General features: G+C 31.7%; 3 protein-coding genes across 3 annotated transcripts; 1 reads left to right on the forward strand and 2 right to left on the reverse strand.

Annotated features, from left to right (window-relative positions):
- Positions 1-2,654: 2,654 nt before the first annotated feature.
- Positions 2,655-17,112, reverse strand: LOC139496327 (baculoviral IAP repeat-containing protein 7-B-like). Its single transcript, XM_071284843.1, has 5 exons — positions 16,977-17,112; positions 7,880-8,418; positions 5,196-5,380; positions 4,645-4,660; positions 2,655-3,219 (listed from the first exon to the last, which is right to left on the reverse strand). Exons 2-5 carry the CDS (start codon positions 8,334-8,336, stop codon positions 2,978-2,980), a joined length of 900 nt encoding a protein of 299 aa, XP_071140944.1. The 5' UTR covers positions 8,337-8,418; positions 16,977-17,112; the 3' UTR covers positions 2,655-2,977.
- LOC139496328 (uncharacterized) lies at positions 9,551-15,224 on the forward strand. The gene is made up of 2 exons (XM_071284845.1): positions 9,551-10,052; positions 14,490-15,224. The coding sequence occupies exons 1-2, from the start codon at positions 9,728-9,730 to the stop codon at positions 14,534-14,536; spliced, it is 372 nt and encodes a 123-aa protein (XP_071140946.1). The 5' UTR covers positions 9,551-9,727; the 3' UTR covers positions 14,537-15,224.
- Positions 17,113-21,036: 3,924 nt separating the features above from the next.
- On the reverse strand, positions 21,037-48,962 carry LOC139496329 (cysteine-rich motor neuron 1 protein-like). The gene is made up of 18 exons (XM_071284846.1): positions 48,866-48,962; positions 47,971-48,345; positions 46,625-46,813; positions 43,786-43,881; positions 42,531-42,632; positions 40,623-40,682; positions 40,089-40,124; positions 38,279-38,425; positions 37,845-37,973; positions 36,901-37,047; positions 35,061-35,207; positions 34,134-34,247; positions 33,569-33,712; positions 32,939-33,091; positions 32,251-32,301; positions 23,882-24,016; positions 22,130-22,444; positions 21,037-21,168 (listed from the first exon to the last, which is right to left on the reverse strand). The coding sequence occupies exons 2-18, from the start codon at positions 48,332-48,334 to the stop codon at positions 21,041-21,043; spliced, it is 2,457 nt and encodes an 818-aa protein (XP_071140947.1). The 5' UTR covers positions 48,335-48,345; positions 48,866-48,962; the 3' UTR covers positions 21,037-21,040.
- Positions 48,963-72,089: the final 23,127 nt, after the last annotated feature.

The raw sequence follows: 72,089 nt of genomic DNA on the forward strand, positions 1-72,089 counted from the left end.
CCGCATCAAATTCAATACTATACAGACTAAACTCATTGACCATGTTAACATACGTCAAAGTAGCATCAGAAAATTAACGACAAATAAGTTAAAGTCATCTAAGCTTTATAGATTTAATTACTTTACTTGTGAATTTGAATATGTCGGTAACATTTCCATATGAATCTCTTCAGTATTAGTGCACAAAGGTAAAATGTCATTTCAGGCGTTGGCATTACATACACATATTAAGGTTAAATTATCTAAGGATGCATAACCAATTTCATGCAAATGATCAAATGATCTATGTCGGGGAGATGCAATGAAAATCAATATCTTTATTGAAAATATGCTAAGTCTATAGTTGTCTTAAAATCAAATTGATCAATGAACCCACAGAAAAGACAAAAATTCATTTGTTATTTCATATATTTCGTATTTAACTGTTCCAAAATTAATTATAAACTTATACATATACATACTGGAATAATGAGAAAGCGAATTGGTACTTCGTGACAAAGGAGTAGCTCCGGTAAGACCCCTGTTTGGCCCCAAAACATAACAGTTTTACAAAATTGTTAAAATGTAAACTTTTAGTTATTTATTGGCCAGTTGAATGCTTCTGCTACATAAATATGGGCTGTTTTTGACAATACAATGCAAATATATCGGGTTGTAGCACCATTAAGTCATGATAAATTACTGAAATCTTCAAAATTCTATCATTTTAGTTAAATTTTAGACGGTTTCCTTGTAAAACGAAAGTGGCCGCATTCGTGTTCATCCTTAATATTGAAATGTAAGTTGAATTTTATGATAATACATAACATATATAAAGTTTGTGGATGAACACGGATGCGGCCACTTTCATTTTTGACAAAAACCATCTGAAAAGTGACGTTTTTTTTGGCATATTTGAGAGATTTTTCATATTTGAGCTTGAATCGGATCGTTTTTAATGACTAAATCAGTTAAAATCTTTCACTTATACTAATTAAATCAAGTGAAATAGACACTTAAGTCTTTAAAAAGTGGTCAAAATCTTTCGTCAGATGAAACTGAAATTTGAGGCCAAAATGAGTCCTTACCGGACCTACTCCTTTATGGCATTTCATTACTTTATTTCTTTTTTGTCTTTTTTGTGTGAACTTGGAATTAAAAAAAAAACAACTATGGAAACAACTTTTACTCGTTAATTGGAATAAGGAATACAAAATACACAAAAAGTTTTCAAAATTGACCAAAAATAAGGACATACAATCATGCAGTCGTCAGTACCAATTTTCGTGAATCAAGGGAAACGTACATATTCTTGGATATTTAAATTTAAATTTAGTTTCAGGTGGGGTGCAGTGTTTGTGTTTATATATTTTATAAACATAAGACAAACGTACTACAAACATAGCTTGTGTCAAATAAACAATGAATAAAGGGCGCCGTTTCTACAAATAACATATCATAAGAGCAATTATTGTTTGCAACGTGTTCATGAAACAAATTCCAGTTAAATAAAAAAATATTTGCATATAAAGTTCGACAAAGTAGACTATATATGTATCCTCTGTTCCTGATGAGTTGATATTTATAATACGACCTGTCCATTAATTTGTCACCAACAATATTGGACTACAAATTACTTGTGCTCAGTCTTACTTATTCAGTGTTTTTTTTTTTGCGCTATCGTTTGTCGGATTTTCTTTTTTTATTAGCCATGGTGTAGTCAGTTTGTTTTTGACTTTTGGGCTCTCGTACTTTCGATTATATTTAAATTGTAAATTAAGCAATTGCATTTTAGTTTCAAATACAGAGTCATTAAATTAATTTAGATATAAATCTGATACCAATCACTTAACAACAAAACAAAACAAAAATCTGCCACAGATTTGAGTTGTTTGGCGTTTGTAACGTCACATTTGCCATAGATTAAGAACCTGCCATATATTTGAGTCGTTTGGCGTTTGTTACGTCAAAATTGCCATATATTAAGAATCTGCCATAAATTTGGAACCCGCCATATATTTGAGTCCTACATATGTATGTTGGCTATTTTTCTGCACTGTACCTGTGTAGTCATTCAACTCGAAATTGTAAACTAATTGATGGTACTATATGTCGTTTGTATTTGTCGTTAAGTTGCCGCCTTGTTGACATAAGTGACTTTAATTGCAGGAATGAAGACTCATAAACAATACCACCGTATACTCGCAGTCAACGCTAAGATATATTAATCATTTCAAAAACAAGATAAAATGTGTTTTTACTGTCCTTATTTCAAAGCCCCATTTAGGCATTTTTGAAACGTCAGGGAAAATAAAACAGATGTAGGAATAATATTTTAGTCTCTAACATCTATTTAGGTTATTGCTGAGAAATAGGTATAAGTAAAATATTTAACAAAAAAATGAAGTTCAATGTCCATTGCATGTGGTAACACTAGAAGTCGTTTTGCGATGACTTCTGATGGTGTGTATTACCAAAAGAAGCTTAAAAATTATACATTATATTCTTTGCTAAAAGCAATATAACCTTGTTAGTGCATTTAACATACTATACGGATATTAGATACTCGTTTCCCACAACAACAATAATTGCTAACTCTGAATGCAGTATATATAAACATGAGTATTATATCAAAATCGGTGTAAATAAATTATAATTAATTAAACGTAGATGTGTTATGGGTGCCATCTGTTTATTTTAGTTTTCCCAACTAAGTAAACATCTAACAAATTAAAATTGAGCTACTTTCCACTAAGCATGTGCTAGGTAAACAAAGAATATATGGTATTTATCCATGTCAGATTAATAGTCTGTTACTATGTAAAAATAGTCTTTCCTAAGAGTATATTACAAGTACAAATATTGGCACAGCAAATATTTACATAAATCATGTTAATTACACCATATGCGTTTTAAATCTAGAGTCTTCATAAAATAAACTTGTTATCCGTCAAACACTGATCAGTATATATTATGTCTAGTATATGCTGAAGTGTTCTCATGGAAAGAATGTTCGAACTGTATCTTTTATTGGACCTCTGCAAATAGGACATCTGTTGTTTTCATTTCTAATGTGAGTATAACAGGATTGACACATAGAACAATGGCCACATGGTTGTACTGTTATCTGCAGCGGATTCGTCAGGCATATTTTGCACTGCAATCTTTCATCGGTCGTTGAGTCTTGTGAACTAATAGATGAAGTCGCTGTTACTACTTTATTTCTTCCTGAACATTCATCTAAAGAAAAGAAATATATTTGACCGTTAAAAGTTCTAAGGATTTCCTAATGTTACATGTTAAGTCAATATGTGTTCAATTTGTGTGGTAATACACAACAAAATAGTTGTTTAATCAGTTGTTTAGCAAGTAGAAATTGTGGCGAAATTATGCATATAGTTGGTATAGTTGTATTTGTTTCAAACAGTGATTTAGCTATGGGCGCCGGTTTATAACAAGATGGATTATGGTATGGTCTTTTATCAATCAACTTCCCTGACATTCATTTTTTGAGCCATAACAGAGTTTTGTATTGAAAAAAACTACCACGAACAAAAAGCCAAAAAGCGAAACTCATAGCACGGAGGTAACCATTTGCTGTCAACATAATGTTTCTGACTTTTAATTTCAATACTAAAATCGAATACTATAATCATACCGTGAATAAAAGTATGGTGATCATATGTACTTTAAAAACCTTTTTGAAAAAAGCAAATGCCAATAAATATTCTAACTTAATTTGATGGAAGCAGGATTTGAACCTTATATCGGTTAAACTTTAACAAGTATGAGCCTGAAGAATATCGCGGATTTTTAATTACAAAAAAAAACAACTTTAATCAGACATCGTTAGCAAATCTTTATCTAGGTACCGGTTATTTTTTGTGTGTATTCAATTTGTATAGTATTTTTTTGAATGTATTGGATATTTGAATCGTGTGAATTTTTAGGGTTGTATTCAACAAAGCGTTATTAACTAAATAGTCTGTGATAATTTGTACGGCAGTTCCAACTACACATCTACTTGGCCACTATATATAAGATTCATCCTTGTTTATGAATGGCAGTTTGTACACAGTGACACCAACTCAGGGACAAGAGTAGCAGGTGCATTTTGGAAAGTTTAATGGTTGGCAACACCTGATATAATAACAAAGGGTTCATTATCTGATTGTTTCAGAAAATGAAACTTTTAAGAGGTTTTTTATTTTGATTTCTTACCAGTGGAGAAATTGATGAAACAAGTCTCTAACTGGTTAGAAGATACTTCTATACACAATAAAAAAATAAAATTGAGAACGGAAATGGAGAATGTGTCAAATAGATAACAACACGATCAAAGAGCAAACAACAGCCAAAGGCCACCAATGGGTATTCAATGCGAGAAACTTCATCAGCCGAGGCTCGCTTCAGCTGGGCCCTTTACAAAAATGTATACTAGTATAGTGTTGATGGACGTCTTACTAAACTCCGAAAAATAAAATAACAACTGCTAAAAAAAAGGAAAGACTGATAAGGTATCTAAACTTCGGGGTATCCGTGCAACAAATTTGTTCGAAATATGTTCTTGGAGTAGAAAAGACACAAACAATGATGACCGACTTTCTTCTTCCAGAAAACTTATTAATTAGAACAATAATTGTAAAACAGTAGTATACTACTTACCGTTCATTTCCATTTCCTAAAACAGAATACGTCACGTCGATAAATTTATCCTCATATACATATTATATAGGTTATGTTGTTATGCTGCGTTCTTAACATACATACTGTATCGTTGAATTTATTACAAACAGTAAAAGACCAAATAAATAATTTTGAGTAGGGAAACGTCAATTTTCGAATCATGAATGATAATCAGGTCGTCGAATATAGTTGTATATAGCTACAGCTTCATGTCGTTTAACCAATTTTACCTCTACTGGTTTATAACATGTATACTATTCCAAAAGCTAATAAAACAAATGTTAACTGTGAATTTGAAACTATTAACATTTCAAGTCAACTTATACTGCCATAAGGATCAAAGTAATTGATAGAACATGTGTATTTCTTTTTCCGTTTGTACAATTTTGTTTCTACAATATTTGTTTGATTTCAAACTGCTCATGTATTATATCCCCGAATTTGGGGTTGTAGTTATAATGTTCCCATATAAGAAAAAAATATTCTATTGATATAAATTGTACTTGACGGTGTCATTTGTGAAAACCTACCTCTTCACAAATATTTGATTCATAACTTTGAAGGTCTACACACGACTGAATGCCATCTTCTATCAGTTCTATTATATAAGGACAGTCAGGTTGCAATTGCATATGTTTTTTGACAGGATCGTCGTCTTTTTGCCATCGTCTATGTACTAGACCACACTCAAAACAAGCCACGATGTCAGCAAAATCTGTAAAGAAAGTTGTTTGTGTATGTGTTGTTCTCTTGATGAATTAATGTAAGTTTTGTCGGTTAGTCTGAGGGTCCAAGTGAGCTATTCTCATCACTTAACGTCCGTCATCCTTCGTTCATCGTCATCGTCGGCGTTAACTTTTTACAATGTGAACATGTTCTAGGGAACCACTGAATGGAATTGAACCAAACAAGCACGGGTGTTCCTTATGAGGTGCTGATCAAGTGTTGTTACTTTGTAGCCAATCCTTCATCCAACATGGCCGCTAGCGGAGGACTTAGTTTAACATGGGACCCTATGGGAAATACAAAAAATTGTCTTCTTTTAGGGAACCTTCAAATGGAATGAAACCAAACATAGCATGAATCTTCATTATGAGGTGCTGACCAAGTGTTATTACTTTGAAGCTAATTCATCATCCAAGATTGCCACCAGCGGGGGACTTAGTTTAACATAGGACCCAATGGGAAATACAAACAAATGTCTTCTTTTAGAGAACCACTGAATTGAATGAAATCAAACATAGCATGAATGTTTCCTTATGAGGTGATGACCAAGTGTTGTTACTTTATAGCTGACCATCATCTTAGATGCCCGCCAGCGGGGGTCTACGTTTTACATAGGATCTATAGGGAAATACATACAAATGTGTACTTTAAGAGAAGCACTGCCTAGAATAAAACTAAACATATTATAAATGTGCCTTGTGAGATGCTGATGAATTGTTGCTACTTTGTTGCTGATTTGCTGTTCAAGATGGCCACCAGGGTTTACTATTGAATAATGGGGCAAATATTAAACTAATTTTGGCATCAATCCTTATTTAAGTATTTCAGTGATTTTCATAGTGTGATTAGTTTTTTGTTAGTTTGAATTTTCTTATGAAACCAAATTTTGGAAAAAGCAACAACAGAAAAATTTACATTGCAAATCGAATTTTATATCACAGAAAATAATGCATCTCTTAATGGATTATATTGTAAAGATAATAGAACAAAAATATCGAAATCCAAGAATTATCTTGCAAGCTTCAAGATTGTTATAATGTTTCCTTTACAGGTATGTAACGCTACCATCATACATCATTTTGACTGAACACTACTATCTTGTATAACTCATCAAATCGATAAACAGTTTTAAAATCTTGTGGTGGTAAAGCAGTGGTTGATTAGTTTTCCAACCCCTTTACTGAGGTGTGCATGTCAATCAAAATAAAATTGAGAATGCAGATGAGGAATGTTTTTAAAAACATCAGCAACCTGACCAAAGAGCAGAACACAGCCTAATGCCAAAAAAAAACCAACAAAATCCCACACTCGACGACGGTCTTTATTTGTCCCGCGTACATAAAAGACCATAACTTATGTCATGATTATTCTCTTTGATTTCAATTTATCAACAAAAGAATATGCTGGCATGAGAAAAGATTAAAAGTGGAAAATGAGAAGATATTTCAATTGCAGTTCGTCCAAGTCAGGTATGTGTATGTCTATAACAACCATGGATCGTTGATTACAACACGTTTTTAGTTAAATTATCATGGTATAGAAATGATCATCAAACGTAAGAATTTACGATATAATGTTTGTTTGGAAGAAAGGGTATTCAAACGATTCCACATGTGATTAACAACAAGGGAACACGATAAATGTGTGGAAAAAAATTTGAAAAACATTTACAAGGATTGTGAAAACACATAACAGGAATAGATCTAATCAATGCCAACAACACCCTCCATCGAAATAAAAATAAATACATTTAGATAGTTCGATATCTAACTGACACGACATGTGGTTGAATTATTCAGATAAATATGTACACATAAGCACATTTCACCGTTTACATATCAAGACGCTAACACTTTTTTGGGAAGTTCTGGTTGCATAAACATTAGTTTTCTATGCTGTGTTTTGTATACTATTGTTTGGATTTTGTCTTTTTTCTTTTTAAGTCGTGGCGTTATCAGTTTATTTTCGGCTTTAGAAATGAGACACCATCAATCCTGTTCAGTTCAACTAGTAATAAATCTTATCGCTATTCAGCCCTATCAGCAAAAGAAATCAGTCACTTAGACGACTTCCTTTGCGGGTCAAGTATCGCAAAACAAAGGTCATATGTAGTGAGCTAATGAGAAAAGGAAACGTGTAGAGGATGAATGTTGTGATTTGTAGTTAATAATCCATATTTTTAAACACCAAAAAAAAGTTAGGAAATTCTTTGTTTGAAGTGTTTTACATTGGTTACAACATTACACTTTGAAATTTTATACGCAGGGTACATTGCTTCAACAGAGTCCTTAGATAGTTTCAACAATAGTTGTGTAATTTCAGAACTTATCTGAATAAACAGAATAAATAGCAATATATATTTGCACAATTTAACTAGATTAGCAACAAAATTTATAGACACATACAAGCATCATATCATTGTTGCGGAGACTTGCATATAACAGCAATTGGTATTATTATTGTTGATTTGCAATCATGAGTTATTAACCTTTGTAAAAGAAACCAGCCATAGCAAAATTCCATATTGGTAACATACATTCTGATGTCCACCCGATAAAGGATTGCTTCCGAATCGTCAATTTTGAGTATGATCTAAATTTTGCACGTGTGCTTCTCCTTTCGTTTCTGTCACCAATTTGTTTTTCTGTAAACAGTGATTTTTGTTTCTTTTCAATAAGAGTGTTTGTATGTCTATTCGTCTGGGCGATAAATCCTTGGTTATGGATTGTTTCTAATTGCTGTGCTTGTCCTGAGTTCTGTATAATCGAACCACTATTTACATTTTGGGTAATGTGTGTTTTACTTTCATTATTAGAAACACCTTGATTTAAGACAAAACCTCTTATTTGACCACTACAAAATATTTTGGATCCATCGACGACATTGTCCGTTGAAATTGTATAAGTCTTACTATTCGATTCATCAGCGCTACACTGGAAGTTCATACTTTCGGTTCCTTTCAATACATGTCTTGACCTGTTATTCAATTAATCAGTTTTGTTATCTTCCTTGTTTCTATTTATAGTTCTAAAAGTAGTATGTATATTTACATTATATTTAAAATGACAGTATATGATACGTTAAAAATAGATTACAAAGGCAATGGTTATTATCCGTTTGATATAATCGATGAGATAATTATAAATAACATACTTTCTGTTTTTATCTTTAACTATAAGTTATAAGGCAGATTAAAATGTCCAATAACAAATATCTGAACCTGTATTTCGATTACATAATGAACCTTGTTGAGGTATGAGGATTTAAAAAGAAATAAAGAAATTATGATCAGTAATAAATGTTTCATATTGGAACTGAAAGTTGTAATTTGTATTTAAACGTACTTGTATATAATGTAGACAGGAACATATACATGTCATACTTAGTTTAAATAACGAAACCTCATTTAATTACAAATAATACTTCAATGAACATAACACGAAATATATTATTTATGTTATACTAACAATATAAAAGTTATAAAGAAACGTATGGAGTTAGAAAAATTAAACATTATTAGAGATCAGACAAAAACAAGATACCAAAGCTTTATTTAGAAATATTGCATTTTAAAGGACAATATCTGTCAAATTCATGTTCACAGCTTTGACTCAAGTTCTGATATTTGACTAAAAACATGTCTAAATGTTATTTTGTTAATTCTTAATAAATAAACAATGTTTGATGCATGGACTCGAAAAAATGTTTCCAACATTATCTGTGTGTTTTAATCGTATAGACGCAATCTAATTAAATAGTGAGGTAACATCCGTATACTAACGACGGTCAAATAACCCGATTTAAACATAAATATAGTTATAAAATGACAGCGAACTCGTGCAATTGGATATTTCTAGGTATGTTAACTATATTATTATTTGTTAAAACAATTCATTAGACTTCACAGTAACATGTCCGATTTAGAATGACTAATACGAGGATATAACTGACTCTATCCCATGGTTTAGCGTGCAGACCAATCAAACATCGAAAATTTTTTGTATCATCTAAATCCTTTTTTTCCTGATCACGCAAATCGGATTGAACGACAAAAACATAATACTAAGTAAGCCCCACCTGTTAATAGAGAATTTTCTACAGTTTTATGTTATACGATTTCCACAGGAATGTATAGTTTTTAATTCTAAAAACGCATAATTATATGCGAAGTTCGTTTTCTTCGACATTTCGTAATTCTCCACTATCTATAGTATATGTTCAGTGAGTACTTCTTAGTAACTTTGTAATCATTATTAGATATATTTTCGATTAGTTAAGTTGGAAAATAGTTAGATAGAATTTTAGTTTGAATAGAGTTAGAGAATATAGTTAGAGAATGGCAGAAAGTTTACGATCTCGTAAAGGCATAAATTACAAGTCGCTGAATGATTATGGACTGCCAGCATTAAATTTGACAGATCCTGTTAAGATTTCCACACCTAGGAAAAAGTTGGAACTCACCACAGCAAGAATTTTAGATAAGGTAGTGGCCGAGGACTTGGATTCTGACGAAGAAGGAAGTCGCTCAGACGAAGAACTAGAACAGTTACGTAAGAAGTTGAAGAACACAGAAGATAGTATAAGAAAGAAGAAAGAGGAGGAGAAAGCAATCTTAAAAAAGAAAATAGAAGAAGGGGAAAAGGTGTTGAAGTCAATGAAAGGTGAGGATAGTATAATAGATGACAAAGTTAAATTAACTGATCTTAGAAAGATGGAAAGGCTTAATTCAAAAGTTGATAAAAAATTGTCAGATATGGGGTTATTTGACAAACCTGAAATAAAAGGAGACGCTAGTAAAAAGAAAAGCAAACTTAAGATTAAACTAAGTTCAACAAGTTCAGAGAGTAGTTCTGATGATGGGGTAAATAGAAAAAAAGGTAAAAAAGGGAACAGTGATAGAAAGAAATGTATAGCTGTTTCGGATAGTTCGTCCGATTCGTCCGATTCGGAAGATGATTCTGAGTGTGAAAAGAAAAAGAATAAGCGTAGGAAAAGAAAAATTAAATCTGGTATTCAGAGTAAGTCGTCAGATAAAGTCAAGAATCAACTTTTATGGCCTCATTCCGCTCTACAATATGAGTATGTAAATGAATCAACCTCCTTTAAAAGTTTAGACATTAAATTGTTTACCGCGGGAGAGCTTGAAATTATCACAAGTCATGGTATTTCTGAAACAGAGAAATCGGGTAGATTGAATCTTTTAAAGAAAATTACTTACTATAGTAATATTTATGCTTGGAAAGGTCTTCTCGCCTTTTATGCAGCATGGCTACGTAAAATAGAATTGGGTCAAAAATCTTGGAAAGATGACCCTACGTGTATTGAAGTTCCGGTTTTAAGTCCTTACATTTTATCTAAGTCGGAGAGCTCTTCTGGTAGTAAGACATTTAAATCAGATTTCACAAAAAAGGAAGAAAGTATTTGGTTTTGTACATTATATATTAATAGAAATCGGTGTACGTCAAAATCCACGCCGCATCAAATTAATTTCAAAGGTCAATATAAGACTGTCTTACACATTTGTGCAGTTTGCTGGAAAAAGGATAATAAAAAGTTAAATCATCCAGAATGTTCTAATACTTGTCCTAATTTCCCTGTTTGACTAGATCGTATTAAAAAGCTTGATCCTGATGCGGAGATTTTTTATCCTCAATACATGAAAGACAGCTTGAAGAGAGATAACTCTAATATGAAATTTTTATCAAAGAACAGTGGTAATAAAAAAGAGAACGATAGTTCTGAAGCTTGTAAAAACGATCTTTGTAAATTAGTATATGAGGGTAAATATGATGTTTTGAAAACTGACAAGCTTTTACATGATCACGATTTAGTTTTTAAATCGTCAAAATTGAATTTTGAAGACTGTAAAATAAAAACACTATCAAAAATAAATGTGGATTATTTTAAATTGATGCTTAGTGATTATTCGGACAGACAAATTTGTAAATTGTTAGAATTTGGATTTCCAATTGGATTTCACCGAAATAAGGAATCTATGAGTTTATTACAAGATTTTAAGGCTCAAAAAGAGGTGTTACAAGTTAAAAATCATCGTGGGGCAGTAGAGTTTCCCAATGATATGGAGAAATATTTGGTAAAAGAACTTACTAAGGGGGCAATTATTGGCCCTTTTCATGTGAATCCATTTGATCATGGTATTATTTTATCTCCATTGAATACGGTTCCTAAAAAGGATTCAACGGCAAGGAGGATCATTCTAGACCTAAGTTCGGCTGGTGGAACTGGTGTAAATGAATTTATAGATAAAGATAATTATTTAGGTGAACCAGTTTCTTTAACATACCCAAGAGTAGATGATTTAGTTTTGTTAATAAAGAAAAAGGGAAGTGGATCTCATCTTTTCAAACGGGATCTTGCCCGGGCTTACAGACAAATTCCAATTGATATTGGAGATACCTTTTTAGTAGGATTTGCTTGGAATGGACATATATTTTTTGATATTGTGCTGTCTATGGGCTTAAGATCAGCTGCACAAATATGTCAAAGATTGACAAACGCTATTGCTTATATTTATAGCTCTTTAGGGTTTGATATCATAAACTATTTAGATGACTTTGCCGGGGTAGAAAGTCCAGAATTGTCTTCAAAAGCCTTTTTAGAATTACAAAATGTGTTAGCTTCTTGTGGAATTGAAGAGTCCGAACATAAAGCTGTGGGTCCTTCAACTAGAATGGAGTTTTTAGGAATTATTTGTGACTCAGTTAAAATGACTTTAGAAATTTCTATTGAAAGATTAACAGAGATAGATTTAATTTTATTGGAGTGGGTAGGAAAAGAATTCGCCTCTAAGCGTGAAATTCAATCGCTTGTTGGAAAACTGAATTTTGTCGGGTGTTGTGTTAGACCCGGACGAGTTTTTATTTCTCGAATACTTAATTGGTTAAGATATATTTATCAAGATGTAAAAAAGAGCGAGGTGCCTGAACTTGTTAAAAAAGATATCTTATGGTGGAAAAAGTTTTTACCTTTATATAATGGTGTATCAATGATGTTAATAGAGGAATGGTCGAAACCAGATGAAATTTTCTCTTCTGATGCCTGCATGACAGGTTGTGGTGGCATGTTCAAAGAACATTTTTTTCATGTTGAATTCCCTGATGCTATTGTTAATGAACAGCTTCATATTAATGCATTAGAAATGTTAACAGTAGTGGTATGCCTGAAATTATGGGGAACTAAATTGAGAGGAAAGAGAATTATGATTAAATGTGATAACCAGGTTACAGTAACAGTAATTAACACTGGAAGATCAAGAAATCAGTTTTTACAATCTTGTTTGCGTGAGATTTGTTTTGTAGCCGCCATTAACGAATTTGAGTTGAGGGCAGTTCACATTGCAGGTGTTGACAATCGTTTAGCTGATATGTTGTCTCGCTGGCATTTACATAGTAATTATGCTAAAACATTTTTTGAAGAGACAAAATATATACATTTAGAAGAATTTGAAGTGACAAATGAGTTGTTTCAGTTTATTCATGAATGGTAAATTACGTTTTCAGATAGACAAATCAGAGAACTAGAAAGGGATGTAAAGATATCGACATTATCAGCCTTTGCTGTAGGAACAAAAAAGAATTTATTGGTTCAGTGGCGAGCCTTTTTGCTTTTTTGTACATTTTTTAATTTAAATGAATGTCCTGTTTCATTAAAAACGATCTGTTTGTTTATTCAATTTTTGAGTAGATCGTTTAAATCAGTAAGTTCTATAAAAAATTATGTATGTGGGGTTAAAACTATGCATTTAATGTTAGACAAACCTTTTGTTCATTTAGATGAATTTTCTGTCAAGTTATTATTGAAAGGGATTACTAGAGAGAAACAGCATTTACCAAAACAAGCGTTAGCTATTACTGTAGATATGTTATTAGATATTAATAGAGTTATAAATCACGACGATCCAAAGCAGTGCACTATATGGTGTTTATTTTTATTTGCCTTTTTCTTAATGGCGCGCAAATCTAATTTAGTACCTGATTCTAAAATGTCTTTTGACATAGATAAACAGTTAACCAGAAATAAAGTAATTTTAGAGGGTAATATTGCTATTGTAATTTTTAATTGGTCAAAAACCATACAGATGGGTAATAGAATTTTGAAGATACCATTGATTGAAAATACTAGTTCTGCATTATGTCCACTGAGAGCTTATAGAAATATGTGTAAATTAATTCCTGCCGCCGGAGATAGTCCAGCCTTTTTATTTCCTAGTAAACACAAGTTAGTTCCTGTGACTTATACAGATTTTCAGCGGTATATTAAGGAGTTTATTAGTAAGATAGGCAGGAATCCACGACTATTTTCTACTCATAGTTTCCGCCGAGGGGGTGCAACCTTTGCTTTTGAATCTAAGGTACCTGCAGAGTTAATACAAGTTCATGGTGATTGGGCAAGTGATGCCTATAAATTATATCTTCAATTTTCTTTATCCGAAAAAGTCTCTGTTGCTAAGGCCATGACTAAATTTATCCCTTAATTGCAGTAATGAAGAAGAGGGTGTTAATCTTATGTGACTCTATTGGGAAATATCTGGATGGTATGAAAGACACGGTTGTACAAAGTTTTAGTGGAGCTAATTTAGGTTACATTAAATATGTTATTGATAAGGAGTATATATATCTTCATGAGTTTGATAGCTTTTCACATGTTATTTTACATTTTGGTACCAATGATATAGAGAAACATTCTATAGAGATTATTTTATGTAAATTTAGAAATTTGATATATAGTGTAAGATATAGAAATAGAGACATAAATATCTTGATATCTTCCATTTTACCGCGACCAGTTGATTTTGTTCAGTTAGGATATAAGGTTGTTCAGATTAATAAAGCCTTAATTGGTATTTGTAAAGAGGAGAACATAAGTTTCATTAAGTCTTATAGAAGATTTTTATTTAAGGGCTCTCCTAAAAGAGATTTATTTGCAATTAAAGATGGAGGTTTGCATTTAAATGAAGCTGGAGTTGCCCAGCTTAAGATGTGTTTTATTCATGTCATTTCACATTTGTAAATTGTATATGTTTAATTATGCAGTTGTAAATTATAGTATGTTAATTCTGATTTGTTCATATTTTGTAGATAACCATTCTAGTATGTGGCTTACAATGAAGTTCTCTATTCGTTGAGTCAGAAGATTTTCAAAGAAGTAACATATTCTTTGGATCTTCAGTAGGAGATTTACAAGAAAGTATCGTTTTGATTTCTTGAGTCTCGTCAGGCTTACACAAGTGTATATCAGTTTGTGGGTCTGAGTTATTCTTATTCTAAGAGTGTTTTGTTTTGTTTTAAGAATATAGTTTTCTTTTTTTTTATTATTTATTTTTCTTTTTCTTTTTTTTTTCTTTTTGTCTTTTGCGGGCTTGTTTGGCGGTTTATTTTTGTAGGGCCCGCAATTGTGTTTACTCTGTGGCATGTATGTGTATAAATTATTTGTTAAATGAACTTGTACAATAATTTTCGGCCAAAATAAAAGTTTTATTTATCTTGTTTTATATTCTGAGCCAAAGATAATTGTATAGTTTTTAATTCTAAAAACGCATAATTATATGCGAAGTTCGTTTTCTTCGACATTTCGTAATTCTCCACTATCTATAGTATATGTTCAGTGAGTACTTCTTAGTAACTTTGTAATCATTATTAGATATATTTTCGATTAGTTACCCTCCCACCCATCCCTAATGTTTAATTATTGTACTTGTGAGTTTAATATTGACAGATTTAATTTGTGCGGTTTATTTTTGTAGGTCCCGCAATTGTGTTTACTCTATGGCATGTATGTGTATAAATTATTTGTTAAATGAACTTGTACAATAATTTTCGGCCAAAATAAAAGTTTTATTTATCTTGTTTTATATTCTGAGCCAAAGATAATTTATCAACATTTAGACTGAAACCAGTTAAATGTGTCTAATGCTGTTTTTTTTTCATTGATTCATGAAACAGATATAACAGTGAAGTAACTCAATTACTGTATCAGGCTACAATAACGTAATTTGAATCTTACGATCTGTTTTACCTGATTTCAGTTTCTACAAATCTGTGTTCAGTGATATGTTAACCCTTATGAAACTGAATTGTTTGCCGCAAACTTGCAGCAGACTTGCGGCAAACAAAAAGTTTGCAGGAACACAGAAAATAGTGTTTGCAGATGTTTGCCGCTAGCTACAAACTTCCGACAAACATTGCTGCAAGCTTGCGGCAAGTTTGCAGAAACAGCATTGTTTGCCGTTAGATTGCCAGAAAGTTTAAAATAATAAAGAATGTTTGCCGCGAGATTGCAGAAAACTTTGACCATTCTCAATGTTTGCCGAAAGATTGCAGAAAACTTTGACCATTCTATTTGTTTGCCAGAACATTGTAGGAATTACACAATATTGACTGGGCATGCCTAGTTGTCACTGCCTGGATGCTTACAATTTGAAATTGTGGCTAGGTCATGTAGGTTGTGTTTGGAAATGCATTTCACATATAAGAGATCAAGGAGACATTTTGGTTCAATAATATGGGATATTCAGTATGTAATTTTGTAAGTACAAATGATTCATAGAACTGCATGTTTTTATAAAATAATTAATGTTATCCTCATACTTAATTATAAGTAAGCAACTATATATACATGTATGTGTGATTGAAAAACTTAAGCTACTATAAGTTTGAATTTGTAACTGATATACTGTACCATCATGATCATGTTTATTAAGATTAAGTTAAATTCTGTAATGCAATTATTACCTAGCTAATTATACTCAATACACATTTGAGATTTTACCTTTTTCAATTTTTAATACAGGTATACTATGTCATTTGAGAATGACTCCTGCCCCTTTTTCAAAACTCAAATGCATGTATGTATTTCCTTAAATCTCATGAGTTTCCAAGAATTTTTTCAATGACTGTATAAAGACAGGAATTGACTTTTTAAAATGTTGCTGTGTAATTTAAAAGAGATAAATTGAATGCGTCTACACATCTGACATTGGTATATGTGTAGTTCCTACAAGTTTGCCACAAGTTTGCAACACACAATTGCCGCAAGCTTGTAGCAAACAATTGCCGCAAGCTTGCGGCAAAGCTAATTTGCATAATTATGTTTGCAGCAAGCTTGCCGCAAACTTCATTTGCATGGTAAAATGGTTGCATCAAGTTTGCACCACACGTTTGCTGCACGCTTGCGGCAATGTTTGCTGCAAACTTGCTTCAAATGTTTGCCGCAGGGCTTATTTTTCGGTAAGGGTAGTAGTACTGTTTTAATGCTTGGGTGCATTAGGTCTATGGTGTTGATATTTTGTATAATCGTGCATGGATCGAAAAGAAAGTATACCGTAACCTGACTTATCCGATACCTTAGTATTCCAAAATCCTGCTTTAACAGACACATGTTCATGGTTCCAAAATATGCCTATCCTTGCAGAAAAACTGAGTATTCCGACACTCTGCTAAATTCGCCGCTTTCTTCTGGTCCCCCGTGTGTCGGGTTACACAAGATACACTCTATATCACGTTTTGAACGCAATCAAATTGATACAAGTATACATATAAAAAAAAATCAACAGTGTTACTACTTACAATTTGTTAATATCAACCGGTTTCTTAATTTGGATTTTCTCAGGATTTTTCCTTAGCAAATTCCCAATTTCGTATGAATTCTTTGTTTACTTTTCATCAAATTACTTTAAGCTATTCAATTTGATATATCTTCTTCGTCTAAATATATCTGAAGCGTTACAAGGTCAATAGTTTTCATTGTCATTTTTTTTTTAAACTATATAAATGTACATAAATAAAAACCTTGTTCGTTTATATGTTTTGTTTGATCATATTGCAGCTGGATTTTCCAAATTGATGTTTAACTCACAATTCCGTCGGAAAATGTCTCAACTAAGTCAGGAACATGACGGTTGAAATCCACTCGCTCTGTTTGCTGATAATGTTTAACGTTTGATTTTGTCGGTTTTTATGCTTTATGGATATCCCCCTTTTCATATTCAAATAACTGGCTTGTATCCCCATGTCAAGACTTTGTCTAATGAGGGATAAAGATTTGTATTTTACTATATCGAAATAAAATTTTTGATTTAAAAATGCGATATTACTAAAGGTATTAAATGATAAATATGAATAATAATTTACTAAACGAACATAAAAGTATCAATGGTAAGTCGAATACATGTGATAATATAAAAGCAATATAGGATTGATTCATGTTTTCTAAGAAACCATTATTTCATTTATATTGCATTCTAGTTTGTACGCTTGTACTACCTTACACTACTCTTTGAAGGTTCTTTTCCCTTAAGAATAATTTATATTTTCTGTTTATATTATCTCAACTGTCATTACAAATAAATGATACAAATATTCTACTAAAAATCGTTTGAGTTATCGTACATTGTTTACAATCAAAACTATTCCAAAACGATGAGAGAATTAATCTGGATTTTTTTTATCCTCCATCCTTTTAATAAACTCATTCAGGAACGGTACGAATTTGATTTTGTATACTGTTCTTATTTGTATAAATATCAATTAAGTTACGAACGAATTAAAACTAAACTAGGATTAGTGCAATACACGTACCAGTATGTACATGCACGGTCATTAATGATTTCGAGACCTGTATTTTGTGGTTTGAACAGTTACAGGATCATACTATTTTTGACTATGTATAGAGTCTTTACATCAAATCGGTTGGATGTGGCATGTGTAATTATTAATATTTGTTTTGTCTTAAAAAATATACTCCAAGATCTGTACTTTGTATTTTCTTTTTCTGGTTGTTCTATACTGAATTATATAGTGTTCTTCTGTTTCGCTGTTACAAAACTGTCTTTAGTTGAGTGGTTGAGGCAGGAGATAAAGGGTCTGAAAGGTGTTTAATGTAGCCAAGTTATGTGTGTGACTGTCACAAGTCAAAAGTCTGTAATTCCGTGAATGTCATTAGTTGATGTATATGTGTTTCGCTTTCAGGTTGTTTTTAACAACATCAAGACTATTAGTTATCCCGTTTGAATCATTTAAAGTGTGTCGCTTCAAGGATTGTTTGAAGTTAATTGTTCGGTATAGGTTATACTTATTGAAGAGGATTGTACAATTACATCTAGTTGCTAACTACTTCAAACGTTGGTCTTTGGTGTAGAGGTGTATGATTTGAAATAGTATTACATCAGCTAATTTTGAATTATACATTATATATAGTATCAATATACATTCAGCACTTTATTTCGTCTAGCATATTACATAGTGTGATAGTGACCTAATACGATATATACGGGATCAGTAAATGCCATATGAAGCCAACTGTGTAACGAATTAACCTTACCGACCATCTTAACATGTCGTATTAAGACCCTTTCCACATCAAAGTGGTATTGCCTTCAAAAATTAGTACTACTTTCATTGTTCTATACGCTATAAAAGATCAACTGCTGAGATATCTGTACATAATGAAGTGATGAATCTGAACTAATGTATAATGAATTGTCGTATTTTTTTGCAACAGCTGGTTTAATAAGGTTTAACAGGTGTCCATGAAAGTCAAATGATTATTTCACAAATGCAGCTTTTCATGAATAATAAATGTTATAAATTATAAAAATAATTTTCCATGACCTTGGAATTAGTAAATAAACTCATCATAGATACCAGTACTAAATTTAGTATATACGCCAGACGCGCGTTTCGTCTACAAAATACTCATCAGTGACGCTCGAATCCATATACACCAATTGACTGGCTATGAGGGTAATAGAAAGATTTTTGTCTCTGATATATTAATTTCTGCTCGAGGCGAAGTCAAGGGCAATAGTTAGCAAAAGGGATAACAAACTTGGTATTATCCTCATAACCAGGCATTAATTGTTTTATTATACTGAATGTCACATAAACATGCACAAATTTACCTATATTTTGTATATAGTTTTTGCTGCATTTATAAATATTTTTTTTCTGTAATCGAGAGTCAAGACTAGGAAAATTAGATAAATTCTACTAGAATAGCTAAACTACTGTGCACCAAAGCAATCACCAAAGTTTATGAAGACGACGACAGATCAATAGAATAAATTTACAATAATTTAGATCTTTTAAAAATGCGTCGCGATGATTTTCTTATTTTTTTAATTGTTTCTGATATTAAAGTGAAATATTAATTTGAAAGTAGGACAGTCACAAACGGTTGACAGAATTTATGATACCATGGTTTGACATTGACAAGTGCAGAAATGTAAGCAGGAGAGTTTATGATGTCATTATTGTCAAATGGAAAAATACGTATGAAAAAGAATGGAAAATGTGGTGATAAAACTATTAACCGGGTAATAGTCTTTGAAACTATAGTCTGTGGAATGAAATAGAACAACTATTTAATTACTTTTTGTACAGAAAAAAAACCATATTGAGGTATAATAATTTAAATAATTTTCGAGAAAAGCATGGCCTGATGTGTTGAATTTAATATGTTTGTTTGCTACTTTCATCTTTTTTATGGATAATTAAAACATCAAGCGCCTGATAAAACTGTTGCCTGCTCTTTTTACATGGATCTATGGTATATATAGGAATGATACTCTCCTGAAATATTCAATGAATCGAATAACAGAAAAAAAAATCAAAAAAAATCGATATAGATTTTGCATCAACATATTGATATTTAGTTAAAAGTGTCATAGAAAATGGCATCGCCTGTTAAAACAGTCATGCTGCAATTCAAAAGAAACACATCCTGCAAGTCTATGAAATATTACATTTCCAAATGGACAGAAATACCATTGATTCACAATTAAAGCGATACTTCGTCTACATGGTGTGATACCGATGTAATTCATTATTTTTAAAACGATAGATAATAACTCCATATAACCGAACCAATTAATTATTGACTTGGTCGTTGTAGTTGTGTTACAAATGAGAACATGTGGTATGATTGCAAATAAGACAACTCCCCACTTGAGATTTAATAAAGTAGACGTTAATCAATTAATGTCAAATTAACTTTTAAAGTTATAAAGGCGAATTCTTTAAAAGAGGGACGAAAGATACCAAAGGGACAGTCAAACTGATAATTCTAAAATAAAATAACAACGCCATGACTAAAAATGAAAAAGACAAACAGGCAAACAACAGCTCACATGACACAACATATAAAACTAAAGAATAAACAACACGAACCTAGACCAAAAATCTTGTCTTTTTTATTTTGTGAATTATCTCAAAAGTGAATATGTGACCTAATCTGTAAATGTTATCACATTAAATAGCAGTAGACCAAAAGAAAATAGAAAATAACTGCTCAAAGTAAAAATCATAAAGAATTCTAACTTTGCATGTAAAAAGTCTTAAAAACTGTAAACTCCTCATGTAAAAATTGAAATAAAACCTGTAAACCTCCCTTGTAAAAAATACATAAAGACTTAAAAAACGTAAACAGTGTATATAATGTTGTTGTGTTACGATTGTTAATGCATTGTTAATTTATTTTTTTGGTGGTGGAACTGTTCGACATACGAAAGTATGGTTACCCTATAAAGGGTGTAAAGATCCAGAGAAGAAGACGTTTTAAAATCACTAGAAGCTTGTTGAAGCTATGACGATAAGGCTGATACAGACACACATACATTTAAAAGGAGAGAAGTTTATTTTAGACATGTACAAGAAGGACACCCATCAGTTCCTTTGGGGCCAAGTTTATATCCGTGTTTACATGACACTACACAAGTCAATATTTCAGCACACTGGCTAGGTTGAATATGGGCCTTCCTTCCTGCGAATATAAAACAATAATCAAGAAGATATATTTTTTCATCGCTGTTATGTCTTGCCCTAGTAAACAGACTGTCAATGAAAACAATTGTTATATTTTACTTATCGCAGAAAATTCAAAACGAAAAATACCAAATGAATATTCAATCTGAAATAATATTGCTGATATCCTGAAAATAAGCAAAAATCGACAACACAAAACCAACAAACAAACAAGATTAGATTACGTAGTACAACATTAAGGAAATATCTACAAGAAATAATGATAAATTCATGAAAAGACGTTTTCATTTTACAATTTATCTAAGAATGATTTACCAAGTCAGAAATATGGTCATTGTTATATTATAGTTCGTTTCTGTGTGTGTTACATTTTAACGTTGTGTTTCTTTTGTGTCGTTTGTTCCCTCTTATATTTGAGTGTGAATTCACATTATTGTAAGACGTGTCACGGTACTTTTCTATCCCAAATTCATGTATTTAGTTTTGATGTTATATTTGTTATTCACATCGGATTTTGTCTAATGCTTAGTTCGTTTCTGTGTGTGGTACATTTTAATGTTGTGTCGTCGTTTTCATGTATTTAATGCGTTTCCCTCGGTTTTGGTTTATGACCCGGATTTGTTTTTGTCTATCGATTTATGAGTTTTGAACATCGGTATACTACTGTTGCCTTTATTTAGAAACTCTTTCTCCCGTCATAGTGAATGGTGTATATTCAATTTTGTTTGTACTGGAATTTGTAATAGGCGCATTGTCTAATGTTGGTGTATAATCTGTTCTTTTTTTCAAAATAGTGTTGCTAGATATAGGAAGATGTGGTATGAGTGCCAATGAGACAACCATAAAGTAAATCATTATAGGCCAATACAATTAACTTCATTTAAAATAGAAGTTGCAAGGTTTCAGATAGATATAAAAATATAACTGGGAAGAGTGATGTTATCTATATTTTAATGTACCTGTAGGCATTCCATTTTTGGCAGAACATGTAGGCCCAATACAATTCCTGTCTGTTAAATCTCCAGCTAATGGTAAATTGTGAGATGGTGATTGATGTAAAGTTCCCCCATTGAAGTGCCCCGCTAATGGCACATGACCTGTTAATGACTCGTGAAAGGATATGCTTCCTGAAGGTCCATTCATTATTGTACTTCCGCCGGAACTGTGTGTTCCCATATTACCACTGACTATTGTATTATGTGATGATTCATTACCAGACATAACGTTCTTTCCCTGACTGGATTCTGATTGACTTTTCGCCATAGTTATTTTATCTGTGAATAAAATGAACTGATACAGTTATGAAAGACACATGCATAGCATGGACAATTTACAATTCAAATAAACAAATTTAGAATTTAAATAAACAATTTATAGTTTAAAACTGGTGCATTTTCTTAATATTTTCACATAGAAATAGATTTGCCTCCAAATTAATTACTTTCATACAATAATTCTACATTTGACGATGATTTACATTAAGAAAAGCAAAATATTTCAGAGAACTGGCATTTCAGAATAAAATATACATGGTAAAATGCATTGATGTCTTTAACTTTATGAAATAAGACATGTCTTATTTGTTTTGTAATTAACCTTATATAACGGGTTGGAGTTTGCGCAGAGTTGTTGATATATTAACCGATTTACGTTAAAAACTAGATTAACATGTGCTATAAATTTGCAATGTTTATTGCTAAACATACATCTGACTTGGAGTGTACTTCATTAGCTGACATGGTTAGTCATGAGATTATTTAACTCTATCCAGTAATTCTTAGAAAGTACACATTTTAAAAACGCTCACATCAGCGAGGTTGTGATCAAACTTATGATCTTCCACTGTTACGATAATAACGCATATCATCCCATAAACAATGATAAATACATTTCGGTATCACTTGTTTTACAGTTTTATTTTTCTGCTCCGTGTAGAAGGCCTCACTGTTTAAGATGAGGGACAGCAATATATGCGTTGTTCATTTGCTCTTTGTGTGTGGCATATAATTGCTGTTGCTGTGCATTTATTGATTGTTTGTCATGGATAGATAATCTCTTTCGTTTATTTTACCATTAAAAGAGCGTAACCAAAAAAGGTTGTTCGGGAAGCGCTGCAAATAATAGGGAAAATATAAGTGAAAGTCTGAGCTGCTACTGCTCACTGATAATACAAGTGAATTTCGGTAACCAGAAGTTGTTGAGTAATAAATCTGAAAACGTATCACACAGTTAGGTTAACTTATATAAAACCTGATACCAAATTTTAGAAGTTCTTATATTTTAGTTCCTTAGGAAGATGTGACAGAAATTGTGTAAAATGATACAAGTAGTCGGTAAACAGAAAGTTGTTGAGTTAATCTAAAAACAAACCACACGATATAGCTGGCTATTATAAACCATGCAACCAAATTTGAGAAATCCTTATGATGTCGTTCCTGAAAAAGATGTGACGAAAAATTTCATGGGACGGACGGACGAACAGACAGACGGACGAACGGATAGATGGACGGACTGACGGACAGATTGATGAACGGACAGCGGTTAAACACTATACCCGAATAATAATAGTTTTTTATTAGGATAAATGTTAATTATATGAGATATAAATAACACACGACATATGCTCGAACTTTCAGAGAAATCTATCAACCTTATCATAAACTGTATAGGATAGGCCACAAATGTTTTAAAGTATACAACATACAATGTACCTGTAACTACAGCACACTGACACACGGGACATTCCTGGCCTACCACTGTCCGTAAGGAAAAGCCATGTTCACATATTTCATTGCATCTAAAAGTATCAGGGCACCTTTCTTTCAACGATGAATGGTGAACTGGCCCTTTTGAAAATGAAAAATAAAAACAATTCCAACATGCTAAGTATAGGTGTTTGAATGAAGTGTCAGATTAAAATTTAGTTACATCCTATTTGATTTAATTCAATCTTGCATTAGCTGCGTTGTTTGTCTATCCTTGTGTTACTTAGACATGTTGCATCATTTTCTGTCAAGATTAACAGAAAGGACAACTATCAAGGGCAATATTTAATCTAATTGCAATTTAGGATAATTATGCCTAGTTATAATCTATATTAATTGTTATGTATAGTTTAAATTATGTTCTAGTACTTTAACTTAGGTCAAAATTCTGTCTGCAAATAACATTAAGCAAACAAGGATCGCAAAACCTTTTCCAGGTTAATGTTTCGATGTTTTCTACAATGTGAGAATAATAATAAAAGTCTTTTAGCATGTCGAATGTTTAAATAGACTACACAGGAGTCTGTCATTGAAGAAGACGATATGTTTTTAAAATTGAAATAACAAAAATACCAATCGCAAAGGAAGTTATAAAGGGAAAGTCCCTTCATCAATGGCAAATTCAATGCTCAAACACATCAAATGAAGTGAAATCGAATATCCTATTTCTGACTTGCTTTCCTTTTATAGAAAGATGATCAATCGTGGATGTAAAGCTCACTAATTATCGCACGTAATGTGACGGTCGCGTAAGATTCCATTACTTTGGTACAAGGATATATCACACCAAGGAGGCTAAACAAAGATACCACGTACATTTATTTTATAAAGACATAATACACTATTTGTTGGTAGTTTGCTGTTTTATTTGTTTATGTCTAATTGTACGTTTACAAATCAGACAACCTCATACTTGAGTTGTGGTGGTGTATCCGTATCGTACTGTTCATACGTCATCATAGATAAGCGGACTGTAAAACTGTTCATACGTAATCATTGCTGAACGGACTATACTCACTAAATTAACAGTCAAAATTTAGTTTTGATGAAATCGATTTAAATGTCATATCTGCGATGATGACTTGTTCCTACGTTAGGAAACTGAGAATGGAACATATGGAGATGGGGACTGAGTAAAAGAGACAGTCATGCTCTCTACAACATAGTTATAACCTAACATTTCCTGTTTACAAAACTTTGAATTTTACGAAAAACTAAGGATTTTCTTATCCCAGGCATAGATTACCTTAGCCGTATTTGGTAAAACTTTTTGGACTTTTGGATCCTCAATGCTCTTCAACTTTGTACTTGTTTGGCTTTATAACAATTTTGATATGAGCGTCACTGATGAGTCTTATGTAGACGAAACGCGCGTCTGGCGTACTAAATTATAATCCTGGTACCTTTGATAACTATGCTATCCAGTTAATTGCGCATTTTTTCTACAAAGATAGTCGACAAGTCTTTCAAAACATATGTCGACATATGATTTAATTAAGTCGGCTGGTTGACTTATCTAATTTTAAAAAGATACCATGTCTAATAGTGAAATATGTCTTATAAACAGGACAAGATGACGTATCATGTCACGATGTAATTCTTACTTTGCACATAAAATTCAAAATTGATAAAAACAAATCCTACCGTATTATTTTATAACCTATATGTTTCTACATTTTTTCATAAATGACAGTTGGCAATGTACTGAATTGCTCTTTAAAATGAGTGCAAAATTGAATGTGATATGAATTACCACAAGTCGCTAAATATATAGGCTAAACATATTCAGAATAACAATGAAATAAAGTCTGTGCATATATTGCTCCTACAAGCAATGTACTTGTTCTCCAGCTGATAATATTCTGTAATTATCCACATCAAGTTCAATACTATACAGACTAAACTAGTTGACCATGTTTACATATGTGAAAGTAACATCAGGAAATTAACGACAAATAGAATAAAGTCATCTAAGCTTTATAGATTTAATCACTTTACTCGTGAATTTGAATATGTCGATAACATTGCCATATGAATCTCTTCAGTATTAACCCATTTCTCTGACGTCAGTCTATTGTTCTAACGGTGGATTATTTTTCAAGAATCCACTGACCACCATGTTAACTTAAGATAACTTATATGATTACTTTTAACTTACGATATTTTGTCCTCTCAAAAACGAGTGACTCTTATAGGTTCGAACTCGCGCGTATTTTCGACAGTTAAGTCTGTAGTCTATACATGATACCACTAGACCATGAGTACTGATATATAAATTGTTATTTAAATATCACTCTTATAGCGTATATCTGTCAAAGCATGTCAATAAACTGTATGTCTGTCTTTTTGTTATCTAATGAAATATATAAACACTATAAAATCAAGGAACTGTAGATATTACTTACTAGTCCAATTCCTTGATAAAATAAACATCCATGTACACATTACACTTATCCCTTTAAAGGTACAAGGCCTTTTAATGCTCTTCAACTTTGTACTGTTTTGGCTTTATAAATATTTTGAAATGAGCGTCACTGATGAGTCTTATGTAGACGAAACGCGCGTCTGGCGTACTAAATTATAATCCTGGTACCTCTGATAACTACTTGACCTTTTCATCATATTTTGGTTTAATGATTATAATGATATCATACTATGATCACTTAATATTTGTTTAATTATAAATGGTTCAAATATACATCAACATTTAATTGACTCTTATGTGAATAAAGTGTGATTAGATACGACTGTAAAACTTTTTCTTTGACTGTGAAACTAGAAACAAAATCGTCAACTTTAGAGTAAAAATGAAATATTATAGATGCCTCTAAGATTAAAAACAATATTTTGGTAGAGAAAAACATTACAAAAAAATCATTCCGGGTACTGGGCTTGAACTTTGCACAATTAATATCACAGTTTTTTCTTTCGGTGCCAACGACTAGACGATCACGGCTATTTACAGCTTACATGACATAATGCAAAATTGACATTCTTATATATTGTACATTTGAAGCAAAAGCAATTCTGCTTGGGTTTTAGGATGCGTACCACAAATAATACTAGTTCATTGACTGATTGACGATGAATGACAAATGCAATAACGTTAAAAAAATCAAAACAAAATGAAAGGGAACCAGTTTAAACAAAACGTATATATAATATTTCAGTTATGACCATTTTATCAACAACTGGTGAAGTGGTGTAAATGTGAATTTTACTTTTCATTTAGTTTTAAAATGTTTATAGAATGTAGTGTGTTGTTTTTTTTTTTTTTTTATCTTTATTAGATAGGTGTGTGCTAAATTCAATCAAACGGGCCATTGGTTTGAACATTAGGTTGCTAAATACTATATATATGTAAATATTAAAGGTTTCTAAATGTTGGTGATTAAAAAGTCTTAACTTTCCAAAAAAGTTTTAAAAAATCCATATATTAGTTATATGTCTTTTTGAATGAATTATAAATACTAAAATCTAATCAATATAAATAAGTTGTAAAAATTCAACATTGAATGAATTAATCATTTACAAATACAAAATCTGGTAACAATAAGGAAAGATAACTACACATTAAAGTTAAATTGAACTTAAATTAAGTTAAATATAAATTTGAACCGTGTGGATCTTGTCAGTTCCAGCTATTAGACAATAAAAAAGACAAAATACGGAATTATTTTCATGAAATTCAGTTGATTCATTGTCAGATCATGAAACAGATAGTCGTTTTACTAGGAATGGGTTAAGCTAGAGTCGTTTTACTAGGAATGGGTTAAGCTAGAGAATTGATAAGAAGTAGTGGATTCGAAAACGATAATCAACTCGCGACTAAAGTCGCTCGTTGATTATCGTTTACGAATCCACTACTTCTTATCAATTCTCTAATACTTAGTGCACAAAAGTAAAATGTAATTTCATGCGTTAGCATTACATACAAATAATATGGTTACATTATGGATGGATGCATAACAAATTCTATGCATATGATTAAATTATCTGTGTCGGAGAGAAATCGAATGCGATGAATACCAATACCTTAATTGTAAATATGCTATGCAAAGTCTATAATGATATATAATTGTCCAAAAATTGAGGTAATAAATGAACACTACACAATACACAAAAACTTATTTGTTATTTCGTATTAAACTGTTCCAAAATTATTTATAGTCTGATACATGTACATATATACGTGCTCTGGCACAAGGTCGAGTAAAGTCATAACTTACAATGATGTTCTATGTCCATACGCGTGTTTCGTCTACTTAAGATTTATCACTGACGCTCGAATAAAAATATGTTAGTTAGGCTAAAATAGTACAAAGTTAAAGAGCATTGAGGACAAAAAAATCCTAAAGGTTTTGCCAAATAACGCTGAGATAATCTATTCCTGATGTAGAAAAGCCTTAGTATTTCAAAAATTCTAAGTTTTGTTAACAGTTAATTTATAATTATGAACATATCAATGATAATTTTCTGCTCAGAAAACTTTTCAAATTTTCCAAAAAACTAAGGATTTTCTTATCACAGGCATAGATTACCTTAGCCGTATTTTGCAAGACGTTTTGGAATTTTGGGTTATCAATGGTCTACAATATTAAACTTGTTTGGCCTTATAACTTTTTTTATATGAGCGTCACTGATAAATCTTATGAAAGATGAAACACGGGTTTGGCGTACTCAATTATAATTCTGGTACCTTTGATAACTATAACTCAAATTATACAGACGTGTTTAGTACTGAGATAATGATATTCAAAGTTTTGTTTACAATTTATTTATAAATATAAACATATTTGTGATAACTAAAACCAACACAGAAGTGCTGACTACTGGGCTGGTGAAACCCTCGGGGATTTGTAACTCAACCAGTAGTGGCATCGACCCAGTGGTTGTAAATAAACTCATCACAAGTGCAAGTAAAATGAAAGAAGAGTAAAAATTTATCAACTGACAATATCATAACATTAACACAAAACAAAACACAGAAATTAGATAAAATGTAGTTCCATCTGTTACTTCTGAAAATGACCATGACGTTTGAGTCATTAAATTTTCATCAGACCATGAATCAGACCATCGTTCGAAAGGACAATCAAATCAAAATCAAATCTGAATAGTTAACCATAGTCGTTCTTTATATAAAAAAACTAAAATAATACTAATTAATTTGAATCTACTTGAAACAATAAACCTTATACCTTAAACAAATTTTAAAGAGACAGAAAAATATGAACATTTGGTTACTTACTATTGGAGGCATAAATGTAAGAACGCTGTTAAGAAACAAAAATCAAGTAGTGTTAATGATATTAAAGCTTTATATTAATCTTTGAGAAGTACAGCTCCTACTCAGACTTTGTAAAACGTCATCAGTGTCTGAGCAGAATGTTGATGAACCAGGGGAATGTCAAAGAACGTCTTGTCCATTTTCTAAAAAAAGTTCATAGGAAGGTACTATGACCTTGTTGATAAATATTCCGTATCAACTTCACAAATAATACATGATGGCCTTGATTTATAGATTCTGCGTACAGACGTTGTTTATCATCTTAATACCATGTTATATATATTTTTTTTGGCATTTTTCTATTGTTAATATCATTTTACTGTTGGATTGATTTCTGTGATATCCATTTAACGTGGCTCGGTACTTATACTTCCCGTCAATGTGTTTGTATTATCTTTCATTTTTGATCGTGTGTTTTATATATGCGACTTTAAGTGTTTCGTTGGTTCTTATAACGTTACTCTGTACTTCAATAGATCCCCTCAGTATGCAATTGTTTTATAATATGTCATTAAGTTATATTTCTATTATAAATTAGAAAATACGTTGAACCACAAACGTTAAAATTATTTAATCACACAGAGGAATGAACCATTTGTGGACTCTTATAAATTCTATAGAACTTGATTATTTTAAATCTCGGTCTATTTCTGAAATGAATTCTTACATACTATTGATTGTTTAAACCTGTATAGAAAATGTATGCTAACATTGCCCATGTGAAATTTTTAAATTGTTTGTATAAAAATTGAAAGACAAAAATATGTGACGCATAAATTTTCTGACATCAGACACGCGACATTGTTTCTTTTAAATTAAATTGATACACGATGATGACTGCTGTACCCATATTTTAACTATTTTATTTATTATATCTGTTTGGTTTAAGCATTATTGTAAATATAACGGAATTTGATGAGACAGTCGTACAAAGTGAGAGGTTTAGCGCTATAACACCAGGTTTAATCCACCATTTTCTACATTTCAAAATTCCTGTACCAAGTCATTAATATGACAGTTGGTGTCCATTCGTTTTTGATGTGTTTTGTCATTTGATTTTGCCTTGTGATTAGGGCCTTTCCAATTTGATTTTCCTCGGAGTTTAGTATTTTTGTGATTTTACTCTTTTCTAATGAATAATGAAGCTTTATATTAAAGATAAATGAATTATTATTGATTGATCTAAAACCTTATTGCATTTTTTACGAACTTGTTGTCCTTTATGTTTCCAATGTAGGGATTGAAAATCCATGAAGCCGTTAGCTATGTAAACAATATAAGAGAGAACTTCAAATCATATCTCAAGAAAAAACAGGAAATGATTTGTTGACGAGTGCTTCATCTTTTTGATTTATGGAATTAGCATGCTTCACGAATTCAAAATAACAACAAAGGACACCTTTTTAATCAACTGATTGAATAAACAGAACTTAATTCCAAGCGAACGTAATGAACTACTCCAAAGAATTTCCCATTGATTCCTCGTGTTTTTTTGTCGTATTGTCACTAGCTTTCTCTTGTTTAAAATTTAGTTGAAAGGCATATTTACTTTCTGTCAATATAAGACACGGTTCGTATTGTATAACTAATCATGGATTTTGGATTTGTGTCGTTTAGAAAATTTCCTCGAGGTTTTGAGACGGCACAGGCGTACTTGTTTTAGTTTAATCATAAACCACAGGAAGTATTTTCTCTTACATGGCGTAAGGGAGCTAATTTGCGTATCTAACGATGCAACTTTTTTTAACCGTCTTAATTGAAAACTGTTTTGTCGATTTCAATTTTGATTATTTAATATATAAACAAAATTATCAAACCCCAACTCACCATATAGCAAAAAACTGCCGAGTCATTTATATTCGTTGGTAGCAATTTGCGAGGTCTCAGATACAATTGTATTTATTCTATATTGAATTAAAAAACAAAAAAATGCAGAATTATCTGCATTCATGAACAAACCTACAGATTACTTTTTATTGGTTGAACATCTAAATAAGCGTTTGACCTATTTTTCGAAATAAAAAACCGGAGGCTCTTAAGAATCTGTGTCGCTCCCCTTGGTCTATGTGCATACATTATTGTAACATGTATTAAACAAAGGACACAGATGGATTCATGACAATATTGAATTTTGATTTTTGTGATGTGTTTGTAGATCTTACTCTACTGAACATTCTTGCTACTTACAGTTTGCTCTATCTATAATAAACTTGACCCTTTAGTTACAGAGGAAATATTTTGTAAAAATTTACAAAAATTTACCATCTGATGAAAATTGTTAAAAATTGATTATAAAAGGCAATAACTTCTTAAGGGACCAACTGACCATTTTAGTCATGTCGTACTTATTTGTAGATCTTACTTTGCTTAACAGTATTACTGTTTACAGTTTATCTCTGTCTATAATAGTATTCAAGATAATAACCAAAAACGAAAAAATTCTTTAAAAATTACAATTTTTTTTATTGGGGGGGGGGGGGGGGGGGGGGCAGCAACCCAACAACCGGTTGTCCAATTAATTTAAAAGTTTCAGGGCAGATAGATCTGCACTTGATAAACAAATTTGCTGTAAATGCTTTGGTTTCAGACTTATAAGCCAAATCTACATTTTACCCCTATGTTCTATTCTAGCCATGGCGGCCATCTTGGTTGAATCACCGAACACATTTTGTGAACTAGATACCCCAAAAATGATTGTGGCCAAGTTTGGTTAAATTTGACCCAGTAGTTTCAGAAGAGTAGATTTTTGTAAAAGTTAACGACGAGGGACGACGACGGACGACGACGGACGACGAACGACGACCACGATGACGGACGACGGACGTAAAGTGATGAGAAAAGCTCACTTGGCCCTTCGGGCAAGGTGAGCTAAAAAATAGTATCGCATGAACTATAATGAATCCACAGTATTATATGTCGATATAACATGTATAACTACGAAACATGAAAACAAAGACAAACAATTATGAAAAGATATTAAAGATCGATAATATTAATACCTATAGAACTGTTTACACAATCATACCTGATGAACATTCTGGACCAGTACAACTTCCCACTTGATTGTGTATACTCTCTGTGGAATAAACAGATGATAGTATTAAACGATATGATGACATTGTTGCTGTAAATGATACAAATAGAGGTTTTGTAAAGTTATGTAGGACCGATATTAGGATGTTTGAATATCCTAGATAAAAGGTTCAGAGTATTTCATATAGAAACATTTGAAGCGTCTTTAAAAACTAAGTTTATCTGTATTTGATGATACATTGAGCAATCGTTTTAATGTGATCCTAATTAAAATATGATATGGTGCATTATAAAAGCACATATACTTGTATGTGTCTTCAAATTAAAACATTGGCTCAATAACGTTAACGGGCCTATTATTCAAGTTTTAAATATACAAATCGAGGCAAAAAAAGCGCGTCTTCGTACGTATATGAATGCATCACCCGTCTCAAATCAAGACTCGGTCAAACTGTCACTAAGGAATAATACAAAATCTATATAATCAACCGATTAATCGATTAAATTTTACTTCAACAATGATTGGCAACGTTTCCTTCACACAAACAATGTATTATTTGTCACAATTTAATATCTACATATACATGTACCCACGGATATAAAAGAGGGCCCAACCTGCTTACAAATACTGAATTTATTTTTGTAAGCCATACATGTATGTCTGAGACTATTATAACTACCTGTTATGATTCTGACACATTGACATACGGGGCATTCTCTTCCGACTAAAGTTTTCAATGTATATCCCTCTGGGCACATCTCACTGCATCTTGTAGCTTCTGGACATCTATCAGCTACAGCTAAATGGTGTTTTTCTGTAAGCAAATGATACGCTGAAAAGAGAGATAACTGTTTTTTTAATGTAGTCAATAACATTGTCACGTTATTGTATGTGATGACAAAATTTAATGCCGTATTGATTATGTGCGTCAAGTCAAATATGGTACCGAACGCAAAAAATATAATGATTTCTTAAACGTTCATTTGTTTAAAGTACATTATTCTTTTCCTAGATTAATGAATATTTATGAAGTAATATTACACAAAAAAAAACATTCTTTAAAACCAATTAATATACGAAATTCCACATTTTGGAATGATGGGTCATCAATGCTCTTTAACTTTGTACTTGGTATGCTCCGTAACTATTTTGATCTGTGCGTCACTAATGAATATTATGCAGACGAAACGCGGGTCTGGCGTATCATATTATAAGCCTGGTACCTTTGATAACTATTTTTAACATTTGAAATAGTTATACATGTCATGCAATAATTCCACAATAAAGTGTTTTTTTTATTAATCTTTACCTGAAATGTGTTGCAAACATCTGCACGTTGGACAGCCATTTTCTCCCGTTTTGTATCCAAACGGGCATTTACTCACACAACTTAACTGTACACTACATGTTAATGAAGACTGAATGTAGGTGTCTGTGTGTGTAACTCCAATTTCTAAAAAAGCAACATGTCGATGATGTTAAAATGAATTAACACATTTGTTTTTTCTTTTTTAACCCCATGCAGTTTACGAACTTTTGAATAATTATTAGCATAATAGCTCAAAGCATATGAAACTGAAGTGAATATCTGAATTTAAATATATTTTTTTAAATGTTTAATTGGAAGTTTATACTGGATTATTTGGTTGATAATTTATTTAAATTGTACCGAAAAAAATATCGATTTTTTTTCTTCTAGAATTAGCCGTTTTTGCTTACATTGACGAATCAGATTATCATTACGGACGGTACAAGTAAATAGTATATATGCCATACCAACACAACAGACTTATGCGATTCAATTATATCTTTTAATGGCCTCTGTAGTTTTAAGCACATAGGAAACCCTTCAGTTTATAAAAAAAAAGTAATACCTTTAGCTTCAACACATGAACACGTTGGGCAGCCATCATTTCCACATTTGTATCCGAGCTGGCACCCTCTAGGACAGGAAAGAGCCGCTGTACACATAAGTGTAATAACTTGAGCTGAAAAACAACCCAGATAATATCACAAACTTTAAAGTGGTTAACCATTAGGTACACTCTTATTCAAAGAGTCCTATTTTGTACATACACGCATTTGATAACAGAAGTCATTATAGGGGTTCAACATTAGGTACACAAAAGTCATTATCATAATAAGGTAGACATAATCAGGAAACTTATCATTATGTATGCATGGAATAATAAGTTTTTAAGTAACCAGTTTTACTGCAAGAGATTCGAACGCCACTTATGAGTGTCATGTAAAGGTATAAAATTGCCTACATGTTATCTATTATGTGTTGTTCAAATAAACGAGTTTATAAAGTTTATAAATATATATATGTAACACATTTTCAGATTCACTGTTTTCTGCGTTATGCAGATACTCCCAATAGCACAAATAATGCATATATTCTATAATAATGAACACAAGTTTGACAAAGCAAAAAACATAGGGACAATAAAAAACCAATCACACAATTTACATTTACTCCGAAATTTATCTATATTATATGTCATTTATTGATCGACATGGCCACATCCATAAACTAACCAGATCATGATAAACGACTAAAGTATTTTCTATTAAATTTGGAGGATTGTGTATGTGTTTTATGTTGCTCAGTGTTTGTTTTGTATAATATTGTGTGTTACTCGGTTGTTGTTGTTTTGAAGCAATGGTGTTGTCAGTTTATTTTTGATATATTGATTTGGATGTCCATCTCGTATATTTAGCCTCTCTTTCATTTTATATTTATTAAATACAACCCTGTTTTTATGGTTATCTTTCCATGCTTGTATAATTATGTTTACCTTGATTACATGAACACTTCGGACAGCCGGACGATCCGCCTTCTAATGAGTATCCTTTACTACAGCTCGTCATACAGTGAACTGTCTCTGGACATTGTCTTAGTACAGAGTATATACCAGGTGTAGGAGTTGGTGCTGATGTCGGAGCTATGCAAAATGGAAAATTGAAAATATTTGAGTCGTATGTATAATGTACACATCTTTTGAAATTTTTTTGTTCTCTGTTTCGCTTTTAACAAAGACTAGAACATAACCAGTATGACTTTGTTATAAAGAAGTAATGCGAAGCTATATGTTTATTACACAGTACATTTATACATCAAAACTCTACGATAAAACACAATATTTATTTTTAATAGCAGCTATATGTATCGCTATAATGAAAATATACGAATGAAAAAATAAGTCGCGTTAAAAGTCTTTACTACTTGGAGAAATGCAGTTAAATATTTATGTTATATAAATATAATGAAACGACAAATAAGTTTTCTTTATATCTTTTTCGGCAGATAACTTTAAATTTTAAATTATTTACTTACTTTTTTATGCAGATATATACAATATACTATATTCAGTTTGATTATGTATCTGATCAGAAATTGACAAATGTAAATGTTTATCAAATTTTTGTTCAAGAATACATTAAAAGATAAAACGAAAACCGAACAATGAAATTTTATACGAAGTTAAGACGATTGAATAGAATAAAACATAATAAATTAAAATGTTGTACAATTGTATTTCAAGCAATTAATACATATTATTATAGCATATACATATACTAGTCAACAAAAGAAACGATACACGACTTTGAAATAAAATTTATCAAAAAGTATTAAAAATATAAAACAAAATGAGATTCACTATTTTAAAAAGCTTTCATTTTCAATGTTTGCATATGTGATAATGAAAATCAAAACTTGTCGAAAGTATCTAAATTCCGTGTAAACGACCATAGGGTGCACATTAGTTTTGCGGGATGTTGAATAAAAATCGACACATAATTTAAATTAAATTTCAAATTTGTTTAAAACTATTCCATATGCTAATCAAGTCATGTTCATGTTGTAACTAATGTGTTGAAATATTGTTTTTCAATTTTTTGGGGAAAAAAAGTGCTTTTTGAAATCTCAAAAAATGCAAAAAAAAAATTTTTTTATTTTCGTCTCAAATCAATGCTTTAGATATGAAAACCACACACAGCAAATTTGGAACCTTTCAGATTAGTTTTAAGATTGTTATCGCTCTTTGAATATAACTTTACACATACTGTCTATGGTAAATCAGTTAATAATGTATACATTTTAACGATTTCTCGTTGTACCGAACTTTGCTTAACAAATTAACGAAGAAACTGTATGATTTTTAAAAACAAATTGATGGCAAACATTGTCTTTACCTTTAAATGAGAGGTTGGCATCATTAGTTGGAACATCTGTTTTTAAAATTGTCGTTTAAGTAAATTTTGTAAAAAAAAAAAAAAAAAAGCGAAAAAACGTCACGAAAGCAAAAAAAATTTTTTTTTTAAACGGATTTATATTTCTTTAATGATTAAGTATTACTACCTTCAATATTGGTCCAATGAACGGAAAACTTTATCTTTAATTTGAAAAAAAAGTCTTGTATTGTTTCTTTTGTTGACTAGTATATATACCAGCAGCTGAATACTAACCTGGGTAATCAGTGGAATATAACAGGATACATCAAGAAAAGCTTGGTTTATTGATGTAACAATGTAATAAGCATATTTGGTGAATAAATATATAATGTCGTTAAAACAAATTAAAAAAAATATTCAGTTTGATTTTTTTTTTGTACTTGATTTTGTATGATGACTTACGTGGTAAACAGTTACATCGTGGACAGTCGCTGTTTAAAGAACTCAACATGTGGTATCCATGTTTACAAGACTTCATGCAGTGTATGGTTCTCTCCGTACACGACAGGATGTTCTTCGTTGCTGCCACTGTAGGGGCTGGTGTTGGAGCTACTAATACAAGTATTATATGTTACAATACAGATATCGCAAGTGGATAATCTTTAAAGGGTCTAGATATGGTTTACAATATGGCAAATAATAAACAAAAGTCTATAATGTATATCTAACGAACAAATTATGAAAACAGCAAATAATGTACGCAAAAATTAAGAATAGAGAAAACAGTCTAAAAATTAAACAAAATATAATTAAAGAATATAGATATTCAAGCCTTTATCAAAACTCACATTCGATTCCTAGTTTTTTAGATGGTAAACTATAAAATAGCTTGTGTTAAACTGCCTTCTATATACGCATGACTGGTTTACAACGCTATATATCTAAACCACAGATCAATTCATGGGTTTTGTATTCAATTTTTTTTTGCTACTTTTGTATGATAATGTTGCTGTACGTCTTCCTTCTGCTAATGATTATGAACAGCCGTATTTATCTACCAAGTATGCTTTACCGTTCATACATGCGCTTTATTGGACGATGTACAAATAAATATATAAACCAGGCTTCTGCAATAATCTCTTATAGTGAATTTCAACTAAAGATATCAATACAGTTGCATGAATTATTCTTAAATCTTTACTTAGAAAGTAGAGAAGTTTGGAACATAAATAATAGACATTGAACATCAGTTAGACCGGAAAAATATGGACAAAAAACATAACGTGATAACGCACAATAGTAAACAATAAATTCGCAGACAAAATACAATTGGTGCACAGATGAAAATTGAAAGGGGAATTCTCAATATATAAATAAACGAAAAATTTAAGCTAACTTGTACTTACGTTGTTGGCAACTACAGATAGGACAACCTCCTTCCTTGCCAGATTGTAGTTTATAACCCTCCGTACAGGACATTATACATTTAACTACCTCAACACATAAAATCTGCTTTGGAGTCGCTTTTGTTGTTACTTTGGTAAAGACAGAAAAGGGGAAATAACTGTGTACACAATACATTTACACATTAGAATGAGAGAGAATTTACAGGAAATAGCATTGTATATTTACTTAATCTTTGTGTTTGGAAATTGATAATCTTTTCAATAGTCAGATATTTGTATCTTTTATCTTTTTTTTTATTTCACTTCAATAAGCTTTTCAGTCAAAGCCATTCAATGTGCCGTTATTATACATTTTCTACTCATATTGAAGCAGCTGTATTCTTTAAACGAAAAATTGACAGAACATTTGATTATTCGAATACAGACATACATACATTGAGTTTTTTCACATGCACATGACGGGCATCCATCAGCCATCTTTGATCCTAGCTTGACAGTATATTTACAGGTTTTTGCACAGAGATCTGTTGTCGGACACGCAGACTGTTCACTAATTTTACCAACAGTTCCAGGATTATGATCTACGAAGTGAGTACAAATAATAATTAATGATTTATAATGAGTGACACTAGTTGATCGAAAATTCTTACTCGAAAATATGATCTCGTATAGTTTTTCCAACTGCTTGTACACGGTGTTGTCTCAGTGTATTTTCTGTTTGCATTCGTTTGAATGTTTTTGCTTGAGCTTGACAGAATTTTAGAATATAAATAAAAGAACCTTTGTGAGCATGCACCAAACCCCCAATTTCACCCTGGGGAAACACAATCTCACCAGATTCACAAGTACAATGACTCATTACTTCTGTAAAGGTCAACTTATAAAAAGCTTAGAAAGCTTTTTATGTGAAAATGAACATAAATTAAAACGTTTCATAAAATTATGTTGTGTGTTTTTAATGGATTTGTGATGAACGATAAAAAACTGTGGACATTATACATCCAGGTCAAAATCATAAGTTAGACTTAACTCCTAGAAGTATAAACATGAATAATAAATTACTGTGGATTCACATATCCATAGTATGTCTTAATTATCTACAAAGATTCAGGAAATTTTGTTGAGTGGTTTCGATGACAAAACAGAACTGACGGACGGACAGGGTGAAAGTATTTTAACAAGATCAACTTTGATGTGTGCGGTACTATAGAAGCCACACAAGTTTACCGATGTTCCGAGTAGAAAGAGATTACTCACACTAAAATACAAAAACTTATTGAATCGCATGAATTCCAAAATGATCTAAGCAATGCATGACGTACGAAACTGTAAGTACTGTTTAAGGTGTATATTAAGATAAAGATACCACCAACAGCTCTGTTATATGGAGATTTAAGCAAACATTTTCATTTTTACAAACAAATATATCAACATTTGCATAAAATGCATTGTAAATAACATGTGAGCTTTGAGTAAATATATTTTTATTGAATTCATAGCATGAGAAACAATTTATTTGGCTCCGTTAATTACTTGATGCATCTGTCACATATACAACATTTCAATCCTGGTTACTAAGATGAGTTAAAAAGAAAAAAAAATCACGAAAGAATCGACCGCCAAATGATTCTGTAAATATGTTGTTTTTTTAAACGAAACTTTGTCGTATATTGGGACAGCATAAATTGCAAAGTCACAACGTCATTTTTATCTATTTACAAATTATGGAAACAAACTAATGTGAATTTCAAATGTTGAATTTTTACGCATACATGTTATGTCAAATTTTGTCAAAATAAAAGCCAGGTTACAAAATGTGTCCATATGATATAGTGATGTTGGTGTGTCACACTTTATAACTTCATGCAAGCCCTTCAAAACATTTATGTATGTGCCTGTCCAAAGTCAGGCGCCTTTAATTCAGTGGTTGTCGTTTGTTTATGTGTTACATATTTGTTTTTCGTTCATTTTTTTTATACAAATAAGGCCGTTAGTTTTCTAGTTTGAATTGTTTTACATTATCATATCGGGGCCTTTTATAGCTGACTATGAGGTATGGACTTTGCTCATTGTTGAAGGCCGTACGGTGACCTATTGTTGTTAATGTCTGTGTCATTTTGGTCTCTTTTGGATAGTTTTCTCATTGGTAATCATACCACATCTTCTTTTTTATACTTATCATAAACAAACATATGGAGTAAACGTCAGCGGCACTACTCGCCACTTATGCCATACAATACTTACTTCCTGGTGCTGAACACGATGGACCAGTGCACTTATCTGTAAATACCATGTACACATTAGACAAGCTATGTTAAATCTTAAACATCCGATTTGGTGATAAGCAAAATAAACAAGATGTAAATGATTGTAGGAAATAATTATGATATGAAGATAATATTGCTGTTGAGTCAATAGTTTAAAATTTAACAAATGCAGACATAATTTATAATAAACATGAAAACATACTATTTTTTTAAGATAAACTCAACATATTGTTTTCCGTAGTTACTGTTATATTGGTTCATCGGACAAGTGAAAGTAAAAGCAAAAGCTCTATCTTCCCTTTTGTCCAAATTGAAGACACCCACCTATCCCCCCCCCCCGCCCATCCCCCAACCCCTACCCCCACCCCCCCACACACACACTATTGAAGATTACCACATATCAATATTGTTTCAAAGATATCGTCTTCTCTATTTTGCCTTTTTCCCTTTCTCTTTCTCTCTCTCTATCATTTTTTTATTGAGTAAATATTGCTATTGTACGTATATTTACCACCATTGCCACCGTCTTGTCCAGAACCTGTAAATGGTCCAGTCATTGATTTACCACCAGCTATAACAGAACATACAATATATGATAAGATTTTTTGTTTGTAAAAACATTATCGTCTAGTAATACAGATTGCATGTATATTCAGGGATATCAACCTTTAAATGAGTACGAAATGGTAGATGCATTTGGCCAATAGGGTACTGAATGATTTTTTGCGTGGATACGAAATGGTACTTAGTATTTCGAAAAAGTAATGTACAATACGAAATGATATTTTGGGGAACGAAATGGTTATTTGGGGAACGAAATGGTTATTTGGGGAACGAAATGGTTATTTGGGGAACGAAATGGTTATTTGGGGAACGAAATGGTAATTTGGGGTATGAAAAAGCAGCGGTACGAAATTTTCAAGGTACGAAATGCCTTCCTACTAGAAAAAAAGGTTAAAATACATGATTTGAAATAATTATGTCAACTTTTTAGAGTCGGATGTTTTGCTTTTTCATAAAATCTAATAAAGCCAAACCTGAAAATGTTTAGTTTGGAACTTTAAAATGTGTCAAAACACCTCAAATTATTTGAATGCGTGTTTTGCAATACAAATTTGACATCCTTTTAGTACGTGTATTACTACTAAAAGGAATACGTGGCGCAGATGGTTGTAGACATAAATATACGATTTTAAACAAATATATTAAAACAGTTAAAGAGTTTAAGTTATAAGTACAATTTTGTTTATATGTCTGCTATTAACAATTATTGCTTTATCTTTCTCTATCTCTACTAACATCTATTAATTATATCGATAAGTATATGAAATGTCATTCGATTGCACTGGCGATGAGCTTAATAGAGTGAGCAGTAGTATCCCGCTAACTGATCGATCTTGTTATACTACTTCCGGTTGATGCGCACTCCAGGTATTAGATCAAAGGACATGCAAAATCATTATGAATATATTTAAGTTCCTTCCGTGTAAAACAAAAATACGATTAGGCTTGCTAGATGTTATTCATAATCCATCAATCGACAGTAGTTAATGAGTATTCCCACTGCTATGGCTGTTTTTGTTCGACTTTGTTTAGTTTTTTAAGCTTTTTTTGATGAACATGGGTCGATTAGGATAAGATGTAAATTTTGATCAATCATATTGAAATTGAAATAAACTCAATCAAATAAATCGGAAGATCAGTTATTTTAATTTTACAGTATTTGCAAATAATAGATGTATTAGAACACTTTATAAAGTTGATACGTCCAAAGGGCTTTGAGATTTACCTTCATCAATAAAGCTTAACCCATAAATATACAACATACTTCCTACTTCTAATTGTTTGCAAGTGTAAAATTCCTATATACACTGTATAACATTGAATAAATTAAAACATACCCTTTTCTGTATATTATTGAACCATGAACAATTTAACAGTTGCAAAAGATTTTTTTTCACCAGATCTGGTATATATGTGGTTATCCTGGTATTTTTCAAATGTTTGCAATTTTGTATCTTTAAAGCTGACCGAGCGTTTAATTAATTTTCTACTTTTCTATATGTTTTATAGATAAGCGATCTTTATCTTGTCTTTTATAAAATATTAATTGAATGTTGATTACTCAACATTTCAAATCGAATATTGCCCGAAACAATCATAAAACATTTGTCACTGGACATTGAACAAAAAGACAATCAAGCAAATCGTGATAACATGTCATACTCTTTTTTGAAAGATAAACGTTCCCGTAATAATTACATATCTAAAAGTCGTTGTCACACGAACCTCAAGATTTGATAATAACGAGACTTCCCAATATGGTATTTTTGTACAATATTCCAAACTATAGCTGAGCTTTCATACAATGTACCTTCCGTCAAAATTGAATAATGATAATACTAATAAGGGAACTTACTAGTGGACATCATAGCACAGAATGGTCCGGAACAACCGCTGTTAGATTTACCGCCTCCTCCCATGCCTGATCCACCACTGCCAGCAAACATTGGGTTGAAGCCTAAACAAAGGAACATTATAATATTACGTAAAGGGTCTATCTATGTCCCCCGGTTGCGAGAACAAATGCTATTATTGGAATGGTGGATTGTACTCTCTAACTTTGCTTTGAGGGCTATATCAAAGAACGTGTATGTTTTCAAATTAAAAAAAAAAGGTTTTTTTTGTTGTTGCTAAAACTGGTTTATTTGGTCCATTTATACAATACGATTTTATTTGTTGTGATGTAGAGCACTGACTAATACCGAGAAAAGTTGTCCAAGGGATCAATAATGCACTTAATTGAAAAGGTAACAGTCTATTATAACATGTAGTCATAGAGAGAATGATAGTAGATTTAAAGCGGACGGCCTTCATATCCGGACAACTATTTTGTTTCATGTTCACGTCCGATCGTATCAGTCCAACAAATGAAAATCAACAGTTAACGGAGAAGATTAATGCGTCCTAGATCTAGTGTACAGACTTGGATTGCAAGACCACTATCCGCACCGTTACGAAATGAAAATATTTACCGATAAAGTGTCTCATCTTAATCCTGCAAGTACGTAGCGTGGACTATGTTTTACTCGTTGTTGTTTGTATTTGTGAGTGGAATTATTTTTTTGATGTGTGTGATATTAAGAATGTTTTACTCTCTGTATATTATGAACCACTTCCTGGTATCTTTTAAAAAATTATTGCATTACAGCCGCTTTCATTGAGTGTGTAGAGAAAGGTAGGATCTTTGGTTAGCTTGCTTGCATACATAATAATGACTTCACGGTTCAGCTAACAAGCAAGAAAACCAAGGACTCTATCTTTCCCTTCACACTCAATGAATCGGTTGTAATTGTTTTAACATCTTTACCTTAACTTTAATCAAGTTCTCTCCGCCAGAAGTCGCATAAGACCTCACATTGTTTTAACATCACAAGTGCATAATGCTGTACACCAACCGATTTTTGCGAGCAATAACGTTTCGATACTTTCTCAAGTAAAAAAAAACGGGGATATAATCCGTCTCGAAAACTAAACACTTGAATCTTTAATTATCTAACTACACCAATAAATATTGATAATCGCGAAGTTAAATCGCACGAAGGGCTAAAAAATATAAAAGTTAAATAAAGTATCCTCGAAAATAAGCTGTTTTACAGTAGATAAAATGTTACCTGATCCAGAACCACTAGACTTGGAACCAGTACCATTTAGATTTTTGTCTTTGTTACTTCCCTTTTCTTCTTTATCTCCATTACCTTTACTATTCTCTACAATTATATATTTATTAGCTAAAACATTGCATTTAATGTTTAAGAGGAGAAAGATAAATTTATAACTTTTAAAAAACTTAAATTTTTAATTATTATTTATTAGCATATTATTTAAGATTTTAAAATTAATTCTACCTTTTTTGTTCTTTTAAGAGAAATGTTTTTTGATCTACGAAGTAATTGTTTTGTATTTTTAAATTATTTTTTTTTAAATGTTTTAAATTGTGTATGCATTTAATGAGCATGAGGTAAAAGTGTCTCATATGTCTTTTAAGGCAGGAATCTAATAGATATTTTTATGATGTTTTTATCTGATGTATAATATATTATGTATAATGTTAGATTGTGACACTGTAATCCACTAATTACTTACTTACTTACTTACTTACTATATTCGTTTAAAAAAACATGAACATTTTAAAGGTAAATTTGCGTATGGGATTTGCTATTATTGGAGGCCTAAAAGTGACATGTATTTGTTAACATAACGAAGGTGTCTTATTGACAAATATAGATTATTATCACAAATCCTTTTGTTTATATAGAAAATATTTTAAATGTAAAAATTCATACTATAATGATTTTAAAAAGTTTTATTTATGAATACAATATGAGATAATAAGTACTATTTATATTATGTAATTTAGGCAATCAAAAACAATGTTTTTCTTTTCTAATAGCAGCACGAGCAGGACCATATAATAGAGTTGTAGCACTAATGCATTTCTATCTGTCCCTTAAACAAATTTTTTGTTGAAAGATTTATACAATCACCTACGTTTTTTTATCTTATAACTTTTGATTTATGGTATAAATAAATGATAATTGTTGTTTAAGAATATTGACCTTTACAAGTCCTTTAGTTTTGGCGGTATAATGCTGGCTGTATCCTTGACATATATCTCACATTTCCTGTTTTATATCTAATAATCAACAATGATTGCATTGAACCGGCGTCAAATAATAGTATCTAATGAAATATCATACAATTCTTTTAATTTTTCAAACTATTTTTATCGTTGTTTTAATGCGTTTTCACTTTCATAATGTTCTTGGAATGGTTTTAAAAAGGAAGCCGTTTCTTTAAGATTGTATGAACAATGAAAGTCGAACATTGACTTTGAATTTGAAAACTTGGAGAGACGTAACATAATTAAAGATTGTGTAACGTGATTGTGTTACGATCATTAATAGTTCTTTATATCAAAAAAATAAATAAAAGGAGATGTGATAGATTGCAAATAAGACAGCTCTTCACAAGTGATCAGAATCTAAATGACACAAACATTTACAACTATAGATCACCGTACGGCCATCAACAATGAACAAAACCTGCAATATCGCATAGTCACCTGTAAAATGCCTAGAAATGACAAATGTGAAACATTTAAACAGAATATTAATGATCTTACTTATGTCCTAGAAAATTAGCTTAAAAAACAATAAATAACACAGCAACAAACGATAACCACTGAATTACAGGCTGTTGACTTGGGACAGGTACATGCGTACATAATGTGGCGGGGTTAAACATGTAAGCGGTGTTCCAACCTTCCCCCTATCCTTACACTGTGGTGTAAAACTGTACAAAATAAATATTATAACAAACTATACAAATCAGCTGAAAAAGGCTTAACTCTTCAGATGGATACACATAGATATACATCTAACAAAACAGGGTGGAGATGGCCGGGTGTTTGTGCATCCCAACAACAAAACAGAAAAGTTAAGAACAGATTTGAGAGTGCTAGTTGTTACTGTTAACTAGTCCAAAGCCAATAACAACTAATAGAAATAGTCATATAATATCTTAGTCTGAATTTTGTATTTTGCATGATGAATTATGATGAAATATATAAATCATGCATTCTTGATCGAGTTAGTTGGTTGTATTTTAAGGTGTTTTTTTTTTATTGTTTTTCACATGTTAAGAATTCAATTTGTACTTTTACATTTTCAATGAAATTTCTAGAGTGACATGATTTGCCTAGTTGCACATATCTTGTATTATAAGCCACTGATTAAAGTTATGCTACTTGTATTAAGCCTTGACGAAAGCTGCTATCTACTTAAAGCTATGGATGTGATCTGAATAACATTTTTAGCAATTGTCATAGATAATTTATTCAGAGACTAATTATACCTTTTCATGGTTTCTAGTTTCTATTTTAAATAAATTATAATCCATTATGACCCCAATACATCTCATGCAATATAAATTCGCATTGTGGCAACAAGGATTCAGAAACAATGATCACGAGCTTACATTGACCTACTTCCCCTGTTTCTGTAGTTAAGCTACAACATGCCATGTATCATAAACGAATCGAACTGAGGAATTACTTTAAAGCTATGTATTATATGTATAGTTAAAGATTTTATGAATATGTATTAATTTAGATGTATAAATACATTCAAAGATCCTGTAAGCTTTTTCGTGTTTTAATACGTCCCCAACGGAACTCTAAAATACATATAAAACGTCATGATATTGAGAATTTATCTTATAAACTGCCTTCGACATTAAAGAAATCATGGAACTTGGAGTTACTGAAAGATAATACAACTAGCCGAAGATTGTAATTTCAGGGCCTTTCATAGCCGACAATGCGGTATGGATTTTGCTTATTGCTGAAGGCCGTACGGTGACCTATAGTTGTTAATTTCTGTGTCATTTTGGTCTTTTGTGGAGAGTTGTCTCATTGGCAATCAAACCACATCTTCTGTTTTTTGTATGTACCTTCCTGTTTTGATTTATGTTTGGTACATTCACATGTCTGACATCCATCTTTTCCTTTCGGTCCTAACTTATACCCGTCATCACATGACAGCATGCACAGTAATGTTGCCACACACTGGTTATTTGGCTGCTGTGTTGGTTTAGTTTTCCCATGGCTATGTGATATCATTGCCACGCCCATACCACTTGCTAACAAAGTACAAAATATCTCATTGTACTAAAGTACATTAAGACGCATTATATGTTATGGTATATATATATGTTTCTTACGTCGTAACTGTTAACTACAATCCCATTCCCTTTTCATGAATGTGACCTACCGAATTAGATTATTTACCAGATTTGAAATATCATGAGCAACACGACGGGTGCCACATGTGGAACTGAATCTGTTTACCCTCCAGGAGCATCTTAGAACACCTCCTGTTTTTGGTAGATTTTGTGTTGCTAAACATTATTTTTCTATGTTGTTTCTTGTGTACTATTATCTGTCTGTTTGTTTTTCTCATTTTTAGCTATGGTGTTGTCAGTTTATTTTCGCCCCTATTTTATATGGTAACTATATAGTTACTGACTAGTTTTGGACTATTCTCATGTAGTATGTTTTTGTCATGTTGATACTAGTGGTTATATTGTGAAAAGTGGTTATATTTTCTATTTATATATTTTATTGACGAAATTAATATTAAAAAGGTGCATATACTATTCTGGATTTATAATTATAAAATATGCATGATTGCTTTGTATCCGTTGAACATAAGCGACATTGTCAACACTAGCCATTACGGCTTATTGAAAAGCCTTTATAATAGACTTGTACTAAAATTAGCGATTGCCAATTTTTTCTCAATAAAGAATATCAAATTCAAAAATGCATCATTTTTTATCTAGTCACCTATTGATTGATTTATCAAGCTTTCATGTCACAAAATTGTGGATTCATTGCTATTTCTTTACTTTTTCGAGGTAGCAGTTCATGACATGTATCTTTATGAGGCTGAACCATGTAATATTGGTGGTACATTCTAAGCTTGAAATGACTTGAGTTGACATTGGAATATCAAGTAATAATCATTTATGGCGGCATATTCATTTTGTAATGTTTTACGGCCAAAAGGTGGCGTTTTATAAATGTAAGCGTATATATCATAATTTGTAAATTATTCTTAACTTCATGTGCGTCGTGATTGACAAATAAAACTTTTCTTATTCTTGTAAGCAATTTACGAATTGAATACGCTGGTTCCCGGCTGACTACTACACTTTGTTCATAGACGTCTGAGTGACGTACAAGCGGATTCCAGTTTACGATTTGAATAAAATTAAGAAAACCAAATGGAACTAACCTGGTCCACATGGACACGATTTACATCCGGACTCATCAATAACAAGACAGTAAGAGGGACATATAATATCATCTCTTAAACAGGCAACACGTCCCTTAGAAGATGAAGGTCCATGTAAAAACATCCCAGGAACAGACATGAGTCCATTTCGCATGCCTCCCATTCCGATCCCCGATACCTCTCCCATACCTCCACCAACTCTGGAGTCTAGTGCATCAATGGAAGATGTAAATGGCGTTCGTGATAAGTCATTTCCTTGATTGAAAGGGCTCCCCTGTGCACCATCAGACCCGCCATCGCCGCCACTGCCAAATGGGCTCCCCTGTGCACCACCAGATCCGCCACCGCCGCTTTCAAATGTCATTCCAAAACTAGCTGAAATAATACAATGTGTTCGTTTTTATAAAATAGAGCGATGACTTGAGAATATAGAACAGAAAAAAATCATACAGCCAAAATAATCTTTCTAATTGAAGGATTGAAGTATCCATTTCTCCCACAAAACATTTAAAAGACGATATAAATCAACGTGTAGAAAAAAACGTTTAATTTTGTTTTTTTAAGGGAAATTATTAGCAGTAATTTTTTTAGCGTCACTGATGAGTCTTATGTAGACGAAACGCGCGTCTGGCGTACTAAATTATAATCCTGGTACTTTTGATAACTATTGAAATTATCTACAAGGCAGTATTCACTTTTTTGTATAATGTTTATTTCTAAAATTATCGAGATACTCCCGCAGAATGGTATGTCAATCGGCATTTGCTTTTCAAACCTCTGCAAACCTGTTCGGGGTAATGCATGAACTTTCAAATACAGTTGTTGGTTCACTCCATAAATGAAGATGTATGAAAGGTTCATCATGTAATAAATACAATAAAAAATATACACATACGAGCGTCATTACAATCACACTTTCTACAGTGTTGCAGACTAACTATACATTCTGGCTTACAATCACTGGGAATGGAGGGGCAGTCGTCATCTGACCCCCCTACTGAAATATAAAAAAAAATCAGAATAAAATGTCATGAATGATTCTAAGCCACATTTTGTATATGCCTGTCCCAAATGAAGACCCTGTAAATCAGTGGTTGTCGTTTGTGTATTATTTATTTGTTTTTCGTTCATAACTTTATAAATTTGCCGTTAATTTTCTAGTTTGAATTGTTATTGTCATTTTGGGGTCTTATACAGCTTACTATGTGGAATGGACTTTGTTCAATGTTGAAGACCAGACAGTATTCTATAATTGGTAATATCTGTGTCATTTGGTCTCTTGTTGGGAGTTGTTTCATTGACAATCATACACATGTGTTTTTTAATATTTATCATTTCGGTCACAAGTTTCTAACTTCGCCTACATAAGAATGATCAGTGCTAGTCAATATATATATGTTTATAGATTTGTTTTGTGATTTTAACGCCGCTTTGAAGCACTGCTTTTGGACTATTTCGTGGCGAATAGTTTTCTTTGGTTGAGGAAGCCGGATTGCCCGGAGAAAACTATCGACTTTTGATAGGAAACTTATTATTCTAGTAAACTATGATTTATGTCGAGTGCACCCGCATGAGCGGTGTTCGAACTCATAATTTCAGTGTTAGATGGCTAGTTATTACAGTAGTCACATGGTAAACAAAATACAGTTGGAAGGCCAAATCAATAATTAATTGGGTCATTTATTTCTTAACGTGTCTACGTTTTTTTTTGTATATCCCTAGCTTTCAAATGTTTGGATTTAAGCGTTCCATGCTTAAGAAAGTGAATACAGAAGACTACTCAGATATGTATATAGAGACATCCCAGAGTTCTAGGGATTATTTCAATGTAATGAGCATTGAAAAACAAAATCACAAAATGTGTACCAAATTTTACTTTTAAAAGACAATTGTGTTTGGGGTAGAAAAAAATCTCATTCACTTATTATTTAAGTCTAGTTATATTCTTCCTGAATGTATGAAGAAATATTTCTTTGATAGCTTTGAACGGAGTTGGTCTTTTCTGCAATGTTTTGCTAAGAAAGTGTATTTTTATTTTTAATGGCTATTTGTTTGATTATTGACAACTCCCGAAGTCACTTTGGATCAATGAAAACGGATCTTTCTACAATATAACAATTATTTTGCGGGTCAAACTTGAATCCATTCTGACATTCTGTAGCCCTTTTCACAAAAAATCTTCAGTGTAAAATTAATCTTACGATAAAAATATTTAGTTGAATTGTTAAGGAAAATTTTAGACTTACGATAAATTTTACACTGACGATTTGTTGTGAAAAGGGCGACTGAAGCGTAAAATGGCGTTGAATTTAAACAGTCATTTCTGTTCATGACGCTACATATTCTTACCTTTTCGCTCGCTAAGGGTTACGATCATATAATGTACTTACCTGTTAATAGAAAAAAACACAAACAGTAAATATCGGCCACAGTACCATATCTCCACATACTTCAATTGTTCAAGGCTCAAACAAATAAAATCGTGATACTAGAAACTTTCAATTTCAGAACGAAGTCTCTATTTCCTGTTTTTCAATATTATTTTACACAATTTAAATTCAATGTCTTAATCTTTCAAATTATAAAAAAAAATGTTTGTCTTAAAAATGTGTCCATTTGTCGAATTATCGTTGGTGGTAACTCCGTATCTTGAAGTGATCTGATACCTATTTCACACAATAATAACGCTATCTAATGTAACACCGAAGCACCTGTCGGTCCTGACTCTAACGTGTCTAATTCATTTTATCTATTCTATCTACAAGCAAAATAAATAATTTGATGTTGTCAGCCTTTTGTAAAAACACAATGCTCAGATGATTGTTTGATAACATGATTAAAAAAATAAACACACAAATAGTGCGTATTCTTATAGCAATCACAGGTTTGGTGTTAACTTGGTCGCATTCACAGAATTCACTATTGCATTCAATAAGAACATATACAAGTAAGAAAAACTGTATGTTAATATAGCAAGGACTGAATTTTCGGCTCACCCTTGACACAATTTGCAAGTATGGTCTTGAGGAAAGGATGATAGTCCGTCGGAAGGGGACGATAAACGGCTGACCCGTGTTAAGAGAGAGCCTAATCTCTTGCACGCAAAAAACACCCTTGAAGATTTCAAAAAGAGCAGGCAAATACCATTATAAGGCTGCACTCGCACCCGCAAAAGTGGAAAGGAATTAATAAAAGTTTCAATAACTTCTTTCTCAATCCAATATAGATAAATTAAGACGTAACATATGAATAAATTAAGCAGTAATAGGACTTCGTTATGAATATGCATATATTGCAATTTAAATTGAGATTTCTTGAGAGACCGATAGATCACGTTTACTTTGACTAAAGTCCAACTACTATATCAATGTATATGTTGTGTATAAGATGTAATGTTGTACAAATTATAATTTGTACAGATATTTTGTACAAGTTGTCAGTGTTGTATAATTTGTACAAACTTACATCTTGTACACAACATATATACGCCTCCGGGTGCGGGAATTTCTCGCTACATTGAAGACCTGTTGGTAACCTTCTGCTGTTGTTTTTTATTTGGTCGGGTTGTTGTCTCTTTGACACATTCCCCATTTCCATTCTCAATTTTATTATCTAAGTAATTAACATAACTTTCGAAATGTTTTATTATGATCAACAGAATCATATCATAGTTTATCATCACTTTGTAAATTTTACGGACGCCATCACGAGTTGGTTGACCGTTATGGAATATCCGTTTCACAGATGATATCGGATAAGTTCCTTATGTCGTAACTACAATCCTGTTCCCTTTTCACGAATGTGACCTACCGAATTAGACTATTTACCCCTATTTGTGACATTTTTACCTATTTTTGTGTTGTTGTTTTGTTCACACATCGTTGTCAATATAATGGAATTTGATGCGACTGTCATAGAAGTGAGAGGTTTAGCTAGCTTTAAAACCAGGTTCAATCCAACATTTTCTACATAAGAAAATGCCAGTACCAAGTCAGGAATATGACAGTTGTTATCCATTCGTTTGATGTGTTTGAACTTTTGATTTTGAGTTCAGTTTTTTTGTGATTTTACTTTTTGGTATAGGAAGATGTGGTATGAGTGCCAATGAGACAACTCTCCATCCAAGTAACAATTTATAAAAGTAATTTAGTATAGGTCATAGTACGACCTTTAACACGGAGCTTTGGCTCACACCGAACAGCAAGCTATAAGAAGCCCTTAAAATTACTAGCTTGAAACCCGTCAAACGAGAAAACCAAGGGTCTAATTTACATAAAAAAAAAACGAATAACGAGAAACACTTATGAACCGTATAAACAGACGAAAACCACTGAAAATCAGATTCCTGATTTAGGACAGGTGGTGTACATATGTTTGTTTGCTTGCAGCAGTTTCACATGTTTAATGTAATTATATTACAACACTGATAATTCTAAACTATTTCAAATAGATTTGACTGAGAGCTGGATATCCCATTTTATTATCGTTTGATTTTTGTTGTTGTTGATATCCTACATGTTTCTTCTTATAAAAAAGAAGATGTGATATGATTGCCAATGAGACAATTCTCTTGTCAATGGATTGGAGATTTCAGAGGGATAGCAATTGCTATATTTGATTGATATCTAATTACGTGAATTGATATTCATTGTAAGCAATTTAAAATTTGGTGACTATTTTGAAATCATCTATCCCATCAAACTAAAATAACGGAAACACCATATATAGTTAAGTCTGCATCATATCTTGTGAACATTTCATTTATAGGAAGCCATTTAACCAAGCGTTCCAAATGGTGAAGCTGAAATCATCCCTTCGTAAATTGTACGGACGCCATCACAAAGTGGTTAACCGTTATAGACGATCCGTTTTACAGATGATAGCGGATATGTTCCTTATGTCGTTACTAAAATCCCGTTTCCTTTTATGTAAGTACTTGAATCTAACACAGTGTATGTTTTGTGTGTTTGTCTTTGATTTGTTTTTATTACCATGCTGAATTTACAGCACCTTAGAGTAATTTTTATTTTTATATAGGGCGCTCTATAAATTTTCATTATTATTATTATTATTATTATTAGGTCTTTCCACTTTTCTGTGGAAAGACCTATTGTTTTTCTTCTGATTATTTTTTTTTTTTCTTCCGCCTAATTTTGTTCTTGCGATAAACATTTGTTTCGCAATATGTCGCTTAGATATTTTGTATATGATATCGAACAGTTTATGCGCTTTTGAAATTTACCCTGCGTAAACGAATACTTTTCTTTGTAGGAGTTATCTCCCCAAACACTGTTTTCCTTGTTATCACATCTCCTTCGCAACCGTAAAAGATTATGACAAATTTATTTTACAAAATTGCTCGTTATATCCTTCGCATGATTTGTCCTATTTTGACCGAAGCGATATGACCGCTCCATATGAGAGTTTTTTCCCCTTATGCATCTGATATAAGTGATATGAATTTCTATCTTATAAATCATAAGTGATAGAGACCTAGGATCTTTTGATTTGAGGTCCTTGGTCCCAAAAAATGAAAATTAGGTCAAGGTCAAAGGTCAAGGTCATATTCTAATATTTGAATTTGGCTTATTTTCACTTATATCCAAAGACTGTATAAGATATCAACAAATTATTTTTACTAAATTGTTAGTTGCGACATGTCGTAAGATGTAAATTTTGATTGCAAGCGTACGTTGAATGTAAAAGGGAGTTTTCTCCCCTCTTGTATTTAAAAATACGCGTTTGGTGATATAACTCATTAACTAAATATAATTAAGACCTATGGTCTTTTGATTTGAGGTCCTTGGTTTATGACCTTGAAATTGATCTCAAGGTCATAGCTTAATTTGACGTTCTAGATTTTGACCTTTGCTTTTATTCTATATGTATACATGATAAAGATATACAACTTTTAGAAAAAGGTCTCAAACCATTTAACCTTGAAAAAAACCAACCGGAAGTGACTTTTTGTAAACCGGAAGTAGCTATTTTTTGTACTTTATTAATATAAAAGTATATAGAACCAGATATTTTTGGAATCAGTGTCAAGTAAATATTCAAATATAATCGGAAGTAACATTTTTCAAACCGGAAGTAACAAATTATCTCCCTTATTTAAAAAAATGTATGGAAACAATATATTTTTGGAATCAGCTTACTAGGAGCTATCATTTGACGATTGAAATGACATTTTAAACTTAGTTTCACAACTTTTCATATCAAAATACATTGTTTTGATGGAAAGACCTTCAATTGTTCTCTGAACAATTGGTTTTTAATTATTATTATTATTATTAGGTCTTTCCACTTTTCTGTGGAAAGACCTTTTGTTTTTCTTCTGATTATTTTTTTTTTTTTTCTTCCGCCTAATTTTGTTCTTGCGATAAACATTTGTTTCGCAATATGTCGCTTAGATATTTGGTATATGATATCGAACAGTTTATGCACTTTTGAAATTTACCCTGCGTAAACGAATACTTTTCTTTGTAGGAGATATCTCCCCAAACACTGTTTTCCTTGTTAGCGCATCTCCTTCGCAACCGTAAAAGATTATGACAAATTTATTTTACAAAATTGCTCGTTATATCCTTCGCATGATTTGTCCTATTTTGACCGAAGCGATATGACCGCTCCATATGAGAGTTATTTCCCCTTATGCATCTGATATAAGTGATATGAATTTCTATCTTATAAATCATAAGTGATAGAGACCTAGGATCTTTTGATTTGAGGTCCTTGGTCCCAAAAAATGAAAATTAGGTCAAGGTCAAAGGTCAAGGTCATATTCTAATATTTGAATTTGGCTTATTTTCACTTATATCCAAAGACTGTATAAGATATCAACAAATTATTTTTACTAAATTGTTAGTTGCGACATGTCGTAAGATGTAAATTTTGATTGCAAGCGTACGTTGAATGTAAAAGGGAGTTTTCTCCCCTCTTGTATTTAGAAATACGCGTTTGGTGATATAACTCATTAACTAAATATAATAAAGACCTATAGTCTTTTGATTTGAGGTCCTTGGTTTATGACCTTGAAACTGATCTCAAGGTCATAGCTTAATTTGACGTTCTAGATTTTGACCTTTGCTTTTATTCTATATGTATACATGATAAAGATATACAACTTTTAGAAAAAGATATCAAACCATTTAACCTTGTAAAAAACAACCGGAAGTGACCTTTTGTAAACCGGAAATAGCTATTTTTTTGTACATTTTAATATAAAAGTATATAGAACCAGATATTTTTGGAATCAGTAGCAAGTAAATATTCAAATATAATCGGAAGTAACATTTTTCAAACCGGAAGTAACAAATTATCTCCCTTATTTAATTTAAAAAAAAATGTATGGAAACAATATATTTTTGGAATCAGCTTACTAGGACATATCATTTGACGATTGAAATGACATTTTAAACTTAGGTTCACAACTTTTCATATCAAAATACATTGTTTTGATGGAAAGACCTTCAATTGTTCTCTGAACAATTGGTTTTTAATTATTATTAGGTCTTTTCACTTTTCTGTGGAAAGACCTATTGTTTTTCTTCTGATTATTTTTTTTTTCTTCCGCCTAATTTTGTTCTTGCGATAAACATTTGTTTCGCAATATGTCGCTTTGATATTTGGTATATGATATCGAACAGTTTATGCGCTTTTGAAATTTACCCTGCGTAACCGAATACTTTTCTTTGTAGGAGTTATCTCCCCAAACACTGTTTTCCTTGTGCTCACAACTCTTTCGCAACCGTAAAAGATAACGACAAATTTATTTTACAAAATTGCTCGTTATATCCTTAGCATGATTTGTCCTATTTTGACCGAAGCAATATGACCGCTCCATATGAGAGTTATTTCCCCTTATGCATCTGATATAAGTGATATGCATTTCTATCTTATAAACCATAAGTGATAGAGACCTAGGATCTTTTGAATTGAGGTCCTTGGTCCAAAAAAATGAAAATTAGGTCAAGGTCAAAGGTCAAGGTCATATTCTAATATTTGAATTTGGCTTATTTTCACTTATATCCAAAGACCGTATAAGATATCAACAAATTATTTTTACTAAATTGTTAGTTGCGACATGTCGTAACACATAAATTTTTATTGCAAGGGCAAGTTGAACGTAAAAGGGAGTTTTCTCCCCTCTTGTATTTAAAAATACGTGTTTGGTGATATAAGCCATTAACCAAATATAATTAAGACCTATGGTCTTTTGATTTGAGGTCCTTAGTTCATGACCTTGAAATTGATCTCAAGGTCATAGCTTAATTTGACGTTCTAGATTTTGACCTTTGCTGTTATTTTATATGTATACATGATAAAGCTATGAAATTTTTGGAAAAAGGTATCAAACCATTAAACCTTGAAAGAAACAACCGGAAGTGACCTTTTGTAAACCGGAAGTAGCTATTTTTTGTACTTTATTAATATAAAAGTATATAGAACCAGATATTTTTGGAATCAGTGTCAAGTAAATATTCAAATATAATCGTAAGTAACATTTTTCAAACCGGAAGTTACAAATTATCTCCCTTATTTAAAAAAAATGTATGGAAACCAAATATTTTTGGAATCAGCGTACTAGAAGCTATTATTTGACGATTGAAATGACATTTTAAACTTAGTTTCACAACTTTCATATCAAAATACATTGTTTTGATGGAAAGACCTTCAATTGTTCTCTGAACAATTGGTTTTTAATTATTATTATTATTATTATTATTATTATTATATGCTAGCTCTAAGTTTTTCGCTTTTCTTTATAATTTATCACCCACTTCTTAAACTCCTTCGGTCATTTTTTGCTCTTTTTTATTGTTTGTGTACTCTTTTTCGTCTTAATTATGATCATTAATTAATCTAAAAAATGACGTTCAGAGTTTTAAGTACACATCATGTACATCTCATTTGAAGGGTTTTGTTTACTGGAGTTTCAATCTAATTGACATATACAGCAGCTCCTTTCATTTATTTTTAATTTTAGTTCATAAAAATATATCGGAGTTTAGTATGACGTCCATTTTCACTGAACTAGTACACTTTTGTGTTTAAGGGCCAGCTGAAGCATGACTCCGGGTGTGGGATTTTCCCGATGTGGTGAAGACCTATTTGTGGCTTCGTCTGTTTTTACTGCTCTCTGACGGTTTGTTGTCCCTTTGACACATTCCAAATTTCCATTTTTAATTTTCTGAATCTCAATACTAAAATTTAAATGAGCTTAGGTGAATTTTAACCAACATATATAAAACTAGATGTGTCAAAGCGACACGAATGGCTCCGTCCCAAAAAAAAAAGAAAAATCTGCAATGTCAATATAAACACATGTGGACACAAACATAATGGTAGTCTAACATATCAAAAATCAGCTCAAAATCTGGAGGGGAATAGAGTAAAAGTCCGTATAACTGTGATTTTCAATAATTTATCAAAGTCCAAAGCCCGTAATTTCAGCGAAAATTAGCGGAGCGGAACGTTACTTAAGCTTGACCAATAACTCATCATGGTTAACTCACATACCAAAAATAAGGCCAATATCTGAAGGTGTTTAGAAAAAAAGTCCGTATAACTGTGATTTTCAACAATTTCTCAAAGTCTAATGCTTGTAATTTCGGCAAAAGTTAGTGTAGCAGAATGAAACTTAAACTTGATCTGTAACTCACACATACCAAAAATCAGCCCAATATCTGAAAGCGTTTAAAAAAAAAGTCCGTATAACTGTGATTTTCAACAATTTCTCAAAGTCTAATGCCCGTAATTTCGGCAAAAATTAGTGTAGCAGAATGGAACTTTAACTTGATCTGTAACTCATCATGGTTAACTCACATACCAAAAATCAGACCCATATCTGGAGGCGTTTAGAAAAAAAGTCCGTATAACTGTGATTTTCAACAATTTCTCAAAGTCCAAAGCCCGTAATTTCGGCAAAAAATAGTGGAGCAGAACGAAACTTAAACTTGATCTGTAACTTATCATGGTTAACTTACATACTAAAAATCAACCAAATATCTGAAGGCACTTAGAAAAAAACTCCGTATAATGGTTTGTTGCGGAATGACGGAATTACAGAATTTCGGAATGACGGACAAGGGTAAAACTATATGGCACCGACAACTTCGTTGCGGGGCCATTAAAAAACAACGTCAAACACGCTTACAGAGACAGATTTCGTAAAAGGAACAATGCAATCGGTGCTACATATAAAATAATGATATCTTTATTGTCATAAAATCTATATAGTTGACTATAACTGTTAACACCAAATTAATTTGAATTTTGGTGGATGGTTGTTTTATTGACCATACGACATCTCCTCATGAAATCTTATAATTTGGAATAACATTGTATATTGAATGATAAGTTCTCTGAGGTAAAATTGAAAAAAAGTTAATAAAAAACCAACCAAAAAAGTAATGACAATGATATTGGATAAATGCTTAGTTTCCGTGTCATTTCTTTACAGCGAATAAATTATATATATATTATTCATGTAATTTGAAAAATGAGTGCATATAGTTGGCTACAATATTTCATTACACCTCATTACAACTAACGACATGTTTTTCTCCAATTCAAGTGTATACTTCTTCCGTTGGTTTTTGTTTAGATTTTAATCCATTGTAGTAGGATTACATCAATGGACTAATTAATATAAATTAAAATGTAATACTGAATACAATACCCTTTGTTCGTGTTGTTTACATGTACTATAAATATGCATAGCTGTACAAGAAATGACTATAGATCATAATGGATTAAATCGTGATAATATTTTATCTGTCATGTGCTTTTTTATTTAACTGGTAAAAGTCACAATGACTGTATAATTTTCTTCTCAGACAATTGTTAATTCTTTATAAAAAAAAATCCAAAAGACTACTTGTAATACACCACACTGCACAAAAAACCATGTTCAAACTACAATGATTTATTTCAGCCAATAGAACAATTAATGTTCTTACGGAACAGCAGGAAGACAATGATTTATTTCAGCCAATCGGAAGTGTTCATAACGAGCCTTTACAGTAAGAATATGATGTATTATTCATACAGTACTAGTAGTTGTTGAAGTCAAATTAAATATCGTTTCACGGAAATAATGCCATATATTATATACAATGTCAGCAGGTATAATTCTAAGTAATTACATCAGATGTATGTTTCATTCTAATACGTTATTCTGATTGGCTAACTGCACATCACGTGTTATTCCTTAAGCAATTGCATTACCCAATAAAACTTTTCATTCAGGATATCACGAGGTCCCACAATAAAGTGCACAGGAGAATTAAAGAAAAACATATATGGTGTTTTCGTGATCCCATCTAAAAAAATGTAATTATAAGTATTGAATGCTTCTTTTTGTAACTCCATTGGGTCATAAAAGCGTTGACCGTGCGCACATTTTTACAATGAAGCGCTTCATACAAAATGTACTCCGATCAACGCTTTACACCCATATAAAGTTACAAAAAGTAGCATTCAATTCTGTAATGCAAATCTTGATGAATGTTTTTGAATATGTTATTTCAAACAATACCTTCTGTTGGGTTTTTTTTCAAAGTATTTGTTTATATATATATACAGAGGTCAAAGAGAAACTAAACACGATACATATTCTTCAATGAACTTAATCTTTAGTAACAACCGATCCTTTTTCTGGTTTAAAAAAAAGACAAAAGATAAAGATAAAAAAAGCCTTAATATTAAATGAAAACAAATGGTCTTGAATATCAGGGCGTACAAAAAACGAAACTACATGCAACTGCAATATATTCACTATGATTATAAATTCTTCTGTTAAAGAAAATCACACAGGAGCAAATTGACTGTAGAATAATTAATTAAATATTTTTTTCCAGTCTTTTTTTTGCAAGAAGACAAATATTTTAACATTTATCATGTTTATGCTATGCTGTCCAATAATAAAAAAATAATAATCCAACGTTTTTTTGTTGTTAAAAAAAAGAAATCAAAATAATGTTAAATTGTAAAACAAAAATTAAAAAAAACCACACAAGGTCCGAAGAATATTAAAAAAAAGGGAATTTAATGACAGTCGTATTGCACGCCTAGATATATAGAAAATAGCTGTTTAGTATCTTTAAATATCAGCTGTATTTGTACGTGGCTAGGAAACAAGGTGTATGCGAGCCTTTAGCGAGCTATTACACCTGTTTTGAGCCGAGTACAAATATAGCTGATATTTAAAGACACTAAACAGTTATTGTCTTTATCCTGCAATTAATTCTGTATCTTATTTGTGTTTTGAAAAACACAAAAACACATGTTTTGCATTTATTTGAAATCCCTTGAAGCCCGTGTAATAATACGATACACTAATCACACATTCAGCTGAAGACGGATTCGCAAAAAAAGAATCTCGACTGGTCAGCAATAATACATCGCTCAAGGTGAATAACTATCTATTTTGATATAACAACTAATTTCAACAGTAAAAACAAATAACAAAACATTTTTACACAATCTTGATCAATCATACACATTCAAAGTTTTGAAATCGATAGTTGTCATCGTAGAAAAGACTGCTGGTCATGTGTGTATGCTATCAGAAAACTTGTGTGATTCTTATTGCTCTAAAGAAATGTTTGAAAACAAACAGAACGTATCAAAGTAATCGTTAATTTGCGGCAATTGATATGTCGTTGTAATGCGACTGCAATACACATTCTGAGGTCACGCAGGTTCATACATACTCAGTCCGGCAGTGGGCGGAGCTTTAAAGCGATATCTGTATAGTATACAGATACAGCATAGCGATATCTGTAGGGCTGTATCTGTATAGTAGAACACCAAATTACAGGGTAAAAAAAAATATTCGTTTAAATTAATAATATTAGATGTCAATTTTGAAGATCATTTATTGTAACACAAGAAACTGTAATAGATATATACATAGGAAAAATCTTCTTTACATTATTCTGTTTTTTAGTAAGTATAATTTGAGAGACAATCGTATATTGTAAACACGGAATAATTAAAATGATATATTGATATTCGCTGAAACCGTTTAAAGTCTATAGAAGAGGAGAAAGATACCAGAGGGACAATCACACGCATAGATTGAAAATAAACTGACAACGCCATGGCCTATAAGAAAGACAAACAGACAAATAAAAGTACACAAGACACACCACAGAAAACTAAAGACTAAACAACACGAACCCCAACAAAACAGGGGGTGATCTCAGTTGCTCCGGATGGTAAAAAGATCGTGTTCCACATGTTGTACCCGTCGTGTTACTTATGTTATTATAAACCCGGTAAATAGTCTAATTCATGAGGTCATATTCGTGAACAAGGCAGGGTATCGTAGTTACGACAAAAGGAACATAACCGATATCATATGTGAAACGGTTAACCAACTCGTGATGGCGTCCGTAAACTTTAAGAATTGATGATTTTAACTTTACCATTTGGAATTCTTGGTTTTATAGCTTCTTTGTGAGCAGCAACCGTCAAGATATCATAATAGGAAATACAAGCCCGGGAATATCGTATCAGTTGGGATATATACTCCGTATGCAGCCAGGCATTGCTTGAATGTTGCTACATAGAAATTGAAAGTTCAAAATTGGGAAGCTGAAATCATATCTTGTGTCGTACAGTTTTGTTTTCAACCGACCCTCATTGTCAATTTTTAGATGCAAGTCAAGATATGAGACGTACATATCTGTATCTGTAGTATCTTTTATCTCTAGTTCGATAGGATAGAATCGTTCAACATAGTCACAAAATTTTGTATTATTTAGTGAGAGAACATCATCTACATTTATATAGAGGAACGTAAAGTTAAAGAATACTGCTAACTTTAAAGTTCCTGTATGAAGTCAGCCTCATATAATAATAAACATGATAAAGAAACAAGTCAGCAAGAAGAGGGGCACACTTGGTTCCTATTGGAAATCCGACAAGTTGTTGAAAAACACGTCCTCCAAACGTAACAAATAGTACCAGTAAATCTTATTCATAGATTATCAGAGAATTATTAAATTTAGAATTCATGCTCCACAAACAAATATTAAAACAAAACTGATTACTTTTAATTTTAGATTTATTTTAGTATAATTGCGTAATAAAATTACTACATTGACAATCATCTTCCCCGGTTATCATTTTGTGAATGTTTGAAGGTTACATCAGGTGCATCTGCAAAAAAGACAAAATAATCAAACAAGATTTAAAAATAGTGCATATATACGGTCGAATTGATAGAGGTTTCCAATAAAATAAAACAAAATACTGATCTGTCTTGATTCATATACATGTATATGGGCGAAATGATAGAGGTTTCCCACAATAAAATTGAACGTTTTAAACAAATTTCCTGAACGTACAATTTTCCTGTACGAATTTGAAGTTTTGTTTTGTAAACAAATATAACTTTTTGTTTGCAGTTTATAAATTGATTCTGTAATAAAATATAATTTGATAAATAACATAAGACGTTGAACGTTGATTTGTGTGGGGTTTTTTTTATTTGTATATCAAAAAGGGATGCATATAATATTTAAAATTTGATATACTGCTTGTTAAATTTGCTTAATTGGACATTTGACTAATTGCACCGGGTTGGGATTCACCTGAGAGGTGATCCATGCAATTTTACAAAATTTTTATTTGGTCTTACTGACTGATAGTTTCCTTTCTCAGCACAGTAAAGTTATATGACAAATTATCGCTAGAGAACTTAGGGCGCTAATGCCCGTTGTCAATGAAATAAACAACGTCGTCATAGGTAAAAAAGTGATAAGCAAAATACCATTGGTCTGTTTGAAATTAAATTCGGATTTCTGTATAAGTAACTAATTAATAATCAAAATAATTATCATGAATGCGTAAAATCATCAACTTCCGGTATCACTGTTTTGACTTTTGATTTCATCTGTACCTTTACCGTTTTTGTCTTTTTTGTGTTTCCCGTTTTTATATCCTAGAAATTTCAAAATCTTCTCTCACCAATATGTGTTAAAACATTATAAGGATGAATACTTACAAGTACTAACTGCAGATAGCATCACAATATGCATCAGTCCAGTCTACAAAGTTTTGATGATAAAGAAGAATATTACATGTATAATGCGATAGAGAGGGAGACAGGTATCTTACCTAAATTAAGAATAGGGTAAAATTCGAATACCTACCCAATACGTTCAACAATATTATCATATCGCCATAAACAAAATTATAAAGAACGTGCTAAAACAGTTTTGTATAACTTTAGTTAAGGGCCGCTTATGTCTTTTAAAAAGTATAATTATGTCTTTTTTTTTTAAATTAAACCCGTTATAGTTATATCCTTTCAATTATACATGAAAATAGCACTTGGCACATTTGTTACTGTCGAGGTATGAATATTTCTAGCTCAATCATCAAATTGAAATGGTGTATATTTACTTTTTATGCGAGGATCTATCAGAGCAGACGGAATCGCAAACAGGTATGAACTCACTGTATGTTGTATCTATAAAAAAGCAGGCTACCTGGACAATGTGTCTTTTTTCTTATTGTTAGAACGTCTTTGTTTGGTGAGTCACTTGGGACTTTTGATGTGGGGAAGTGGTTTGGTGACAATAGTGTTGATTGTTCCAGTTATACTTTCGTGTATTACCTAATATTATACATAAGACCAGATACTGTTTGGGTATATACCGTTCTAATCATCATAATCATGCAAAGAGAATGTATGATATTTGATGAATTATATTCAATCGATATTGATACTTAAATATCTACGCGTGAATTGGAATGATTTTGCAACTCTTAGGTGGTGTTATGTCAATCAGTTGAGAATTGAAATGTAATAATCGATGCTGAAATGATATTGTTTAAAAATATGCAAATTGTTACTTGATATTGAATTACGTTAAATTACTTTAATGCTGTAACTGTTAGTTGATAAATTTTGCAGAAATGATACAACTGATATTTGATAAACCTTACTGAAAAGATACAGCTGATATATATTTTTTGTAAGCCTTGCTAACACTGATATTTGATAAACAAAACTTATAACTTAAATACTCACAACATTCATAGTCCACAAACAAATTCTCACTCCCGCCACAATTAGTTGTTCCGAATGTTGAAGAGTTAACCGTTATTGCACACGTTTCCTTCCTATTGCACACGTTTGTCAACGTCTCTGTGACATATTTACCACAGTTTGGAAACCCACTGAGGCGAGTTCCTGACATACAAGCCAGATTACCATAGATGGCTGCTGACACCATGATTTCTTCATCAGGTAAGCAATTTAATAATGCCGATGGATTGTCGTAACAAATTCTCTGCCACCATTTGTCCTTCGGTTCTTTGTGAAAAAGAAAAAAAAGGTTTTAAACACATTCAAAATATGATAAGAAAAGAAACCAGATGACAAAACAAAAACAAGCCAATGGAATATTACAAGATCAGCAAGCGAACTTAAAGTTTTATGGTAACTGTCATAGAATAGAATTTCCTTCATAATATAAGTTCCAAAAGGAAAAAAATATTTTAAAATACTATTTCCACAGGAATAAATATTACAGTATATGTTCCTACCGGAATAGATGGTATAGAATATTTGTTCCAACAGGAATAGATATTATGACAATGTTTATAACAAAGTTTCTATTGGAACTTCTATTACATGTATTAGGTGGAACAAATATACGTTAACATAGCAAATCAAAATTCACAGCACAAATAAATGTTGAACTCACGTCAGTGTATATATTGTCTATCATTTTGAAAGTTATAATTTCCCGAATTTTTCATTGTACTAATAAACTTAAAATCGTTCAATTTTTTTTTTGTCGCGTTTTTGAATTTCCGGATCTGCGCAGAAATCTACTTCCGTTTCCGGTATTGTTTACATGAGACTTTGAATAAAATGTATATTTATCAGTCTAAGAAAGAAATTAATACTAATTCATTTTAAAAAAAATATTTGTTATTAAAAAACGTTGCCTGATGACAGCGTTTCTTTGTTTACATTGAATATGACGTCATAACTAAAATCCCTAACAACAGAACCAAAATTAGAAACGTTACGGTATTTCCGTTTCTCTTTTTAACATTGTTGATCATTGTTGATTTAAAAAAAATCATAGACTTCGTCCCCATTCACAGGTAATGCCTGCCTCATATTATGTATAATACGTGATCTGTTTTGTTCAGAAGATACCAATTTTCGTTAATACCGTGGCTACATGTATTCCACAAATTCAAGTTGTATATTGGCTTACATTCATAATTTACATTCCGACATTGACATTTTATGCGACTGACATACAAGTGAGAGGTTAACCTGGGTAAAAAATGCCAGGTTAAATCTCTCATTTGTAATAAAAAAAAAAGTGTACCAAGTCAGGAATATGGCAGTTGTTATCCATTCGTGTTATCATGTTTATGTGTTTGAGCTTTAGATTTTGCCATTTGCGTATGGACTTTTTATTTCGAATTTTCTTGGAGTGAGGTATTTTTGTTACTTTACTTTTTACAAGAAAAATCTATTATCCAAGAACTGACAATTGTTCATTTATCCACAAACATCGACAGCAATTTCCAACATTTACGTCGACCAATGCAGAATTAGTCAAAAGAAATATTAAGCGTTTATACTTACTTTTGCAACTTTGGAAACATGTTTCTACAAAGACAACGTACCAAGTATTATGAAATAATATTATTTTTAGGTTTAGATTGGTTAATTGTAGAATTAATAGGTATACTATTGGTTAATTTTCAAATTATTTTGTTTTAATACTGGTTATTTATATTATTATTAGCTTGACTATAGGCTTATCATATAATTTTTATGTGAACTTTAATATTAAATTATTATTGTTTCTTTTCAAGGTGATTTTAGTGTACAGCATTGTATATTGGTTCATTATGAAAGTAATATATGGAAATGGTATGATTGCATTCATAGATAATCTGCATTACAGGTTTGTATAGGTGATTGTGTCAAAATCAAGAGTATAAATCTTATAATGGTTTGACTGCCCTACTATAAGATTAGTATTAGCTCATCCTTTGTAAAACACACAGATCAAGGTACATAAAAGAAAACGATTTAAGCCACCCTTTTCTGCGAAAAACCTGTGTCAGTTCAGATATGTTGTAGTTCTTTTTCGCTTGTTCCGATTGTTAACATTTGATTTTGTAAGTTTATATCGACTACCCTTTTTCTATTTGCTTTCAGTTTCGGTATTTTTGTGATACTTTTATGCATATCTGAGTAGTTAGAGGAAGACATGATTTGACATATGGAAGTTCGCTAGGTATTAACTGGCTAGCTTTAAAGCGAGGGATTGCCGCCAGTCCAGAAAAAAAAATCAAGAATAAGAACAATTTTGACGTTGTTATGGTTGCTATCTTTTTTTTTTTGTTACAGTACAAAGACATTTAGTATAATGATACTATATGTTACATCGAGGAACAGTTCAGTTTTACCAACATATTAAACTCAAAACTTGAGGTATTTCTTAAAAAAAATAGTATTCACAAATTAAACTTCAATCTAGTTTTCTGAAGAAGATTTCTTAGAATTTCAAGCCTTGTTTCATATTTACACGAATAAACAACTAAAACACAAGGAATATCTTAATTCACTGCTGTTGTTGTTGAACGGTACTGAATAATTTACCGCGGTAGATAAGTTTGAATATCGTCTCATAGAATTAACACGACTTATCTTGTTTAGATCAAAATGCTTTTTTCAAGTTAGTCAACAATTAATTAAAGGATAAACGATAAATTACATACCAATTTTATATAAGACTGTCCAGTTCATCATGGGGCCAGTTGTTAGACTGGTATTTTTCTCTACATCAGTGTAGCATGTCAAAGTGACCTGATCAAAAGTTGCTATTACACAGTTTTCGTTCCTGGCACAGTCTGCTGCACAGTCTACCTCAGAATATACTTCATGTTTTTGTAAAGTATCCGTGTACAGAATTTTACGATTATTTTCTGAAATATAATGTCTTTCTTGTAATTCACCCATTGCAAATAAAAAAGAAAAATGTACAACTTGAATAAACATCAAAAAGCTTTTCTCAATCATGTTTGAAAGAAATGTTTAAAAAGAAAGATTAGAACAACATTCTGGTTATAAAATATGACATATGTTAATTCATTTTGATTTGCATAAATCTCTCCGAAATCAACAAAAGCTTCACAAGAAAAGCGAATGACAGGGTAGAATTATATGTTATTTCGTACTCACAACACGATGCAGGTGCGAGCAATATCGTTTTATTACAATTCATTATATGCATACATTGATCATGTCAATAGCACTGTTTTCAGCATTATGTTAAATACTTATTACAAGTACAGCACTAACAGTGTGTGGCATTCAACTATTGAGTCATAAGCAATAATCTTAGAACTCGAATGAAACTTGAATACTGTCTCTTCAGCCTCACACAAAACAACTTGACATGATTACTTATTGTTTCCATCATCTTACAAAGAATATGTCGGTGTTGTAGAATATGTACAATGGAGAAATCAAATGTTGATACTACATTACATAGACCTTGCGTATTCTTCAATACACACTATCACAGAAGATACAATACAAATATTTATCTTGCATGAATAGGGTGAAAACCTGTCAGCGTGTTACCCTTTCAGTCATTGTTTTCGACTTGTTCGGTTATCAAAAGGAAGCAAGCTTAGTATAAGGTTGAAACAATCAGATCAACATACTCATTGTACATTCACCTCTTTTTATCATTGATTGAAATTCACAGCAGAATAAATTATTTAAAACTTTTAAAGCAATAGAATTTACTGTTCTTTTTAAAAAAAAAATGTAGTTAATCATTGTTTGTATGGCTTCCAGACACCATAACAATGTGTTTAGGTTCTAGAAAAAAAAGAACAAAAGTAATACAAAATCCGGACAATGAATCAGATAGATATAAGAAGATGTGGTATGGGTGCCAATGAGACAACTGTTTTATACAAGAGCCTCTTTAAATATTTAAAACAACAATTGATAAATGAAACAACCAAGTTCACGATATTATACCTTATCAAGTATTCTTTGAGCCCATCACATTGAACAGTTATTTGCTATGCTTTCTCTTTCTCTGTGAAAAGTGAGAAAACAAGTGTTATGAAATTAGAAAGCAGCAAAGATTTCCTATATCTTTTTATATCAGATGCCAGTGTTTTACAAGGACTTGATCCATAATGACTTTCAATTTAATCTTACTTTAAGTTGTTACATGCTAAAATGTTACGAATCAAGTAGCGTATATATTCCATTCAAAAGTAATCAGATATTTATTGCAACGGTAGAGCTTTTCTCGTACGGTGTCACACTGTGCATCAATTATACTTAAAAAGGAAATGGTTACTGATGTATTCAGTTGTAAGAAATTTAACTATGCGTGATACTTCAGTTATTGCCATGTTAATTCACGCCAATGCAATCCATCTAAAGTTTGTACTTTTTGTCCCGTCGTTTTGTCAATATATTAGTTGATATCTGACTTTATAATTTTTTTTAAATTTTAATTAGTACTTAAGAAAAAAAAATGTCGATCTTATCTGAAAAGGTATGGGGTTCCATTCATAAATCGAAAAAGTAAAGGTAAATAAGAGTTCAGATTGTTATACGTTTTATGTTTAGCGTGTTGTTTGCTCGTTTTGTATTTATATATAAATATTCAATATTTTAGAGTTCATGTATACGAATATACGAATATATCTACTATAAGGACTTTGCCTGAAAAAGTGAAACAATGCTATCATCATCATTTTTCAATGGTTAAGGGTTTAGGCTTAACCCCGCCCGATTCTATATTTTTCTGCACAATGTGTCAGGGTCTTGTATTTCAGTTTTCATCCTTGTTGCTGTATCTCATATTTTGATTTTCTTTTAATTTGTTGTCTGTAGATGTCGAAAGCAGTTTAAATTGTTTAACATTCCTATTGGTTATTTAATTGTCTTTCATATCTTGATACGTAAGCGGCATGGGAGCTGTTCTTTGTTGAAGGACGCATGATAAACTATAGTTGCTAACATCTAATTCATTTGGTTTCTGGTTTCAGTCAACATACATAATATTTGAGTATTCATTTTCTTACACAACAAGAATATATAAATACGAATATATCTACTAGTGGCACCGGTTGTGTAATGGATTGCTAATTGTAATAAAGATTTCCACATCTTAAGATATAAATTGTCTTCGATCTACCTTTATTCTATTAAATTCAAACTGTAAAGTAACTTAAGTATCAATACCGTGGTTATATATGTGTCAGTTACTAGTTACATTTAATCGTTGACATTTTATAGGGTACCCGTTTTTCAACAAAACACAACTTTATGATGTTATCAAGTTTCTGTCAATGAAAGGAGTAGGTCCGGTAAGGACTCATTTTGGCCTCAAATTTCAGTTTCATCTGACGAAAGATTTTGACCACTTTTTAAAGACTTAAGTGTCTATTTCACTTGATTTAATTAGTATAAGTGAAAGATTTCAACTGATTTAGTCATTAAAAACGATCCGATTCAAGCTCAAATATGAAAAATCTCTCAAATATGCCAAAAAACGTCACTTTTCAGATGGTTTTGGTCAAAAATGAAAGTGGCCGCATCCGTGTTCATCCACAACCTTTATATATGTTATGTATTATTATAAAATACAAATTAAATTTCAATATTAAGGATGAACACGAATGCGGCCACTTTCGTGTTACAAGGAAACCGTCTAAAATTTAACTAAAATGATAGAATTTTGAAGATTTCAGTAATTTAGCATGACTTAATGGTGCTACAACCCGATATATGTGCATTGTATTGTCAAAAACAGCCCATATTTATGTAGCAGAAGCATTCAACTGTGCAATAAATTACTAAAAGTTTACATTTTAACAATTTTGTAAAACTGTTATATGTTGGGCCAAAAAGGGGTCTTACCGGACCTACTCCTTTGTGTTATTTCCGCTGCAGTCCATTTTAGTCTTGCATCATAGATCTGACCCGGACGGAATCCACCTCAGTCAGTCTTATCATGTTAACTGTTTTAAATAGACTTTGAAGGCGGAAAGGGGCTCGTGCGAGTAACATGATTTTTCTGCGAAGAAAAGAATATAGCAAATGTTGTTCGTGTTGCATTCGGATGGCAGTAATATGCATTGTGTATATTACAGAACCGTTAATGTACATAGTTATAATTGTGATAAATTGGAGTAAGGTTGATGCTCATTTTATTTAAATACACAAGTATATGCACCTCCCGTATATCCATTATTTTTTCCATATCTGTACCTTATGTAGTAAATAAGATTATATCAACCGTGTGCTTAATGGCACAATCCTTGCTAACTTTATTTCGATATATATCTGTTTATCTTACGAATTAAAATTAATGAGCATGCATCCCACACTGCACCCGAATATCAAAAAGTAAAATCACAAAAATACTGAACTCCGAGGAAAATTAAAACAGGAACGTCCTTAATCGAATGAAAAAACCAAAAGCTCAAACAAATCAAACGAATTGATAACAACGTTCATATTCCTTATAAGTTCAGTCAATCTCTAATGTAGAAAATATACTGTAGCTTTTTGAAAATTAATCTGGAATAAATGCAACTCCATCAGTTGTTATTATTCGTCTCGATTTGTATCTTCTGAAAAGAAAGGTTAGGTATGAACTGGTGAAATACTGGGTGCTTTTACGTCATATGTATGTAATTTCACATGTTGCAGGTGAAAATGTCGTCTTTTGAAAGGCTATGACATATTGTTGAGGACGTATTAGGAATTAACCTAAAAAAACAGAATATATTAACAGAAAGCGTAACCAACTGTTTACAAGTTCGCTGGAGTAGTTTTGTTTCAAATTTCCAGCTGAGAACATAAGATGGACACAGCTGCTCGTCAATTAAAGATTCACTACTACATTGATTTCTCGGTGACTTTGATTGAAGATAACACCAGCATATCAATCATGTTATGTTATTCAATAAATTATTTGATTTAAAAAAAATATATTGGAGTGCGCAATAAAAATAGGAACATATAGGTTTTTTTTAGGTAATTACAACTGTTACAATAGTTATTTTCAGCTTTCCCGAGGAATTCGAATAATAAAGATAACAGTAGTATACCGCGGTTCAAAAGTATTCAATCGATTAAGAAAAGATAAATCCGGGTTACTTATAACACATTTGTGTATGCCATTGATTCAGACAAATTTTCAACCATTTATCACTGCTAACCCATTTTGATCGTTAACGATAATCTTGATGTTAACATTATCATATTAATCATAACTTGGTTGACCGATATTGAATAGCTGTTTTACAGATGATAGCAGATATACACCTGATGTCGTAACTACAATCCCATCACTTATCACTAATGTGAACTAAAATTTTAAAATTGAGAATGAAAAAGGGGAATGTGTCAAAGAGACAACAACCCGACCATAGAAATAACAACAGCAGAAGGTCACCAACAGGTCTTCAATGTAGCGAGAAATTCCCGCAGCCGAAGGCGTCCTTTAGCTGGCCCCTAAACAAATATATCTAGTTTAGTGATAATGAACGCCTGTTTAGATTAGTTACCGGATATTTACTTACATGAGGATTCATGCCAAACGCTTTCACGTAAACAAAATCAACAGAATAAAATGCAGAAAATAATTTGTTTATATTTCAAACCGATTGATTGATAAAACATTCTGTTATTCAGCGGTTGTCATATATTGGTGCTGTTTATAAGTGTTTCTTGCTTCTCGTTTTTTTTTATAGATTAAACCGTTGGTTTCCTGTTTTAATGGTTTGAATGGTATTTTGAAGCCCTTGCTGTTTGGTGTGAGTCAATGCCCTTTGTTATAGACCGTATCTCGTTGGCATTCATATAACATCTTCTTAGTTTGAACATATGTATTTAAAGTGGATTTGGAATCAAGTAATTGCAATTTATATTGATACCTTTCCACTTTGCGAATGGGAGGGCTGCCTTGTAGCGGCATTAGCCCGCTTCTTTTCGACATATACATGCAGAATTATGGTGGTTTTACGTGCGAGCGATATGGTTCTCTTTTAACAGGGGTCAGCCTTTTATTGTC

Source organism: Mytilus edulis, chromosome 11 (assembly GCF_963676685.1).
Source record: "Mytilus edulis chromosome 11, xbMytEdul2.2, whole genome shotgun sequence".
Taxonomy (NCBI): Eukaryota; Metazoa; Mollusca; class Bivalvia; order Mytilida; family Mytilidae; genus Mytilus; species Mytilus edulis.

What these genes read in the sequence shown, in the direction of transcription:
- LOC139496327 (XM_071284843.1), bottom strand. Translation starts at nt 8,336, where the DNA reads ATGAACTTCCAGTGTAGCGCTGATGAATCGAATAGTAAGACTTATACA. An exon ending in GGCTGGTTTCTTTTACAAAG is followed by an intron (nt 5,381 to 7,879) that starts GTTAATAACTCA and finishes CTTTCTTTACAG; the next exon opens with ATTTTGCTGACATCGTGGCT.
- LOC139496328 (XM_071284845.1), top strand. Translation starts at nt 9,728, where the DNA reads ATGGCAGAAAGTTTACGATCTCGTAAAGGCATAAATTACAAGTCGCTG. An exon ending in GGTGTTGAAGTCAATGAAAG is followed by an intron (nt 10,053 to 14,489) that starts GTGAGGATAGTA and finishes CATATTTTGTAG; the next exon opens with ATAACCATTCTAGTATGTGG.
- LOC139496329 (XM_071284846.1), bottom strand. Translation starts at nt 48,334, where the DNA reads ATGACATTTGAAAGCGGCGGTGGCGGATCTGGTGGTGCACAGGGGAGC. An exon ending in TTCATGTGTTGAAGCTAAAG is followed by an intron (nt 33,713 to 34,133) that starts GTATTACTTTTT and finishes TTGCTTTTTTAG; the next exon opens with AAATTGGAGTTACACACACA. An exon ending in TCAGTGTGCTGTAGTTACAG is followed by an intron (nt 22,445 to 23,881) that starts GTACATTGTATG and finishes TTTTATTCACAG; the next exon opens with ATAAAATAACTATGGCGAAA.